Below are 72,089 nucleotides of genomic sequence, written 5' to 3'. Positions count from 1 at the left end.
AGTAGAGCTGAATGTGTGTGCTAAGCACACACATTCAGCACTGCTTCATCAAGCCAATACAATGCATTAGCCAGTGCTGATTGGCCAGAGTACGGAATTCGGCCAATCAGCGCTGGCCAATGCATTCTATTAGCCCGATGAAGTAGAGCTGAATGTGTGTGCTAAGCACACACATTCAGCACTGCTTCATCACGCCAATACAATGCATTAGCCAGTGCTGATTGGCCAGAGTACGGAATTCGGCCAATCAGCGCTGGCTCTGCTGGAGGAGGCGGAGTCTAAGATCGCTCCACACCAGTCTCCATTCAGGTCCGACCTTAGACTCCGCCTCCTCCAGCAGAGCCAGCGCTGATTGGCCGAATTCCGTACTCTGGCCAATCAGCACTGGCTAATGCATTGTATTGGCTTGATGAAGCAGTGCTGAATGTGTGTGCTTAGCACACACATTCAGCTCTACTTCATCGGGCTAATAGAATGCATTGGCCAGCGCTGATTGGCCGAATTCCGTACTCTGGCCAATCAGCACTGGCTAATGCATTGTATTGGCTTGATGAAGCAGTGCTGAATGTGTGTGCTTAGCACACACATTCAGCTCTACTTCATCGGGCTAATAGAATGCATTGGCCAATCAGCGCTGGCCAATGCATTCTATTAGCGTGAACTGAGTTTGCACAGGGGTTCTAGTGCACCCTCGGCTCTGCTACATCAGATTGCTACATCTGATGTAGCAGTGCCGAGTGTGCATCAGATGTGTAGTTGAGCAAAACTGACTCAGCACTGCTAAGTCTGCATTCGCATAGGAATGCATTGGCCAGCCTTCGGCCAATCAGCGCTGGCTCTGCCGGAGGAGGCGGAGTCTAAGGTCGGACCTGAATGGAGACTGGTGTGGAGCGACCTTAGACTCCGCCTCCTCCAGCAGAGCCAGCGCTGATTGGCCGAATTCCGTACTCTGGCCAATCAGCACTGGCTAATGCATTGTATTGGCTTGATGAAGCAGTGCTGAATGTGTGTGCTTAGCACACACATTCAGCTCTACTTCATCGGGCTAATAGAATGCATTGGCCAGCGCTGATTGGCCGAATTCCGTACTCTGGCCAATCAGCACTGGCTAATGCATTGTATTGGCTTGATGAAGCAGTGCTGAATGTGTGTGCTTAGCACACACATTCAGCTCTACTTCATCGGGCTAATAGAATGCATTGGCCAATCAGCGCTGGCCAATGCATTCTATTAGCGTGAACTGAGTTTGCACAGGGGTTCTAGTGCACCCTCGGCTCTGCTACATCAGATTGCTACATCTGATGTAGCAGTGCCGAGTGTGCATCAGATGTGTAGTTGAGCAAAACTGACTCAGCACTGCTAAGTCTGCATTCGCATAGGAATGCATTGGCCAGCCTTCGGCCAATCAGCGCTGGCTCTGCCGGAGGAGGCGGAGTCTAAGGTCGGACCTGAATGGAGACTGGTGTGGAGCTATCTTAGACTCCGCCTCCTCCAGCAGAGCCAGCGCTGATTGGTCGAGTTCCGTACTCTGGCCAATCAGCACTGGCCAATGCATTTCTATGGGGAAAAGTTAGCTTGCGAAAATCGCAAACTGACAGGGATTTCCATGAAATAAAGTGACTTTTATGCCCCCAGACATGCTTCCCCTGCTGTCCCAGTGTCATTCCAGGGTGTTGGTATCATTTCCTGGGGTGTCATAGTGGACTTGGTGACCCTCCAGACACGAATTTGGGTTTCCCCCTTAACGAGTTTATGTTCCCCATAGACTATAATGGGGTTCGAAACCCATTCGAACACTCGAACAGTGAGCGGCTGTTCGAATCGAATTTCGAACCTCGAACATTTTAGTGTTCGCTCATCTCTAGTAGATAAGTCTTATTTGCTATTTCTGTTTTCTGCAGTGTGTGGATGGGATTTGTTAAAATCTCATACAACACATTTGCACTGTAGTTGGCAGTGAGTTAACCTCCATCAATTCTATTATGGCTAACATTCTGCAAATTCGCCACATGTTGCCTTAGCCATAGTCTTATCAACAGGTGCACTTGCTATCAGTTCTCCCATGCTCCAAAAAAGCATCCAAAAAGTAACCCACAAACATAAACCTAAGGGCAGGTTCACATCTGCGCCCAGGTCTTTGCTTTCAGGTTTCCATCTTCTGCTTAAGAAACTGGACAGGAGACGGAAACCGGCAGTCACTTTTCAAACACATTCATTTGAATGGGTTTGCAAAGTGTCCACCCATGAGCACCTGTGAGCGTTTTCTGGTCTCCACAGTGAAACCGTTTTTTTTTTAACCGGACACAAAGTCCGACATGCAGGACTTTGTTTAAGGTTAAAAAAAAATTGTTTGGCCTCGGAGACTGAAAAACTCTGTCGGCAAAAGATGGAAACCTGAAAGCGGAGACCGGGGCGCTGATGTGAACCCGCCCTTACTTATATAGCAGTAGATAAATGTCAAGATGAACTGTTAGACTAATTTCACACCACAATTTTTGTTCTTCCAAAAAGTGATGCAAATGAACCAACAGATAATTTTTTTACTGAATCCAGCACCAAAAACCAAAAATAGTAGTGTGAAAGCCACCTGAAAGAGACAATCGGACCTCCTTGGTAAAATTGTTGCCAGAAAGTCAGTACTGTGGAAGGCAAATAAGAGGAAGATGTATGCATAGAGAAAGAAACACCAGCAGTGCACTTCAGATAAGATTAAATCTTTCCATTGGTCTGGTAATTGCATTTTTTTTTTGTTGGGTATTTTTGTTTGCTTTCTATCTTTGCCAGAGGTGAATAGATGATGTCTAGATCAGTGTTTCCCATAGTGAAGCATGACAGTGTGTGAAGATGTGTGAGTGCTCTGCTGGTGACAAAATTGATCCACATTTACGTAATATAGATATTACATAACTTTCTATTTGCACCTAGTTTATCCATCATATGTTTTTCTACAGGGCAATGACCCAGAAGCCACCTCCTGTGTTGGAGATACTTAACAGAAGAGTTGGACTACAGTGTGAGATAACCTGGCTTCATAACTAGAGATGACCGAACACTAAAATGTTCGAGGTTCGAAATTCGATTCGAACAGCCGCTCAATGTTCGTGTGTTCGAACGGGTTTCGAACCCCATTATAGTCTATGGGGAACAGATACTCGTTAAGGGGGAAACCCAAATCCGTGTCTGGAGGGTCACCAAGTCCACTATGACACCCCAGGAAATGATGCCAACACCTCTGGAATGACACTGGGACAGCAGGGGAAGCATGTCTGGGGGCATCTAACACACCAAAGACCCTCTATTACCCCAACATCACTGCCTAACAACTACACACTTTACACATTCAAAAAAACCTCTATCAAAGTGGGAAAATACCTGGAAACCTTCTTTACTCCCCAAATGGATGGACACAAACCCCAATTTAAGCTCAACAAACAGTAACAACCACCCCTTTAAATCACGTTCCCCATGACAACCACAAATGGAATAGGCAATGGGAATTCCAAAAGCCCTCACCCTTAACTGTCATTTTGAGTGTGTGTGTGTGTGTGTGTGTGTGATGTGGTAAGACCTTCCAAAATTCACTTTTCTAGCCCTTAACATGAGCCCTTCCAAACAAAGTTACATGACCTTAAGCTGAGCTACCAGCAGAGATTGAGGCCCTTGGCATGAGTAGAGCCTTGCACCAGCAGTGTTTTTGGCACTTAGGGTGAGTTGAGCCTTGTACCAGCGTGTGTCCCTTAACATCAGGCGGGCCCTAAGTTCTGCGCTTTGCACAAAAGTTCCACATTAACTAGGCTGAATGGTACAAAGATTAGTAGGCCCGAGAACCAGGAACAGATCTTGCAATGGCTGTCAGATAACGCTTAAAGCACATTGTCCACCAGCCAGTCAGCCTCTACCTCCTCTTACCCAACAGTCTTGTCCTCCTTCCACCCAAAATTCCCAATCTTCCCAGAACAATAACCCCAACTGTCCCTGCTCCCCAGAGCTGTTCTCCCTTCCTTTGACTGTACCGCAACCTGCCCCTCCATTTCGCGATTCCACGGACCTAACAGACGAGTATCTGTGTCCAGATGCTCAAACACTAGAGTCTCCTCCATTCCATCTCCGGTCGATTTGGTGGCGGATGACCAGCAACCCACCCTCATCGACGACGATGAGACGCAGTTGCTGTCAGGGCAGCCAGTTGACATGCGCATTGTGCAGGAGGAGGAGGCGAGACAGGAGTTGGAAGAGGAGGTGGTGGACGACGAGGACACCGACCCCACCTGGACAAGGCAGATGTCAAGCTGGGAAAGTAGTGTGGATGTTGAGGCAGGTGCAGCACCAAAAAGGGTAGCTAGAGGCAGAGACATGTCCAGAGGCAGAGGTCAGCTGCTTTGCCGAAGCCAGGCCAGACCCGGAATGTCCGAAGATGTTCCCTTTTGTACCCAGCCCAGAAAAACTCCCCCATCGAGGGCACGTTTCTTGAAGGTGTAGAGTTTTTTCAAGGAATGCGCCGAGGACAGATATTTGGAATCCAAGCAATGGAATCAGTGGCAGGCAGCAACGGCAGGACAAACGTCGCCCGCCGTTCATGCCACTGCCTCTGCTCACAGTGCTGGCGATGCACTCCAGAGGACGAGCCAGGACATCACTTCATCTGCCTCCGCCACTTTGTTGACTTCTCCCTCATCCTCCCCTGTTTCTGTCTTATCTCCTTCTCCTGCACCATCAAAGGCACCATCAGGCGCTTCTTTACAACAACCCACCATCTCTCAGACATTGGAGCGCCGGCAGAAATACACCGCTAACCACCCACCCACGCAAGCCTAGAACGCCAACATCGCTAAACTGCTGGCCCAGGAGAGGTTGGCGTTCCGGCTTGTTGAAACTCCCGCCTTCCCGGACCTGATGGCAACTGTGGCACCTCACTATGCCGTCCCTAGCCGTCTCAACTTCTCCCGGTGTGGCGTCCCCGCCTTGCACCAGCACGTGTCACTCAACATCAGGTGGGCCCTTAGTTCCGCGCTTTGCTGCAAGGTCCACTTGACCACCGACACTTGGACAAGCGCCTGTGGTCAGGGATGCTGCAGTGCTTATCTTTAATGACAGGCAGGGTGAATGTGGTGGAGTCTGTTCCCCGGGTGCAAACTGTGGTGGCCTATCTCCTCTCCCAGGCCAAAATTCATGGCAGGAGTAGACTGAAACCCTACGACGCTGCAACCTCCACCACAGCTACTAGCGGCAAACGCTAAAACACTGGTGTGGGGAGACGTCAGCAGGCGGTGCTGAAGCTCATCAGCTTGGGGGACAGACAGCACAGTGCCTCCGAGGTCAGGGATGCCATCCTGGCTGAGATGGCATTTTTTTTTCCCTGCTACACCTGGGGCCTGGCATTTTTACGCCTGTGATAATGGCTGGAACCTGGTAGCGGCTCTGGAGCTTGCCAGCCTCCAACACGTTCCATGTTTGGCCCACGTCTAACCTAGTGGTGCAAAGTTTTTTAAAAACATACCCAAATGTACCGAAGCTACTGTTGAAAATGCGGCGCTTGTGCGCCCACTTTTGCAAGTGCACAGGAGTCGCTGCTAGCCTAAAAACACTCTAGCAAGGCCTACATCTGTCCAAACACAGGCTGTTGTCCGTCATTCACACACGCTGAAACCCTACAATACCATATCTTGAGCAGGGTGTGTGAGCTGCACAGACCTTTGATGGAGTTCCATCTACAAAACCCAAGGGTTCCTCAAAGTCAGCAACCAAAGTTTCTGCACCATGAGTTTCCAGGGGTGGCAGAGTTATGGCTAGGGGAAGAGGCATGGATAGGGATGATGTCTAGGGGCAAAAGCAGTGTGGATGTGGAGGCAAGCTAAGCAGGAAAAACTGGGGGTACAAGCTAAGGCATGGACTGGGGTGATGTCTAGGGGCAAAAGCAGTGTGGATGTGGAGGCAAGCTAAGCAGGAAAAACTGGGGGTACAAGCTAAGGCATGGACTGGGGTGATGTCTAGGGGCAAAAGCAGTGTGGATGTGGAGGCAAGCAAAGCAGGGAAAATGGTGGCTAGAGGCAAAGGGATGTCCATAGGCAGCAAGGGCAAAGATGCAAAACTCTCCCGTTTCAAGAATTTTCCTGACTTGTTTCCCCACAAAACATTCCTGGGAGGAGGGCTGAAACACCACCCTCCTCCTCCTCCGCTGTTAGATTGACCCCAGCTACGAGCTGAAAACGCTGCAACACTGGTGTGGGGAGACGTCAGCAGGCTGGGCTGAAGCTCATCAGCTTGGGAGACGGACAGCACATTGCCTCTGAGGTCAGGGATGCCATCCTGGATGAGATGGCAATTTGTTTATCCCCGCTGCCCCTGGGCTCAGTGGGTGAGAGCAAGCGCAGGATAATCGTCGTTTGGCCTGGCGGCCACTGCCTCTTCCACTGTTGACAGGGCTGGCGCTGCAGTCCAGACCAGGAGCCAGGACACCTCCACATCTGCCTCTGACACTTTGGGGAGTTCACCCTTATCCTCACCTTTTCCTGCCATTTCTCCTTTTGCCCGCGCCATCATGCGCCTCTTCCCAGCAACTCCCCATCTCCCAAGCCTTTCATTTCATGCTAAAGTACAGCGCAACCCACCCACATGCCCAAGGCTTCAACGGCCTCATCTCAAGAAATCTGGCCCAGGAGATGTTGGAATCCCGGCTGGGGGACACTCTGCCCTTTTTGGGCAGAGTGTCTACTGCGCCACCGCACTGTGCCGTCCACACCAGCACTTTCCCCCAAACATGAGGCGGTCCCTAAATTCAGCGCTTAGCCCTAAAGTTCCATGTGACCAGTTACGAATGGACAAGTGCATGCGGACAGGGACGCTAACTTTCAATTTGGGCACAGTGGTTGAATGTAGTTGAGGCGTGGACCGGGTCGCAAAATGTGGTGGCCTGACTTGTCTCCCCACACAACATTCCTGGGAGGAGGGCTGAAACACCACCCTCCTCCGCTGTTAAATTGACCCCAGCTACGAGCTGGAAACGCTGCAACACTGGTGTGGGGAGACGTCAGCGGGCCGTGCTGAAGCTCATCAGCTTGGGGGCCAGACAGCACACTGCCTACAAAGTGAGTCATGCCATCCTCGATGAGACGGCAATGTGGTTTTTGCCACTGCACCTGGGCCCAGGCATGTTGTCATGTGTGATAATGGCCGTAACCTGGGATTGGCTCTGTAGCTTGGCAGCCTGCAACATATTCCATGCCTGGGCCACGTTTTTAACTCATTGCTGCTAATCTTTTGAAAAAGGTACCCCAATGTTCCTGAGCTACTGGTGAAAGTGTGGTGCTTGTGCGGATAGTTTTTAAAGTGTATAGTTGCCGCTGCTAGCCTCTATGCACTCCTACAACGCCTGTACCTGCTGGAACAACGGCTGTTGTGCGACGTCTCCACACTGCTGGCACTAAACATATCATGTGTTGAGCAGAGTGTGTGAGCAGCACAGACCTTTGATGTAGTTCCAACTCCAAAACCCTCGGGTTCATCAAAGTCAACTCCCTCAGTTGCTCAACCATGAGTGGCCATGGGTGGCAGACTTATGTGAAATCCCATCCCATCCATTGCACTGGACACGAAACATTAGCATGCGCTCAGCACAACTTCGGATATGGCAGATGCGTTAAGCAGGGTGCAGGGTACAACACAGACCAGGCCCGAGCACCAGGAACAGGTGTTAGAAATACTGCAGCATCTGCCATTTCCTTCCAATTTTGGGGTTTTGGACCCGCCACCGACTTGTCTGGACCTAAGTGGGGATCATGAGACACAGTTGCCATCAAGGCAAGCTGTGGTCATGTGCGGTTTGCAGTAAGGGGGCAGTGCGCAATTGGAAGAGGAGTTGGTGGATGACGAGGCCACCGACCCCACATGGACAGGGGTGATGTCTAGGGGCTAAAGCAGTGTAGATGTAGAGGGAAGCTAAATCAACAAAAAACCTGGGTAGAAGCAAAGGCATAAACTGGGGTGATGTTTAGGGGTGAAAGCAGAGTAGATGTGGAGGGAAGCTAAGCAGCAAAAACAGTGGGTAGAAGCAAAGGCATGCAAAACTCTACCCTGTTGGAAGACTTATTCCTAGGTCTGGAACACGTTAATGGCCCCCCTGGACAAATTACTGCCACTCAGGGGCCTAGTGTCACCAGGAGGGACAAGTATAGGCGCATGTTGTGGGAATACCTGGCCGACACCAGCTCTGTCCTCTCCGATCCCTCTGTGCTCTACAGCCTAAACTTATTTTCTCATCTTTTTTTCTGAACTGCACATCTCTTGCCTGCTTCCTTTGGGATCTTAGAAATGGTGGTCCACTTCCACAGATGGTAACTTCAATAGGGAGTAGCTGAGGGATCGCTGTCTTAACCACTTTTTGGCACAAAATTAACTTCCAAAGCCAAATATGGTGCAAGTATATGATGCAAGGACACCTACACACCTATCTCTGACACATTGGGGAGTTCACCCTCATGCGCCCTTTTGGCCTGCACCATCATGCGCCTCTTCCCAGCCACTCCACATTTCCCAAGCTTTTCATTGCAGGCAGAAGTACAATACAACCCACCCCCATGCCCAAGCCTGTAACAGCCTCATCGATAAACTGCTGGCCCTGGAGATGTTGGTGTTTGTTTATGCTTCTGGAGACCCAGGCCTTCCGTCAGCAGATGGCAGCTGGGGCACCTCCCTATGCTGGGCCTAGCCGTTACTACTTCTCTTGGTGTGCTGTCTCTGCCTTGCGCCTGCATGTGTCCCATAACATCAGTCGGGCCCAGAGCTCTGCGCTTTGCTGCAAGGTCCACTTGACCACCGACACATGGACAAGCGCCTGTGGTCAGGGATGTTGCAGTGCTTATCTTTAATGACAGGCAGGGTGAATGTGGTGGAGTCTGTTCCCCGGGTGCAAACTGGGGTGGCCTATCTCCTCTCCCAGGCCAAAATTCATGGCAGGAGTAGACTGAAACCCTACGAAGCTGCAACCTCCACCCCAGCTACTAGCGGAAAACACTGTAACACTGGCATGGGGAGATGTCAGCAGGCCGTGCTGAAACTGATCAGCTTGGGGGACAGACAGCACAGTGCCTCCGAGGTCAGGGATGCCATCCTGGCTGAGATGGCATTTTTTTTTCCCTGCTACACCTGGGGCCTGGCATTTTTGCGCCTGTGATAATGGCTGGAACCTGGTAGCAGATCTGGAGCTTGCCAGACTCAAACACGGTCCACGCATGGCCCACGTTTTCCAACTTGTTGGTGCCATGTTTCTTTGAAACCTACACCATTGTGCCTGATATACAGGTCAAAGTGGGGCCATTTTCGTAAGTGAGAACTAGCCTCTGCTAGGCAGAAAACATTCAGAGCACACTCCTCTCATCTTCGCACCGTTGGCTGGCGGAGGAAGACGAGGGGGTTGGAGTGGCATCTGATGTCCCTATCCCACACGAGGCTAGAGGGTGCACTTCAGTGCATCCCATTGCTTCACCACAAATGGTGTGAAGGGGAGTGGAAAATGGAGGAAATGGAGAGTGACCCTTACAGTTGGGGCCAGCAAAGGCATGCCAAGTAACACACTGGCACACATGGCTGACTTCATCTTGGGTTGCTTTTCAACACATATTTCACATCATGAAGAACAAATAATACTGGATTTTTTCAAGCCTCGAACCCCGGTCTAGGTCTAATGTCTGTTCCTTTCTTATATTAGGGGAGAGGGAAAAAAAATTACTTCAGTGATACGTTTAGCGTACATAGACTGACTATTAATGTGTATCCCACTTAGTGTTGTTAGGGTTACACACCGTCACAACCTGGCTAAAGCTTCTATAGCTGTTAATAAAGTCAACATAACTTTACGGTATCCAAAAAGACAGCTGGTACCGACAGAGAGCAAGACAAATGTCACCCAAAGCTGTGAGCTCTGAACACCCACAGTGACTTTGGCGTCATCATCATTATAAGGGAGCGGGTGGTAATAAATAACTTGGCAGTGCCTAAAACCCAAAAAGCTTATACAACTATATTTACATTAAGATACACAAATGAAACTTTTCAGTAGCATGTCATGAGACAAGCTGATAAGCTCTTCCTTTGTGCAGTGCTATTTGAAAGTTAAACGCTGCCTTTATTTTAATTCTGGAGAAGGTGCAGACATTAGATTTAGAACATGTTGTTTTCATTGTCCAAATCCTCTATATAGGTAACGTGTTTTTCGGGCCGAGCTGTCTGGGAACGAGCTGGTGCAGCACTGACAACCTGGGTGAATATGGCAAGAGCCTGAGATGTAGGGTGAATGAATCCCCAAATTATTTATGGAATTCCCAGTGAGACAATGGCACTGTATACCAGTAGCAAAAATTGTGGGTGCACGTAACCCCCATATATTCTTTGAATTCCCAGTCAGACAATGGCACTGTATACCAGTAGTAAAAATTGTGGGTGCACATAACCCCCATATATTCTTTGAATTCCCAGTCAGACAATGGCACTGTATACCAGTATTAAAAATTGTGGGTGCACATAACCCCCATATATTCTTTGAATTCCCAGTCAGACAATGGCACTGTATACCAGTATTAAAAATTGTGGGTGCACATAACCCCCATATATTCTTTGAATTCCCAGTGAGACAATGGAACTGTATAGCAGTAGCAAAAATTGTGGGTGCACGTAACCCCCATATATTCTTTGAATTCCCAGTCAGACAATGGCACTGTATACCAGTAGTAAAAATTGTGGGTGCACATAACCCCCATATATTCTTTGAATTCCCAGTCAGACAATGGCACTGTATACCAGTAGTAAAAATTGTGGGTGCACATAACCCCCATATATTCTTTGAATTCCCAGTCAGACAATGGCACTATATACCAGTAGTAAAAATTGTGGGTGCACATAACCCCCATATATTCTTTGAATTCCCAGTCAGACAATGGCACTATATACCAGTAGTAAAAATTGTGGGTGCACATAACCCCCATATATTCTTTGAATTCCCAGTCAGACAATGGCACTGTATACCAGTATTAAAAATTGTGGGTGCACATAACCCCCATATATTCTTTGAATTCCCAGTCAGACAATGGAACTGTATAGCAGTAGCAAAAATTGTGGGTGCACGTAACCCCCATATATTCTTTGAATTCCCAGTCAGACAATGGCACTGTATACCAGTAGTAAAAATTGTGGGTGCACATAACCCCAATATATTCTTTGAATTCCCAGTCAGACAATGGCACTGTATACCAGTATTAAAAATTGTGGGTGCACATAACCCCCATATATTCTTTGAATTCCCAGTCAGACAATGGCACTATATACCAGTATTAAAAATTGTGGGTGCACATAACCCCCATATATTCTTTGAATTCCCAGTCAGACAATGGCACTGTATACCAGTAGTAAAAATTGTGGGTGCACATAACCCCCATATATTCTTTGAATTCCCAGTCAGACAATGGCACTATATACCAGTAGCAAAAATTGTGGGTGTATATAGCCCCAATTCTATTGCTAGGGGACTTGCAGGGTATTTCTGAGGTGAAGGTGGGGGGGCACACCGTTGGAACGGGGATGTGGGGTGTATATATGGGGTATACGGGAATACACTGTCAGTGTGTTCCATTCAGGATCCTGGGAAAGCTGGGTTGCGGCGATTGAGCCCGTCAGTGCCACGTTACACTGACAAGCTTCTCCCTGGAATTGAAGTTATATGTAAGCCCAATATATTCTTTGAATTCCCAGTGAGACAATGGCACTGTATACCAGTAGTAAAAATTGTGGGTGCACATAACCCCCATATATTCTTTGAATTCCCAGTCAGACAATGGCACTATATACCAGTAGTAAAAATTGTGGGTGCACATAACCTCAATATATTCTTTGAATTCCCAGTCAGACAATGGCACTGTATACCAGTAGTAAAAATTGTGGGTGCACATAACCCCCATATATTCTTTGAATTCCCAGTCAGACAATGGCACTGTATACCAGTATTAAAAATTGTGGGTGCACATAACCCCCATATATTCTTTGAATTCCCAGTCAGACAATGGAACTGTATAGCAGTAGCAAAAATTGTGGGTGCACGTAACCCCCATATATTCTTTGAATTCCCAGTCAGACAATGGCACTGTATACCAGTAGTAAAAATTGTGGGTGCACATAACCCCCATATATTCTTTGAATTCCCAGTCAGACAATGGCACTATATACCAGTAGTAAAAATTGTGGGTGCACATAACCCCCATATATTCTTTGAATTCCCAGTCAGACAATGGCACTGTATACCAGTATTAAAAATTGTGGGTGCACATAACCCCCATATATTCTTTGAATTCCCAGTCAGACAATGGAACTGTATAGCAGTAGCAAAAATTGTGGGTGCACGTAACCCCCATATATTCTTTGAATTCCCAGTCAGACAATGGCACTGTATACCAGTATTAAAAATTGTGGGTGCACATAACCCCCATATATTCTTTGAATTCCCAGTCAGACAATGGCACTATATACCAGTATTAAAAATTGTGGGTGCACATAACCCCCATATATTCTTTGAATTCCCAGTCAGACAATGGCACTATATACCAGTAGCAAAAATTGTGGGTGTATATAGCCCCAATTCTATTGCTAGGGGACTTGCAGGGTATTTCTGAGGTGAAGGTGGGGGGGCACACCGTTGGAACGGGGATTTGGGGTGTATATATGGGGTATACGGGAATACACTGTCAGTGTGTTCCATTCAGGATCCTGGGAAAGCTGGGTTGCGGCGATTGAGCCCGTCAGTGCCACGTTACACTGACAAGCTTCTCCCTGGAATTGAAGTTATATGTAAGCCCAATATATTCTTTGAATTCCCAGTCAGACAATGGCACTGTATACCAGTATTAAAAATTGTGGGTGCACATAACCCCCATATATTCTTTGAATTCCCAGTCAGACAATGGCACTGTATACCAGTAGTAAAAATTGTGGGTGCACATAACCCCCATATATTCTTTGAATTCCCAGTCAGACAATGGCACTATATACCAGTATTAAAAATTGTGGGTGCACATAACCCCCATATATTCTTTGAATTCCCAGTCAGACAATGGCACTGTATACCAGTAGTAAAAATTGTGGGTGCACATAACCCCCATATATTCTTTGAATTCCCAGTCAGACAATGGCACTATATACCAGTAGTAAAAATTGTGGGTGCACATAACCCCCATATATTCTTTGAATTCCCAGTCAGACAATGGCACTGTATACCAGTATTAAAAATTGTGGGTGCACATAACCCCCATATATTCTTTGAATTCCCAGTCAGACAATGGAACTGTATAGCAGTAGCAAAAATTGTGGGTGCACATAACCCCCATATATTCTTTGAATTCCCAGTCAGACAATGGCACTATATACCAGTAGTAAAAATTGTGGGTGCACATAACCCCCATATATTCTTTGAATTCCCAGTCAGACAATGGCACTGTATACCAGTATTAAAAATTGTGGGTGCACATAACCCCCATATATTCTTTGAATTCCCAGTCAGACAATGGAACTGTATAGCAGTAGCAAAAATTGTGGGTGCACGTAACCCCCATATATTCTTTGAATTCCCAGTCAGACAATGGCACTGTATACCAGTAGTAAAAATTGTGGGTGCACATAACCCCAATATATTCTTTGAATTCCCAGTCAGACAATGGCACTGTATACCAGTATTAAAAATTGTGGGTGCACATAACCCCCATATATTCTTTGAATTCCCAGTCAGACAATGGCACTATATACCAGTATTAAAAATTGTGGGTGCACATAACCCCCATATATTCTTTGAATTCCCAGTCAGACAATGGCACTATATACCAGTAGCAAAAATTGTGGGTGTATATAGCCCCAATTCTATTGCTAGGGGACTTGCAGGGTATTTCTGAGGTGAAGGTGGGGGGGCACACCGTTGGAACGGGGATTTGGGGTGTATATATGGGGTATACGGGAATACACTGTCAGTGTGTTCCATTCAGGATCCTGGGAAAGCTGGGTTGCGGCGATTGAGCCCGTCAGTGCCACGTTACACTGACAAGCTTCTCCCTGGAATTGAAGTTATATGTAAGCCCAATATATTCTTTGAATTCCCAGTCAGACAATGGCACTGTATACCAGTATTAAAAATTGTGGGTGCACATAACCCCCATATATTCTTTGAATTCCCAGTCAGACAATGGCACTGTATACCAGTATTAAAAATTGTGGGTGCACATAACCCCCATATATTCTTTGAATTCCCAGTCAGACAATGGCACTGTATACCAGTAGTAAAAATTGTGGGTGCACATAACCCCCATATATTCTTTGAATTCCCAGTCAGACAATGGCACTATATACCAGTAGTAAAAATTGTGGGTGCACATAACCCCCATATATTCTTTGAATTCCCAGTCAGACAATGGCACTGTATACCAGTATTAAAAATTGTGGGTGCACATAACCCCCATATATTCTTTGAATTCCCAGTCAGACAATGGAACTGTATAGCAGTAGCAAAAATTGTGGGTGCACGTAACCCCCATATATTCTTTGAATTCCCAGTCAGACAATGGCACTGTATACCAGTAGTAAAAATTGTGGGTGCACATAACCCCAATATATTCTTTGAATTCCCAGTCAGACAATGGCACTGTATACCAGTATTAAAAATTGTGGGTGCACATAACCCCCATATATTCTTTGAATTCCCAGTCAGACAATGGCACTATATACCAGTATTAAAAATTGTGGGTGCACATAACCCCCATATATTCTTTGAATTCCCAGTCAGACAATGGCACTGTATACCAGTAGTAAAAATTGTGGGTGCACATAACCCCCATATATTCTTTGAATTCCCAGTCAGACAATGGCACTATATACCAGTAGCAAAAATTGTGGGTGTATATAGCCCCAATTCTATTGCTAGGGGACTTGCAGGGTATTTCTGAGGTGAAGGTGGGGGGGCACACCGTTGGAACGGGGATTTGGGGTGTATATATGGGGTATACGGGAATACACTGTCAGTGTGTTCCATTCAGGATCCTGGGAAAGCTGGGTTGCGGCGATTGAGCCCGTCAGTGCCACGTTACACTGACAAGCTTCTCCCTGGAATTGAAGTTATATGTAAGCCCAATATATTCTTTGAATTCCCAGTGAGACAATGGCACTATATGGCAGTAGCAAAAATAGTGGGTGTATATAGCCCCAATCCTATTGCTAGGGGACTTGCAGGGTATTTCTGGGGTGAAGGTGGGGGGGCACACCGTTGGAACGGGTATCGGGGGTATATATCGGGTATACGGGAATACACTGTCAGTGTATTTCATTCAGGATCCTGGGAAAGCTGGGTTGCGGCGATTGAGCCCGTCAGTGCCACGTTACACTGACAAGCTTCTCCCTGGAATTTAGCTCTTACAAGAGCTGTTGGTTGTCTTCTCCTTCCTATCCTAGCCTGTCCCTGCCTACCCAGAATCTAACCCCTAGCTAACTGGACGGAAACCTCCGTCCTCGGTGAATTGCAAGCTCAGAATGACGCGAAGCTGGGCGTCGCTGTTCTTTTAAATTAGAGGTCACATGTTTTCGGCAGCCAATGGGTTTTGCCTACTTTTTTCAACGTCACCGGTGTCGTAGTTCCTGTCCCACCTACCCTGCGCTGTTATTGGAGCAAAAAAGGCGCCAGGGAAGGTGGGAGGGGAATCGAGTAATGGCGCACTTTACCACGCGGTGTTCGATTCGATTCGAACATGCCGAACAGCCTAATATCCGATCGAACATGAGTTCGATAGAACACTGTTCGCTCATCTCTATTCATAACGCTATGGCACAAGACTGTTAACTTGGCTCGGAGTCTTTCCTATCATTCTAATATGTATAACCACCCAGTGAGGTTATGCACCCACATTTATGACCAGTACTGTGTCTAACATATTCCTATGTACAGTATAAAGTGCCTTGTGCAACATTGTTAACTTAAAACAAAATAAATAAAATGTACCCCTTTTCTTACATAACCTCTGCCTGTTTTGCAGGGATTGCCTGCACAGTGATAGCTGCTTAGGAAGCATATTTACTCACAGGGATAGAAGAGCACATTGACAACACTGTCTAATTGATCATGTACAATGGAATGGAAATGTCATATCTTTTCTCTCCTATTATTGTTTATGACATGATCTTCCTATTGCACAACTGCTCGCTATGACAGATTTGGGAATGCTCTTAAAACCAATTAACTGTGAATTATTTATATTAACAGCTGCTGTGTGGCTCATCCCAGCTGTTATTTTACACTTAAAAGTATCTCTTGAATTTCGCCCTAGGACTACATAAGTGCTTGTATTTGTCATCAAATTTAAAAAGATTATTAATAAGTGTGAACATAGCGGAGAGCCAGCAAATCAGAGGAGCGTGGCTGTTTCATCCTGGCTGTCAGCTGAGAATTGAGTTGGGGTGGATTAGATTTTCTGCAAGAAAGAGCCAATTATGAATTGGCTGTTCTATTTGGACCAAAAAAAGGTGACATAATATCGGAAAATTTGGCTGCAAATATGAATAGGTAGAGAGAAAAAAAACAGCTTTGACAAAGTATTTTTCTGTCAGTATAGAAAACCAATTTGTGGTAAGATGACCCTGTATTTTATTTGATAGGAAAAGTGATAAGAGGTGATGCAGAACTGTATTAGTCTGGTAGAATCCTTCCATTTATGTTTTAGTAATTTTTTTAATGGTTTTAGAAGTTAGACTGAAACGCATAGTGACTTGACCAGATAGGACACTAGGGGCATTTCTTTTGCACAAAGTCCTGGGTGTCATTTCATCCCAATTTTACAATTTGATGAGTGTATACCTATTTATGACAGGCCAAATTAAAGGTGATAAGAAAATAGGACATGTCTGGGTATACAAATATCCACAAGGAAGAACAACCTATGCAATTCTCTAACAATGTCATATATATCATACTGAAATACCTTCATATTAAATCCTGAAAATAATACTTGCATACTGTATTTATACATAGCAGAACTTGACAAAACTGCCAACGTGTCAGAATATCCTATCAAATTTTCTCAGCTACTCCTATAGACTTTGTGCTGAGTGACTTCTGCTCCATTCAAACATCTTCTCCCTGCGGTCGTATAGTGAGAAGAAATAGGTGGCTCAGCACCCTTGTTCTTAAAATATTAAATGATTTCAACTAATTATGCCTGGTGCAGGGCCTGAGGGGCATAAAATAGATATAAAGACCGCAAAAGAGAAAATGTCTGAATCATTCGCCATCCCTCAGGCAATTCACTAGGCATTACACAGTATATCAGTTTTATTCAATTAGGTAACTTTGCAAGTGATGTAGAGATCACAATCTATAGGTTCTATTATAATCCAATGTTGCTACATAATCCTGGCAACATTAGAGTCACTAGCATGGCGACCTTCTAAATATCTGAACAGTGATTGTGAATCGCATTCTGGGAATAGTCCTAATACCAAGCACTATATATAAACCCAAGAGTCTTATTACATTCTACAAGTTTAGCTAAGCATTTGATATACTATGGAGAAATTCATCCCAATAGAGGGATGATATTATGGCGCACATTTGAAGTAAGGCCTTTTATTGGACCAAACTTGCACCCCAACCCTCATCCCAAACCCTGCTCTTTGCATTGTGAAAATGTAGGCTGTTTTGCCTCTCAAAAATCGGAATAAAAAGTGATCAAAGCATGAGCCCCACAAGAAAAGACAGCCTATGCATTCCCATTCATGGAAATATAAAGACTTTTAGAGATTTCAATTTTTATTTTTTTTGCAAAGCTTTAGATTTTTTTAAGAGGTTAAAATGTATATAAAACTATATAAATTTGGTATCTTCAGAATCTACCGAAGTGTAGAATACAGGTGACATGTCATATTCACTGCAAAGTGGATGCCATAAAAATGAAGTCTGTCAGAAAGTTGAACAAATGCTCTTTTTCTCCAATTACATCCCATTCTGATTTTTTTTTCCAGCTTCCCAGTACATTGTACAGAATAATGTGTATATGCAATACTACTGTGTAGAATTGCATATATTTCAGCACCCCTAGGAGTCTTGAACCCCAGTGAATCTGATCATTAATGCAATGCATTACAATGATAATTCATTGCAATGCATTGCAAAATATTGACATTTGTATGATAGGCTACATAAAGCAGTCTACCATACAAATGAATGGCAGACAAGCCTGGTAGCCTTCAATAGGCTCCTGGATGTCATGGTAATGGGACACCGCAGCTTTGATTGAGGCATTGGGGGCCTTAATGCCTGCAATCACACTAGCACTGATCGTGGGCATTAGCGCCAGGTCTTTGCTGAATAATACAGAGTCTATGGGAGCCAACCAGCTCTATATTTAAATACCTGACATCCTCCATACTATTATGATGGATGTCGAAGAGGGGTTAAAGACATAAAGGGGCATATATATTAAGACTGGCGTATCATGCTCCAGTCTTAATAAAGGCCCCAAACCTGCCAGCATTCACTTACCACACCCCACTTCTGGTTGCGGCCTCCTCTTTTCTTTCCCATTTTCAATGGGCCCTGGGCACCACACTTCAGGTCATGATGACATATTGTGTGGCACACGGGGGGGCCAGGAGCGGATATAGGTAAGTTAATAGGACCACTCCTAGACCTCCTCTGCTTAAAGGGGCTCTATCACTGGGAAAAGTCATTTTTAACTAATCACATCATTGCATAGGCTTTAGAATTGCTATTCCACAACTACCTTTAGTTTTTATACATATGGTAATGAGTTTCCAGCCAGCACAGGAAGTTCCCAGCAGCACTCGTCTCTCCTATTATCTCCTATGTGTGTGTGCAAACAGGAAGCTGAGTCATCATCAGAAGCAGCAGCAGTCTCCCTTAGGAAACAATAGGCGAGGAGAGTATGATGTATTGTGCACCAGTCTAATTAGCATATGAATAAAAATGGACTTATTCAGAAACCACTGAGGCAATCTACATACTAAAGGTACGTGTGGAATAGCCTTTCTAAGGGTGCATGCACACTACGTAACGCCGGGCGTGTATGAGAGCCGTACACGCCGGCGTTACAGCAGGGCTGCCGAACACTTCCCATTCACTTCAGTGGGAGCGCTCGTAAACGCCGCTGTTACGAGCGCTCCCATTGAAGTGAATGGGAAGTGTTCGGCAGTCTGCTGTAATGCCGGCATGTACGGCTGTGATACACGCCCGGCGTTACTCAGTGTGCATGCACCCTAAAGCCTATGCAAGAATGTGATTAGTTAAAAATGTCTTTTCCCATGATAGAGCCCCTGTAATACAAAAGCAGTGGGAGTCCAGTAGGGCCCCCTGAAGGTATGGGGCCCACAAGAGCCTTTTTTATGAAATTTGAACACAAGCCACAATTGGCCCCAGGCCAGACTTTGAACAAGCCTGCCATACATGGTAAAAGAGCAGCACACTCTGGTGAAAGTATGATGAGATAACTGTCTGCAGTTTTCTTTCATTTTTCTGTTCAATAAATCTTAGTTATTGTTATACATTTTAACCCATAATAACCAAGATAAAAAAAAATATCAATAGTACATAGCCTTTTTAGCAAGGTAACATTACCAACACTGTATCACTATTTTGGCCAAGATAGCCCTACTGGCACTGTATTGCACTGTTTTCAAGTGTTCCTTTATGAATCAGTATACTGCAAAATAAATTTTTTACTGTATTAGTCACGTACTGTACCTTGGGATGAATTATCTTATTGTTAGAAAAATGACAACTTCAGGACAAGATTGGTCCATTAACACCCTGAATCAAAAGGTGAAACCATCTTCTGAACACTTTCGCTTAACTTCCATTTTCACATATGCATCTTTAATAGCATATATTTTTGGTGACTTAAATCCTGATAAACATTTTAATAAGTTCTGACCAGTTTCCGCTTGACTAACTTAACGAAGTAAATGCATTTGTACAGCTAGTACAACAGTATATAGTTAGAATCTTAAAAAAAAAAAAAAAACCAGAATATGATGTATAAATGTTATTGTAATTCTACAGCTTTATGTATCAGGACATTAGAAAACAATATGGTTATCACAAGGTCTTAAGGCTGGATAAATACAACCTCAGATGATGAACAACAACATATGACAAATTATGTTGTATCAGAAACAGTCTATTAAAAAATAAGTACACCCTTTGGGTCCATTCACATACATGAGTTTTAGGCCTGGTTCTCATCTGCTTTCGGTATTCTGTTCGGGGAGTCCGCTTGGGAACCCCCCGAATGGAAACCTATATGCATGAAAAAGCGGATAGCTAAGAAAGCACATGGACCCCATAGACTATAAAGGGGTCTGTGTTAGAGATGAGCGAATACTGTTCGGATCAGCCGATCCGAACAGCACGCTCGCATAGAAATGAATGGACGTAGCCAGCATGCGGGGGGGTTAAGCGGCCGGTCGCCGTCAAAGCGGAAGTACCAGGTGCATCCATTCATTTCTATGGAGCATGCTGTTCGGATCGGCTGATCCAAACAGTACTTGCTCATCTCTAGTCTGTGTTTTATCCATGCAGTGTCTGCATGAATCATGTGGAGAGAAAAGTACTGCAAGCACCACTTCTCTCTCCGCGTGAATCGTGCGAACACTGTGCGGAAAACACACGGAACCCATTATAGTCTATGGGATCCGTGTGGTCTCTTAGCTAGCTGCTTTTTTATGTGTTCGGTATTCCGTTCGGAGGGGTCCCCAAGTGGACTCCCTGAACAGACTACTGAATGCAGATGTGAACCGGCCCTAAGCCGTTTTGGCTGTAATCAGTATGGGACAGTATGTCGCTAGGAGGCAGAGGATCCAATCAGCATACATAACTATACTGCTAGGAGTTCCTTTCCCAGCATAAGGTGCAGGCCGGTAAATCCAGACAACACATGGACAGATTTTCACAGCTGCAACTAGGTCGTGTGAATGTGCCCTTATTGCTTCCATAGGAAATGAGATAATGATTAAGTTGAGTCATTCACTTCCATTTTCTACATATAGGTTTTGCAAATTAGTAAGCATACATTAATTCTAGTCTAGGATTAGGAGCTAATAAAACTATTATGCCAAGGAACTTCAAATGAGGAACATATTTTTGACCGGAGTCCATCTTTGAGAACTATGCATGCCAGTTGACATTTCCTATTTAGGATATCCAGGGTAACATTGAGAATACAATAACTACCTTAATTATAATAACAGACAATGGATTATTCCATCATAAAGAATTTCTATAGGGAGAAACATAAAGGATATAACTATAATGCCGCAGCTAATGAGTTCTTATCTTTCCATAGAAAAGGCCTTTGTTTGCATTGAAGTAACATGGACTAATTGTTTGCTATGGCACTTGAGCTGCCTACTCTTCTCTGTATGAACTATTGAGGTGCACAATAAACAATACCCTAATCACATATCTGCTATACAGGCTTTCATAACATTTCAGCTTTTCTTTATTTGTTTTTTCTCTTGGTGAATAGTTTAAGCATATTTCTCATAAAAGCAGAAAAATAACATAATTTATACCTAAATATTTGTGTTTACCGCAGTGGAAAAATAATGTCAAATCACAGTATGCTACTTCTTTCTTTTTAACGGAATATCTAAAGCACAAGCTAGCAGGGGGAATATGTACATTTTTATTATTTACTATTTTATATACATTTTAGTGTATTATGCCATCCTACAATGTGCACCAGATTATATTTAATGCGTGACTCAATTTCTTCCAAAATTTCAGAGTTTAAAGGTAACCTGTTTAGTAGTTTTGACCTCCTTGCCACAACCCCCAAACCACTGTCACTAGTATAATAGGACTACGGTGACATCTTTGAACATATTCATGTGCATCAGAGAAGACTGGACGGAGGGTGTTACTAACAAGACCAGAGAATGTTTGCGGCTACAGAAATGACTCGCGGGCATCTGGAAAGTAATTTGGAATATGGAAGTTTTACAAAGAGGTGTAAAAGCACCACGGCATGTTAAAGGAACATCAATAGCTTAACCCCTTAAGGACACAGCCCAAATGTATGTTAAGGACCAGGCCTATTTTTTCAAAATTGGCATGTGTCACTTTAAACGGCAATAATTTTGAGACGCTTTAATTTACACAAGTGATTTTGGGATTATTTTCTCGTAACACATTATACTTCATGTTAGTGGTAAACACTAATCAATATTTTTGTAAAAATAGGAAATTTGATGGAAATTTGGAAAAAATTGCAATTTTCAAAATGTGAAATTCTCTGTTTTTCAGGCAGATAGTTATACCGCCCAAATACAGTAATAAATATTATCTCCCATATCTCTGCTTTATATCGGCATCATCTTTTGATTGTATTTTAATTTTATTTTGGACGTTATAAGGCTTACAAGTGTAACAGCGATTTTCCAGATTTACAAGAAATGTAACTATGTTTTTTTTTTTTTTGTTTTACACACTTTATTTTTTTTTTTTTTTTAACTTTTTTACATTGTTTTATTTGTGCTGCAAGCACACTAGAACCAGTGATCAGAGAGAATCGCTGGTTCTATACTAACTACAGACTGCAATACACGTGTATTGCAGTCTATAGAGGAAGCTAGCTATGCAGATGCATAGACTAGCTTCCACTCGTCCTGGCATCCAAGGGGTTAACCCTCCCCCCATCGGAACTCGCTCCGATGGGGGGAGGGATTAAGGAGCAGCGTGTAGCTGTAAATTACAGCTCACACAGACTCCTGCTGCCGGCAACATGATTTATAGCCCGGCCAAACCCCTAGGGTGCCATGATCACTATGGATCATGGCACCTTAAGGGTTAAACAGGGGGGGTCAGTGCAATCACCGTCCCTGCTGCTACAGGGAAAGCCTGGCTGTCAGATACAGCCGGCCTCCCTTGGAGATCGCACGGGCTCTGCTTCTGAACCCGTGCGATCTCCATCACGTACATGCACATGGGAATGCGGGAACTAACCACATTCCCTGACGTACAGGTACGTGATTTAGCGTTAAGGGGTTAAAGAGGTTTTTCCATTTGAGACATTTATAGTACATCTCTTGGCACAGGGGTGGACCCCATATCTATTAAATATCTATAGCACATCCCTTGGATATTCCATAAATGTCTAAGGTCAAAGATCTCCTTTAAGCCTCTTGCACATGACTGATCTGCAATCTTTAAAAAGGATTCACATGCAATCTGCAATCTTGGATTCACAACAAGACATGTATGATCCCATATACTTGTCTGTGCAGGCAAACATAGGACATGCTTTATCATTTTCATTCCTTGTATTCAGCATGGGCATATGGCTGCAGAAATTACAGCCATGTATATGGGTCTATTAATGAATGGATCCATATTTTTATTTGCAAACTACAGTCATGTGTATGAGGCCTTACAGAATTATGCAAACACAGTAGCATGGAGCCCGGCAGTTTATGAAGACATTCTACTCTAGAATTCAGGTCAACCATAACGCAGTTGTATATACAGCCCAGAGCTATATTACGGCACAAGCAAGAGCACTAAGGCATGATAAAGGTCCAGAAATCATTTTATGTTAATAAATATACAAATTTAGGATTCAACAAGTAAAAGGGTTATGTTATACATAGCAGCACTGATTTAGGTGTTATTGTTCCAAATTTTGTCCACTAAATTTGATCTTTTTTTAGTTTTAATCCACTGGACAAATAACTTAATACAGTAGGGGCAACATGGAAGCTCAGTGGTTAGCATTGCAGCACTGGAGTCCTGGGTTCGAATCCCACCAGGAACAACATATGCAAGGAGATTGTATGTTCTCCCCGTGTTTGTGTGGATTTCCTCCCATTCTACAAAGACATACTGATAGGGAAAAAAGTGTGCATTGTGATCCCAATATGGGGCTCACAATCTACATAAGAAAGAAAAAAAACTACATACAGTAGAGCATGATGGCTCCATTTTTTCTATTATACCTCCCAATATAGTATGATATGCCACTAATAAACATTAAAATTAGAGATGAGCGAACACTAAAGTGTCTGAGTTGACTGTTCGAACGGATTTCAAACCCAATTATAGTCTATGGGGGGAAATGCTTGTTTCAGGGGTAGGCAACATTCGATAAAAATCATACTTACCAAGTCCACGAGTGATGGTCGGGCTGGATTCTGCTTGAAGTCTTCTCCCGGCGCAGGGTCCCCGCATCCTCTTCCGGGTGGAATTCACTCTGCCTAGGCATCCGACCTAGGCAGAGCCAACTGCGCATGCGCGCGCGGCTCTGCCCAGGCCCGATGCCTGAGCAGAGCCGACTGCGCATGCGCGTGTACGCGCGTGCATGCCCGCGCATTCGCAGTCGGCTCTGCCTAGGCCGGATGCCTAGGTAGAGTGAATTCCACCCGGAAAAAGACGCGGGTACGCAGCGTGGAGAAGACTTCGGAAAGGTAAGAGAAGAACCAGCGTTGATTGGCAGAATGTATAGCATTCTGCCAATCAACACTGGTTCTGCATCGAACATTAAACTTCGAACAGCTAGTAGTGTTCGATCGAGTACGAGTATTTCGAATACCGTAGTATTCGATCAACCACCTACTCGATCGAACACTACTCGCTCATCTCTAATTAAAACGTGTTACTCGATTCACATTAGATACGGCAAAGGACTTTGTCTGGACAGCTCCTTATGTTGCGGCAATCATTTTATTTTTTAATATCATGTTTCCTGCCACAGTAACAAGGGAAAGATTATGAAGCTGAGATCTTTATTACACAGATATACAAAGATAAATATGTCTATTAATATAACATTTGGGTTTATCTCAGTATGAGCAATACACAGATCTTCCTAATTATTGTTTACAATAACCATCTAAAAAGTAAACCACTATTTATGGCTTGCGAATTGCTTGTTATTATGAAGCTGCCTTCTTTTATTGTTTCTTTGTCTTTTCCTTTATTTATATTATGTGCTTTCTAAAGTTTAGTGTTCTTGTTGTCAGCCGCAGAATTGTACTGGAAACAATGACAAACATTTCCAATAAACCTCCTTTAAACTGGGTTATATGGTGAATGTGGCTATGTCCCAACAACTTTCATAATTCAGTCTGTTCTCAAACTACATATTTTGTAGAAGATTTTCTTTTTTGGTCTTTTCCTCTGAATTCTTTTTCTCCTAAGCGTTGGTAATACTGGAGCAAGACCATGGGCTATTAAGCATGTGTTAAGATAGATCACTCTATTCTTCAATGAATTTTAGCAGATGTTTGAAATGCCAAATTAGAAAAACTAATGTTCTGAGACCATAGAATTTTCCATGTTTAATAAAAGCACAATGTGCTGCATTTTATTCCATCCAAGCTCATCTGTTCATATAATATATTAGGTGAGAACTGTAAATGCCACAACATTGAAATGCCCAAACAAGTAATTCAATGCTAACATGTGCAGGGACTTAATGAAGTGTTTTTCCAGAAAAGACATGAATTATAAGGATGCTAACAAGAACAACTTATTTCAAAGCTTTCATCTATTTTGGAGAGCTAGTAAACACCATCCATATAAACTATATTATGATGCTCTATTTTCTTATTACATATATAACATTCTATTATAGTTAAAGGGATCCTATCATTAAAGAGGACCTTTCATGGGTTTGGACAAATGCGGTGTTATATACTGCTGGAAAGTCGACAGTGCACTGAATTCAGCGCACTATCTGTGCCCCGGGTGAAGAGCTATCGGTCTTGGTACCGTAGCTCTTCACAGTCAGAAGGGCGTTTCTGACACTCTGTCAGGAACGTCCTTCTCCACAGGAGCGCCTATAGCTCTGTGCTGTGTGAGCGGGGAGGAACTGTACAGTACTATAGGCGCTCACACTGTACAGCGCTATAGGCGCTGCTGAGGAGAACATTCCTGACAGAGTGTCAGAAACGCCCTTCTGACTGTGAAGAGTTATGGTACCGGGACCGATAGCCCTTCACCCGGGGCACAGATCGGGAAAGCCGACAGTGCGCTGAATTCAGCCCACTGTCGGCTTTCCACTGGTATATAGAACTGCCTGTGCCCCATGAAAGGTCCTCTTTAAAATGCTATTATGTTCTGACCAACACATAGGAATAACTTTAAGAAAGGCTATTCTTCTCTTACTATTAGATGTCTTCTCCGCGCTGTCGTTCAGTAGAAATCCTGATTTTCTTCGGTATGGAAATGAGTTATCTCGCAACACTGGGGGTGGTCCCCAGCGCTCAAACAGCACTGGGGGTGTCCCCAATGCTGCGAGAGAAATCTACAGTGCCACCTCCATCTTCATCTGGAATGGCCTCTCCCCACGTCTTCTTCCGGCGCTGGGGTCAAACTTCCGACTGCACATGCCCATAGCCATCTTTTTGTGGCCGCTTCACTCAAGTTTCACTTACTAGAAATATATTATGTAACATTATAAGTGAATCTCCATAGATTAAAATGCAAGAAATTCGAAATGTAGATATAGACATCTCCGAGTTATGTTGAATTTGGTTTGGTGTGCAATAGTTTTGGAAATTTTTGGAGGTCCAACTCACAGACACAACAGTCTTGATCTTCAAAAATTTCCCTCCTAGACTAGTGCCACATAGCATGTACTGCACTGCAAGCTACCACAACGAAAATCTCCCGACATTGGGACTCAGGAATCTCTTGCTATCATTTCACATTTGCTTTTTGTATTACTTGCATTTGCAGCAATAATTCAGCTAGAGACATAAATCACTTTAGATTGAAATTTGTGGAATCCCATTCACCTCTACTAAGCGTAGGTTTAGTCTCAGGTGACTTCACGGCGGCATACCTGCCATGGCCCTAGACTAATACAGTAAAATAAAAAGGGAAAATGTTTTTAAAACAAATATTTCCGCCCATAACCTGTTTTGTAGGGCTTCGCACAAGTCATAGATTTATAACTATGAACAAACATATGGGATAAATACTGTTTACTATGTTTTTTCAAGCATTGTTGAAGTTTTCAAAGGTTCGACCTACTGTTTTAAACTTTGCTTTCGGTTTTCCTATTGATTGTTGGAACAGTTCAGCTCAGGCACTCACCGGGGCTCAGATAAGGGATTTTTTTTATTTTTTTTTTAATTCTGTGTAACTGTGTACCAACACACAGAGGAATCTATGTCTTTTTTTATTTCTTTTTTATTATTATTTGCAGAGTGGAAAAATATTTGAGATAAAACAAGGATTGTTCATGCAGGGAACAAGATATTTCTAAAGGGACCATTTCTATAGCCTGAAAGAGGAGCTCGATATCTCTATTCAGTCCACAATGACCTTTCTTTTAAGAATCCAAACAAGCAGGGCTGCCAATTGTTTGACTGTTTTTCTCACAGTGCAGCGCATCTACAGGGAATGTTACTGCACCTCCCAACTTATCTCAGTGGAAAGTTGAAATGCTGTGTAGTTTGTGGATATCGCTTGGCTGTCATACTGTGCACTGCAGGCAAGGCGAATTAGAAAAATACAGTTTAGCCCTAAAGAATTATACTAAAGAAATACAATTAATGGTCAGGTTGCCTTTTTTTTTTATAACAGGTCCTATGTAACATATGTCTTGTGCCTGTCTTGGTATAATTATAAAGGATGAAGAGTTCTGCAGCCATGTCACTGTTTGGGGAATCCAGATAATAACTGAAGCTATTGCACTTTAAAATCCACATCAAAGTATTGAATATAATATACAGGTATCCAAAGACATTTCAGAAAGGTAATAGCAGAATACACAAATAGTAGATCTGATTTTTGTAACAAGCAAATATAACCATGTTGGTGCTATATACATAATGAGTAAAAATCAAATCAACATTAAAGTTTTTTCTGTTCAATTTAAGATCAATAAAAAGTATTTATTGTCATATTTTGCATTCAATATTTCAGGGATATTTTTACTTGTAACACTTTGCATGTAAAGTATTACCAGCTAAAATATTCAGCAACTGCAACAGAGATGAGATTTAGGGTGAGTTCACACTGAGTATACGCCAGCTTATTCTGAACGTAAAACACGTTCAGAATAAGCAGCGTATAAAGCAGTTCCCATTCATTTCTATGAGAGCCGGCATACGAGCACTCCCCATAGAAATGAATAGGCTGCTTTTTTCACTACGAGCACTCCCATTGAAGTGAATGGAAAGTGCCCGCGTGTACGGCTAGCTCTGCTCATGCCGAGCTGTACACGCGAGTACTTCCCATTCACTCAATGGTAGCGCTCGTAGTGAAAAAAGCAGCCCATTCATTTCTATTGAGAGCGCTCGTATGCCGGCTCCCATAGAAATGAATGGGAAGTGCTTTATAAACCGCTGATTCTGAACATGTTTTACGTTCAGAATAAGCTGGCGTATACTCAGTGTGAACTCACCCTTAGGAAGTAGGAAGAGTAGATTTGGCTGCCTAACTACTTTAATATACCCACAGCAAGCAAAGGGTCAGTTCACATGGAAAAATTTGCCGCCCATAACATTTGGGCCTAATCAGGAGCGGGATGCTGCGACGGAATGTTGATACACTGCATCTCATCGCGGCTAGACCACATCAATAATACCAGCAGCAGGAAATGAAGAGAATTCCTCTTCATTTTCCGCCGTGTGAATATACCCTAAATGGGAAAAGGCAAAAAGGACACCATTTTGTTGGCTATTGAAAGTCTTTAGATGAATTACATCTACATATTTTGAGATTTCTTGTTTTATGTGCTTGAAATGGAAACCCACCAGCCACGACCCACATAGGTATGTGAGTATGGCTACCTCCTTATACCAGTCTACTCAAGATTAGGGCACCCAGATTCCTGATCTTTCTAGTGCACACAAAGTTGGTGAAAGAAAACACCCACTCACTTGTAGGTGTGCTTGTCACAAGTACTTCACTGAGGCAGTGGTCTGACACAGTGGAAGGTAACAATAGGCGTTAATGACAGTTGCTTGGGTACAGTAAAGGTTTAGCGGTTTCTTATGGCCTAGAGCAGGGGTCAGCCACCTTTGGCACTGCAGCTGCTATGAATCTAAGACTTCCAACAAGCTCCATTCACTTCCATGGGAGCTCCAAGAACAGCACAGCAAAGTATGCATGCTGGGTGTTGTAGTTTGACAACAGCTGTAGTGTCGAAGGTTATCTACCCCTGGTCTAGTGGTTTGTTCAACAACCTTCTATAGCCTGGGAGAAGAAGCCCTGTGTTACAACCTCCCTGCTTACACAGGTGTCATGCTTAACTCACACAGGTTTCTTTTCTCTATCTACATGCCAAGATTTAGAATTCTAGCACTGATAGACACTCATAGCAGTTCCAATGGTTGGAAATTTAACTCTGGACAAAAACTTGAAAGAGGTGGGAAAACCTCATTGTTTAAGAGGTTTTCCTGCCAGGCATGACAACAAGGCAACAGGCGATAGCATCCATCGGAATTACCCCAAGGATAGTGAAAATTACATCACTTGCTTTACAGCTAATGGGGGCAACTATGTTTTGTTCTTTTGTAAGAATCATCAAGACACCCACTTTCCAGAAATGGCTAGATTAAAAAAGGCATGATGACTCAGCAATAAAATACTTAAAGGGACATTGGAACAAGATATTCAGTGCAGTAGAGTCACCTCAAATAAAGTAAAGTATGAAAATATACAGTACACACAGTACAATATCCCATAGATGCAATGTACCAACAGAACATATGCCACTAAATAACATAAATGGGTAGATAATCATAGTCAACCATCTTAGGCCATACTTGTAGAAGATGGGGGGTTCCAAACATAGTGTGAGTATAGACGTAATTGTATGAAGAAATAAGTTTATGTGTCAGGAGCTGACAGTCACAAATTGCTGACAGTCACAAAATGTTTAAAGTTCACAAACTATTTATGTCTTTTGACAGCAGATGATGCATAATAAGCCTTATAAATAATATTTAGTACCAAGAAAAATAGTGAAAAAATTGTTTTATGCATATAAAACATCTCAAATGGCAGAGTGAAAAATGAAGGCAGAGATGTGTATTGACGTTGGATAACGGCTATGATCACAGGTTGTGTGTATTATGGGGACCCTCAAGAGGACTAATAATAATAATAATAATAATAATAATAATAATAATAATAATACATTTTATTTATCTAGCAAAAAGTGTTAAATTGCTCTGTTGTGCTATATTAAGGGAAATTACTATCAATATAATTGAGGATTGTCCATGCATACATGGACTGGCTGGAGAGTTATATGGCAAGATTGGGACTGATTTTGTTTGCTGCCGCAAGTAGCAGATAACCATTCTAATTGTGAGTAATTGAGCAACTGGTATTATGCCAAAATAGTACAAATATTACAAATAGCAAGCTGCAAACTATTTTTTTGTTTGCGGATCCATTTACAATGAATATGTTGTGGTCATGTCATGGACACACCAGGGCAGAGCAGATAACTGTTCACACTTTTCAATCTTCAATCTGGCTATGGATTCCAATTTTGTCCAGTTTGAAACCAAATTACCCGAATATCGCAATAAGCTGGAAAGTCCATCACTTATCCTTCCCCTCTTGATGGTCACACAATAGGACAGTTAACATATCATATCATATACACGTTTCACAGAACCATCCTGTATATAACTTGTGATACATATACCTGAACATGTCCAGTCAAACGACAGGTAATGGAGGATACATATATAAAATAAAGTAGCTAGAAGAATTTCATTTTTGCCATATTTCATAAAGTACAAGTACCTTGTGTTATGTTTGTAATGTTCTATAAATGTCCCACAACTCTACATTGAATGCTTTGATCCATCTAGAATGCCATAGTTTGATTTAATACCTGAACACCACATTGTTCTACTTGTCAACATTGATGATTGTTTTTGTATAAAAATACATTTGTCATAATGTCATCCAGGTAAAAATGTTGATTCGGTAAACTAGGGCATAGTAATTTATTATTAATTACCACTTTAAAATCAACTGTAAGGAAAGCTACGATAGTTGGCATTTCTAGTGAATCTATAAATAACTTTCTGTCAAGGATGATGCCAACCTAAAAGATGTAATTATAAGTAAAGTGGGAGCTACGCTAGCAGAGGTGGACGGACATAGTGTGTCACCAGCCTGGCAAAACCTTGCTGCTTGTTCTTACTTGAATCAATGTGCCAGATTTCCCTGGCACGTTGCTGTTTCTTCAGTTTAATATATACTATTACAGACAAATCTCAATCATTCTTAGCTGCGTATAAGATGCCATGCAGTCAGACATACTGTCTCTAACCTGCTTATATGAGGGAGTTTGATATGACTGTGTTGGTTTGTCAACTGTAAATTGGCTACAAACCTAATCACAGTACCTTGTAGGGGTGATTTTACAGTTTCCAAATATGCCTCTGTTACTCATTTAGATCCCCCTTTTCATGAAAATCATAATTTATTCATATGTGTAATGAGGCTTTGCGATGTGCCTTAGCTTGTATGGGCTTCGGACTTAAAGCTCTAGAAAAAAATTTACTACTGACAGACTCCCTTTAAGGCTAAAGCCCCATGGGACAGCCCACAGCAATAAAGCGCTTCGGGGGAAAAACATGGCAGCAACGCATCGGAGTTCTTCCCACAGCACTGTAGACAGAAAGTTTGCATAGTTTTCCTCCGCTGACTTTCTGTTACAATTATATTTATGGGAAACCCACTTACGTTTCCATAGGTATAATTGACATGCTGTGATTTCCAAAACTGCACAAAGTGGACATGGAAGTTGCTAGAATCCCATCCACTTTGCCATTACTCTAAAACGTCACAATTTTTTAGAGCAAATTGCGATATTTCCGTCCCGTGGGGCCCAACGTGCATTTTGCTTCCCTTGTTTTGGAGTCAGTTAGCTTTTGGTAATGAGTAGTAGCCTCTCTTCATTGTCATCCTTGTCTTCAATGTATTGCCTTACATTGGACTTAGCTGTAGACAGGTATAGGTACTATTGTAACCTTTATAACCTTTTCTCTTAGTTAGACATATTCTAAAATGTGTGGAGTTAGAAGACCAGCTTAAAAAATAAAAGATGATTTTCTGAGACGTAAATGCTGCATTTGTCTATGTGTAGTCACCGAGTGGTTGTGTTGGGTTTTACTGTCTGTCAAGCATTTGCTAGAATGTTATGATTATATTGAATCTGTACAATTAGAAAATCCTTAACCCCTTAAAGAATCAACCTAGTTTGGCATTAAATGATTGTTGTTTTTTTCATTATGAGTTGTGATTGTAAATCCCACCATGCTGGTATATAGAAGGCACTCTATAACTTTTATTTCCTTTTTAGAACAACAGGGTGAAAAAACATAGAAATGTGGACAATTTTTTTTTTGTTTTGTTTTTTCTAGTATTTACCATGAACAAAGTTATATAGATTATTATACTCTTACTGTAAGGATTGGAGTCAGGGTCAGGCAGTGCAAAGTGACACAGCTGGGAAAGCAACACTGTGCAACTGATGACAAAAGGGGTCGCAGGCCCTGCAGCTATAACTATGCTGTAATATCTGAGATGAGGCAGACCAATGCACTTCCTAATTGAAGTGCGCCTACCACGACTCCTTACGCTTCTATCCTGGCGGCTAGGATAAGGGGAGAGGAGGCCCTGAAAGTCCTAGGGACTGGAGTCACGGGGTCACACCTAAACAGAAAGCACAGTGTAAATGCAATGCCAAACAAAAGACTAAACAGCATGGAACCAGGGAGGACCACAAGTCCCAGCAAGACACAGAAGAGAAGGCGAGGTCAGACGAGCAAGAGGTCAAGCCAGGAGATATAATAAAAGGTACCAAATCAAAAGACAAGGGATAGTCAAAAATACAAGCCGGGTATAAAAACCAAGAAACATATGGAATACAAACAGACAGGGAATCAGACTGAGCAGGGGGACCAGGAAACACAAGTGAATGGCTGGCAAGGATCCATGCCTGGGTGGGGTTTAAATAGCAGCAGAGAAACACACCTGATGGCTAATGACATGGAGACTGAGAGCAAGGAAAAGATTAACCCTTAATGACCTAAGCACACCCAATAGAACTCCTAACACGTCTCCCAGGGAGACGTCGCACAGCAAGGAGACCGCGGCGACTCCGTATCCTGACACTTACTTTTGCACAATAAATACTCTAAAACAACTATAACGTTTTAAAATTTTTACTTTCCAATTAACTTAACTAACTTAATTTATATACTATTATACTATATATTAACTTATATACTCGAGTATAAGTCCCCCTTGGCTCGAGTCAGGCTGCACAGGGCTGCAAGGACCTGCATAAATTAAGTGAAGGGGAAGTGTCTTTCAGTGGTTGCTATAGTAATGATATAGGACACTCCCCCTTCACTTAATTTATGCAGGTCGTTGCAGTCCTGCTCCTGGGTCTGCATCGAGGAGAGCTGAACGTGAAAGTAAAACACACAGGTACATACTAGGTTACAATTCCTATGAATGTCAGGCATTTGGGGTTATTAAAGGGGTTGTCCCATCACAAGGATCCTATCTTTACTGCTTGTTAATGTGAATGTAAGACTTTTCCTAAATACATTGCTTCAGCAAAACTGCTTTGTTTGTCCACTATCTTACTTCAAATCAAATCAAATCAAAAAAGCTTTATTGGCACGTCCGAATAGGTATTTGGCATTGCCAAAGCTAGTAAAGTGGGCGGTGGGGGGGGGGGTTGGATTCGGGTGGGTGAGTGGTGGGTATAGGGGGTGGGGGGGTGGTTTGGGTTATAACAGTCCATGGAGTTTCATCTTCCTCTTCTTTGGTGACCGCTATATGGGGAGGTGGGGGTGGGGTGGATAAATATAACAGTCCATGGAGTCTCATCTTCCTCTTAGTTGGTGACCGCTATATGGGGAGGTGGGGGTGGGGTGGGATAAATATAACAGTCTGTGGAGTCTCATCTTCCTCTTGTTTGGTGACAGCTTGACACGTATTGGGCAGCGATCTCCACAGTGGCCTCTTCTTCTCCCAGTAGGATGTAGAGTTTCCTCTTCTCGTCTGCAGATATGAAGTCTGGGATGTGGGCAGAGAGTCTTTGGTAGTAGACGGCCCTCACAGCTGAGTATTTGGTGCAGTGTAGCAGGAAGTGGGTCTCGTCTTCTAGGGCCCCCTGGTCACAGTGCTGGCACAGTCTGTTCTCCCGTGGCTTGTACGTCTGCCTGTATCGCCCCGTCTCTATCTCTAGGTTGTGGGCGCTCAGTCTGTACCAGCTCAGGGTCTGTCTGTGCTTGGGGTGGCGTATTCTCTCCAGGTAGGTGGCCATGGTGTAGTCCCTTTGTAGGGATTGGTACACGGTGAGTTTCTTGGAGTTATTTATTTCGTTTCTCCATTCTTCAATGTACCGCTCTCTGTTTGCCTCTGTGGTCGCCTTTATTTCAGCCTTGGTTATCATCTGTTGGTGTTTTTGGTTTGGTGGTTGGCTGTTTGGTTGGTGAGTGTCTGGTTTGCTCAGGTGGCTTAGTCATGCTTGGTGGTGGTAGGAGTCATGCTTGCTCCCCTGGATGTGTGCCTGGAAAGCTAGCGCCCTCTTCTGTATGGTGAGCCATAGGGGGAGTCTGCCTAGCTCTGCCCTGCAGGCCATGTTACTTTATTAATTTTTTTGTGGCCACAGCCCTGACCTAGCTGCTCCTGAGTCAAGTGATGTGTCTGCTGCTCTCAGGGGGAGGGAGGAGGGGCTAAGTGCACGGGAGCGAGCCTGGAGGGGGGGGGGGTAGTTTACCCTTTGGGGGAAAAGGGGCCGCCAATGCAGGGTTAGATGACTCGGCCACACCTGTGTGCAGGATAGCTTTAATGGAAGGCTTACTGCCAGTGATACATGTTAGTGAAGTGCTGCATTATTATATTTCTGGTAATGCATGTCCTTCTCTGTGCACATACAAAGAGCCTGGCACAATGACACAGTATGGCTGGGCTACTGATGCCTTGTAATATACCGGTATAGTATAGGCTACAGTGGTATATTGTATACAGACACATCATGCTGCTGTGTAGTGTAAAACACTGAAAGGGAGAAAGCTGCAATCTCAATCTTTACCCCCAAATCTGCTGTTGATGAATGAGAAAGTGATCCCGGTCCTGTCCTCCATTCTCCTCAGAAAAAAACGGGGGGTGCACCGAGCTGATCCGTTGAGTTGGTAGAATTGATTTTGAGAGTCCTATTTAGGATGAATGTTTTTGGAGCAGCAGTTTAAACTACTTCCCCGTAGGGAATAGCACACTATAAGGGGGGACAACCTATATGATCAACCAATGGATGGAAGATCAACAAAAACTGCGCTGACCTGAAATCACATTAAAAATCTTTATTCAATAACACACTATATATACACACGACGCTAGATTTGTAGCGTTTCGGGGTGACTCCCCTTTCTCAAGTGACAAAACCAGAGCAAAGTTGAACCTTAAAATAAAACATACATACAGAAGAATAATCACTAAAAGTAATAGTTGTGAACATTTTCTTAAAAAGAATTTCTTTAAAAACTATTTCAAAAAATACACTTCATAATATTTGAATCAACAGGCTAAGTCCGACCCACTAATAAAAATTGATAAAACATAAGGCAGAACTGTTGACATTAAAAAGATTTTTACATATGGAATTCATAAAAACACTCATAAAAATTCATGATAGAAGCTATATGCGATATATATGTTTAAGTGCAGGTAAAGAATGTACCTGTAGTCCAAGGTGAACGCGTCTGCGATGCTCCGAAGTGTGTCTGAATACACTGACGCCCGCATGGTCTATAAGTAGGTCCTAAAAGACCGCGAAACTACTTGCGCATGCGTGCTCGGCCCTGATAACGTGTCCACGTATCAACCATATCCTACAATGAGGCCTGGAGATCGTTGGAACGCAGGACCGACCGCGCATGCGCTTTACCTTTTTTCAACCCGAGGTCTGGTTTTGATTGAACCGCATTACGGAGTACGTTCTAATCAGAAAACCCCATCATATTAACCCCCTTATGTGAGGCACACAGGGGGTTAATATGATGGGGTTAACTGCTATTACTATGAGGCAAATGGAGTTACTAAGCTGTAATGCACATGACCAGACTTTTTATCTGCAATGGAGGTTTTGCCCCCCAGCCTTGTATTCAAGTCAATAAGTTTTCCCAGTTTTTTGTGGTAAAATTAGGGGCCTTGGCTTATATTTGGGTTGGCTTATACTCAAGTATATACGGTAGCTTTATTAGTCTTGTTTTTTTGCTTATTTTCAGTTCTGATTGGTACCATTTTTGGGTACACACAACTTTTTTTACAGACTATTTTTAGAGGCAGGCTGAACAAAAAATGTAGTCTTTTTGTAGTAATAATTGTGTGGGTACATTTTGTAGTGATAATTGTGTGGGTTAAATACGGTGATCATTTTATTATGTGGGTAGCTTCAGATGTAGTGCTAACAATTATGTATATTTAATTGTTTTTTACCTTTTTGTCCCCAGAAGGAGCTTATGAGGAAACTTTTTATTTTTTGTGTTTTAACTTTTTTTTAATTTTTTAAGTCTTTTTAAACTTCTTTTTATGTCCTACTTGAAAGTAGACAATTTAAACTTTAGATCATTCCCAAGAACACCTGTCCGCGGGACAGTCACGATTTGGGTGACATGCCCCGGTTGGAGGTTGGTCCTGGTTGGAGGGAGGTATGTCCCGATTTCAACTCAGATCTGCGTCCAGAGGACATCACAGGCCCTTCAGTCATCCCATAGGATCACTGGGGGGCGCTAGAAAATAATTAATTCTCGAAGTGGGCAGTAGACAAAATAAGTTTGAGAACCTCTGGTGTATAACATAGTCAGGGCTCCTAGAAACCTATCTATTTCATTTCTAGCTATCTTAGGCAAAAAACGGCCAAAGTTATATGAAAATGAAAGTGACATTGTTATGCTATGGAGTCTATAATTATAAGTATAATATGTGAAGGCCAAGGGAGGTATAAGAAAACCCCCCCAAAACATTCATACTGACCTTCCCTTACCTCAATTGGGACTCCTCGGGGCATCTGGCGATCTCCTGTTAACATCTGGCACTCTTCTGAGACGTCATGGGGGTTACCGTAGAAGTCTCTTATTGAGTCACCAATGGTCACTTGTGCATACTGAACATCATGATGTCACAGGCCTCAATGGTGACCCAATGGTAACATCACAGAAGAGCTCCAGTTATCAACAGGAGAGAGTGCATGATGCCACAAGAAGGCCCAAATGAGGTAAAAAAAGGTGAGTGTGAATATTTTTTTTTCATCTCCACTCAGCCTCCACCTCAAGCGACCCCAGAGTATAATGTGACTGACATATTAGTTCGCCCAAGACTAAATTCTATTTGTCCATTATACATTCACTGATCACTTCCATAGTACACTGTACTACTTCTGAGTCACAATATATTATGTTAGTGTAAAATTGACAGTCAGCTTATTAGGCTCTGCTTTCTTCCTATATTTTTGATAGGCATAAATATTTGATTTTCCATCACCCATGTTATACACATTATTTAGAATGCAAATGTTGAAACAAATTCTATATGATTCTTGACAGTACTAATTATTTATGGGTGGTTACTAGAGATGAGCGAGTACTATTCAAAACAGCTGTTTCGAATAACACGCTCCTATAAGAATGAATGGGAGTGGCTGGTGCGCAGGGGGTTAAGCGGCAGGACGCCGGCCCCGGCTGTGTGTCGGCTGCGTCCATTCATTCCTATGGGAGTTTGCTATTCGAAGCTGCCGTTTCGAATAGTACTCGCTCATCTCTAGTGGTTACACTTTACTAATAATACAGAATAATTCTTCTTCTTTAAGCTTCGGAAAATGATAAATACTGTATATGAAGAGCTTTTACTAGAATGTTCCTACTTCTCTTACACTCATACAATCTCTATACAGGTATAGTGCTTTAGCTTATCACGAAGAATACTAAACATTTTACATTGCTCATTCTTAATGCCTTTCATTAAATAATCCATTCTCAAAGTAATTTCTTATACACTTTCGTATTGGCAGAAATTACTTTTCCTGCACTTATCGTAACACTAATGCTTCATCCTTATATTATTTGTATTTTTAATAGTTTTTGTTGAAGAAGTACATTAAAAGTAAATAAGAAAGTCTAGAACTTAACATATTTAATAGAAATGTCTTGTATGATGCTTCTACTCAATAACTCGTCTTATATGTAAAGTATACATTACTACAGAGATTTCACAGTTGACTAGTTTATGTGGGTTAACTCCTCCACATTATAAATAATAGATTAAAACATTATGACTAAATAGAATTTTAGACGGGATTGCGAGATAACTCCCATTTTTGGAGGAGAAAATGATTTTTTTTCCCTTTTGTTTCATGTCTGATTTCCTGTGGCACATTATTAATGTTTTAGTTTCATAATATGTATGAAAAGTTAAAATTCTATCTTAATTTTTAGGTTTACACTGAATACTTGGAAAAAGTTTTTCAGTGTGCTAGGTGGACTAACTAACTGGTAAATCCTTGACCAACTGGTAAGCCCAGAAGTGGAAGCACTATATTGTCAGTATGTATGTATGCGTCCTGTAAATCAACTTCTTGTCTGTTTTTAAACAGACATTTGAACTTAAAATTACACTCTGTTTCCTCTGTCTCTGTACTATGTTGTAAATCCCATGATGCCACAGCACAGCTTGACATGGACAGCTAGAGCCAGTACCATCTCTTCCTGCAGGGTACTGTTATTTTCTTTTTCCTTATAGTTTCTTGAATAAGCTAGGAAAACATAAGTATACAGTTAGTGAAGCTAAACTAAAACTTTTATCATCATTATAAGTGTAGCACTGGCAGCCAAAGTTGTTGGCTCACTTACAGGTTCCACCACACTCTCCCTTCTTCTTACCATTTCCATCCACTGCTCCTGTGTTTTTCTAACCACAGTGTATGCAACTAACATTGTGTTCTTATAATGGTTCAGCACTTCACTTTTTTTGGACGTTCTTGTCTTTAATGTGACATATTGCTTCTTCCTTTTAGCCTTTTTCTATGTTCATAGCATGGAACATATTGTGCAATATTCAGAAAATGTATTAAACAATGCTACTTATTTATACTGCTTCCATTCATATTCATGGTATGATTTCCATCATTTCTCATTTCAAAGGATATATTTAATGTCATGCCCTCCACTGTGGTTGAAATAAGCTTACCTACTGTACTGTATGTGGTTTAACTTTCACATACTTCCACCATTAACTTAGCTCATGACATGAGGACTCATGACATGAGATAAATACCCTTGAAAGCTTTATGTTGGTTAAGGACTTATGACATGCGATAAAAAACCTTGAAAGAGTGTAATTCACAATATACTGAGTAGCTAAACATAGAACATAATTGTGCTACACAGTATTGTAAAACAATCTTGCATTGAATAGCTATTCATCTATTGACATACGTATCGGATCAAATAATGGTAAAACCTCATGAGATTCATTATGATGGTTATTTGTGAGGTTCGTTTTGGAATTACATTTTTCAGGCGCAGAAGAGGTGAGGCAAAATAACAAACACTTATACTCACCTCTCCTGGGCATCTTTGCGACATTCAGAAATCGCTCTGCATCCTCTTCAGGCCTTTTCTGACCGCCACCTGATATATCAGGCTAAGACCCAGTGTTGTGACATCAACGCATCACACGAGTGGAAAGGCCTGAAGAGGACACCAAAGGACCAATGGGTGCTGAGGAAAGGTGAGGCAAGGTGAATACAAGTGTTTGTTATTTTTCTTCTCTGGGCCTTCTACCATTATACTCTGGGTAGGAGGAAATCCCAGAGTATAATAGTGTTTCAAGGCTCACAAACCCCAAAAGTTTTGTAACCGAGTGAAGCCATGTCCAGCCATGTGGAAACGTAAGGTAAGATGGCTGTAATTGTTGCATTACACATTTTTTTGTCTTTTTGAGGTGCATATAATTTGCAGTTGATGCTCACTAAACATGTAGATTTGGGGTGCTTGCTCATTACCAGATACAGAATTTCTACATTTTGAAGACTTCTAAAGTGCTCCAATGTGAAATGTTGTCTTAAGAGTCTACTCTATATGTGAACATTTTTTCCTATAATACATTCAGAATTCCTATTATTTGCAAGTTAATGCACGTTTACCCTTCTTGTGACTTTGGATGACTGTAATACCTATTTGTAGATGGATTTAACAAGAGGATTTGTACCCTGCCAGAACAATATGAAAATAAATAATTTGTATGATCTCTGCCAACTCGCCTTAATATTCTACTGCTTGGGTTTAATTATCAAAGCAACGTTTCTGTGCTACATCCAAGTTAACCATTTCAGAACAAAATGGTGTGCGAAACCTTCTAGCTTCTCACTAGATCAGTGGGCTACCTATGAGAGCTTAAACAAATTATCCTGACATCTTATAAAATGATTTACAAAGACAAAATTCCAACTTGCTAATCTATGTACAGATGTCGAGAAATAATAAGACTGTAAATCTGTGTATCAACAGGGAGATTTTTTTTGGAACGTTCGCTTGTCCGTAGACAGAAGCTGTTAATAGCATGCCCATTTATATTACTAAATGAATTACCTTTGAGAGGCGCAACGACAGGAGAAACGGCAAAGTGTCTGTTCTAGCAGATGATGATGTGATTAATTCTGTAGAGAGGATGATTTAAAGTGAAATGAGTTTAACATTGGGAGCAACCTTTGATTGTTCACCATTCACACAGCAGTATTTATTGGCCAAGCAGACCGTCAGAAGGGAAATTATATATTTACCACATGGAATCACTTTTGTTAACTGCTCATCAGCTCTATTGTGTGAGCATAACCTGCTGAAATCCTGTAGAGAGGTACATTTATAAAAAAGACTTGTTCCGGGAGTCAGCAAAGGGGATGAACACAGCTATTGGAACTATTAAAGAACAAGAAACCAGGTTGCGTAGCTCATGGTGTTGTCTTTAATGGAACATGAGAACTGGGAGATAGAATTCACACAATGAATTGCCCTTTTGTGAATGAGCTTCATGTTCTCCACCTAGACTTTATTCAGGCAACTCTTCATTGTGTCTACTTAGGATTAACATTTGTCTAGAAATATAAAAATAGGTCCAATAGTTACAGTAATACAATGCAGTAGTGGTGGATGTGGTGGTACAAGTGGGTAAAAGATTAGAGAAAAAACATGACTACTTTCTTCTGAATACAGTGCCACACCTGTCCATAGATGGTGTCTGGTATTGCAGCTCAGCACCATTAAAGTAAATTTTTCTAAAGTGCAGATCACACTCTTGGCTCTCTCCTAGATCTCTTCATACCTCTCCAACTACACATTCAGCATCTCCCACTCACACACCACCTCATCACCACACTCTTTCTATAGGTGTCCCAAATAATAAAGGTAATATGTTACTTATTCTGTACACTGCACAGAAAAAAAATAAAGAGTAAAAAGCAATGCCGAAATTGATGGGGTTTTTGTTGTTTCTGTTTTTTTTAAATCCACCAAGAAATAGTTGATAAAATTTAGTCAATAAGTTATAGTCATCCAAAAATGGTGTCATTACAAAATGATGTAATACCACAAAACACAAGCCCAATGTACTCCACACAGCTTACATATTCACCTTTCACCATCCGTTGTGATTTCAAATCAGGGAAACAAATGCTTCCCATACCCCATGATAAATTTTTTGAGCGGTGCAGTTTATGCCCACATATAGCATTGTTAAGTACGTTATGCTGGGTACAACAATGTTATACAAGTGGCATAAACTGCAGTTTGGACACACAGCAAGACACAGATGTTGAAAGAAATTTTTCATTTTTATGTCCAAAAGTTAAAAAAATCAATGAAACAGATGTGGCATCAAAATTCACACTATACCCTTTTATATGTTCTGTGAGGGTTGTAGTTTCTAAAATGGAGTCACTTTTTGTGGGTTTTTATTGTAATGATATTTTAGCTCCTCTGAAATTGCAACATGGCTCTGCACTCCAAAAGCTAAATAGTACTCTTTGCATTCAAGCCCCCCATGTACCAGTTTAACAAACTGTGGGGTGATTTTTCTCTTTTAACCCCTTTTGAAATTGAAAACTTTGGGAATAAATTGACATTTTAGTAATTTCTCATTTACACATCCTAATGTTGATAAAATCTGTGAAATGGTAATAGGGTCAAAATACTCACTATAACACTTGATGAATCCAGTGAGGGGTGTAGTTTAAAAAAAGTTGTCATGTTTGGAGAGTTTCTACTGTATTGGTTCTCTAGGGCGTCTGCAAATGAGACATGGCACCTGAAAACTATTGCAGCAAAATCTGCTTTTCAAACACCAAGTGGTGTTCCTTCCCTCCAGCGCACTGACATGTCCCAAACATCAGTTCACACCTATGGGATATTCCTGTGCTCAGGAGAAATTGAATAAGAACTTGAGAGATACATTTTCTCTTTTAACCCCTTGTAAATGTGTCAATGTTAAGGATAAATGTGTATTAGTGTATTACTATTAAAAAAAAAAAAAAAAAGAAATGTCTAAATTTCACCTCCATATTCTTTTAAAGGGGTTGTTCCATCACAAGGATCCTATCTATACTGCTGGTTAATGTGGATGTAAGACTTTTCCTAAATACATTGCTTCAGCAAAACTGCTTTGTTTGTCCACTATCTTACTTTATTCAATTCTTTGTGGCCACAGCCCTGACTTATCTGCTCATGAGTCAAGTGATGTATCTGCTGCTCTCAGGGGGGAGGGAGGAGGGGCTAAGTGCAGGGAGCCAACCTGTGTATCTAGCTATTCCTGTGTCTACACCACGTGACCTAGGTCCTGCACTCAGATAGAGGAGAGGAGCTGCTTTCATTTCTTCTGTTCTCCCAGTTATCAGGCTAGCTAATTCAGCTGTGTTCATTATGGCAGAGACAGGCAGTCTCTGTATATAACACAGAATGGAGTTGCTGCTGCCTGTACTTCATAGTCTAATGTGGGTGGGGCGGAGCTACAAACGAATTTGGGGGTGGAGCTAAACGACAGGTTGCCTGTGAAACCCCGCCCACCAAATGATGCAAGAAACCAGGAAGAAAGAAGATTTTACAAGAGTGAAGACTGCTGAGTATGTGAGGTAGGAATACCCCTTTAATTGCTGTGAAATGCTTGAAAGGTTAACAAATTTCTCAAATGCAGTTTTGAATTATTTGAGGGGTTCAGTTTGGCAAATGGGGTGATTTATGGGGGTTTCTAATAAATACAGGGCTTTATGATCCCCTTCAGGACTGACTTGGTCCCTAAAAATTTAGTTTGCTAAATCTTCTTGTAAATCTAAGAAATTGTAGTTGCACTTATAGGCCTTGTATCATCCAAAATAGATTAAGGGGCGATAAAAAGATGATGCCAATAAAAGCAGAGATATTGTAGATAATGTTTATTAATTTATTTGGGTGGTATGACTGTCTGAGAAGCAGAGCATTTTACATTTTGAAAATTGTCATTTTTTTTCAAATTTCCTATTTTTTTATAAGTAGAAAAATATTGATATATTTTTATCACTAACTCAAAGTACAATGTGTCATAAAAAAACAAAAATCTCAATCACTTGTGTAAGCTTAAGCAACTCAAAGTTATTGCCACATAAAGTGACACATCCACTTTGAAAACTGAGGCTGTATCCTTAAGGTACTGTTCGGGTAAATTCACATGGGTTTTTTTGGTCTGGAACCTGAGGCAAAGGCCACCTCGGGTTCCGGACCAAAAAACGGGTAGCCGCGACTGAATGCCGGTGCACTGCACTGGCATCCAGTCGAGCACTCTGCTCTGGTTTAGGCCCAATGAATGGGCCTAGTCTGGAGGAGGGAGTGTCTTCAGGCCGGATCGTGAAGCGAATCAGCCTGAAGAATGAGCCAGAAGAAATAACTCCCAGAAAAAAGAACTGACCGGCTCCCATTGACGGCCTCAAAATCCTGACCAAAAATCCCTGTGTGAACTTACCCTAACACTATGTCCCTAAGGGGCTAAGAAGGAAATATTCTGTGCCATTTAGCAATTTTTGTAACTAAAAGGTAAAATTTGTATAAAGTTTGTAGCAGTTCCTATCTGGCTCATTTTTGCTTTTTAATTTGTTTTTTGTGCATTTATAAGAGTTGCACAGAACTGACATCTATCTATCTATCTATCTATCTATCTATCTATCTATCTATCTGTCTATCTATTTATTTATTTAGCACTTACTAATAGAATAAAATAATGAGAATAAGTATAATAAAATAAGATTTATGATTCATCTTTGCATGTTTTCTCAGCAAAACCACACTCCCTCCTCATTTTGAGATTTTGCTGGTAAAACAGGGTTTGGTGTATTTTGAGTCACATCTTTGACGCAATTGCAATTTGCTCCATTTTTGAGGCTAAGGCCCTACAGGATGTTAAACAGCCAAAAAGTGCTGTGGGAAAAATCGTGGTAGCAATGCATCACGGTTTTTCCCACAGCACTTTAGACAGAAAGTTTGCAGAGTTTTCCTCCGTGGACTTTCTGTTACAATTATATCTATGGGGAAACTGCCAGTGTTTCGTAGATATAATTGACATGCTGTGATTTCCAATACTGCACCAGTTTGAATCCTATCCACTTTGCCTGTATGTAAAATGCCACAATTTTTCCTACGGCATTTTCGCAGCGGGTAAATCGTGGGGCCTCGGTCTAAAAGACACAAAACAGGTACAAATGAACTGCAATACAAGGACAGCGCAAGAAAACCTGTTATATCAGACTGCATTCAAATCACTATGTCATGAGGTGAATTTTGTACAAGATTTATCAGGCATATGTCAAAGATTTGGGAGTACAAGGTACAAAAAAATTGTGCAATTGATAAATAAACTCCCATATACCAAACACAGTCATAACTGCACTCAATTCTGGGACTCCTGGTACTTTCCCTTAAAGTAAGTGAAACACTGATTAATTCCAGTCTATTTCTAATTACTAACCTTGTTAGCAGCAGTAATGAGAAACAGCCTGGAATGAAACCGTTTTTACTTACTTATTAGTCACAGACCCTGTGACCCCAGAACTGACTACAGTTATAAGTCTTCAGTACATAGAAGGTCATTACCCTTAGGCTGGGTTCACATTGTTGAGTTTTGTCTAAATATTCGCACGTTTTTGAAAAATATATGTAGTTTTAAATGCATTCCATTTTTCAAAAATGCAGGTGGCCTTTCCATACACTTTTTTCAAAAATGCACCATATAGTGCAATCCTTAGGGTAAGTTCACATGGGTTTTTTTTGTTCAGGGTTTTGAGGCCATATCCGCCTCAAAACCCTGACCAAAAAGATGGCTCCCATTGAAATCATTGAAAGCCGTTTCTTCCGGCTCCCGGAAAAAAGAAGCAAGGTGCTCATTCTTCAAGCCGAGTCGCCTCGCCATTCGGCATGAAGACACTCCCTCCTCCGGACTAGGCCCATTCATTGAGCCTAATCCGGAGCAGAGTGTGTGGCTGGATGCCAGTGCAGTGCACCGGCTTTCAGTCGCGGCTACCCGGTTTTTGGATCGGAATCTGAGGCAGCTTCCACCTCAGGTTCCGATCCAAAAAAAACCAGTGTGAACTCACACTTAGAGTAATGGCAGTAATGTAGCTGGGAGGAGATTGTAACCAGGTTCAGCTGAGCTAAGCTGGTGCAGATGCAAGGATGTGTCTGTCTTGAGTCAATAATGAAACTTAACTTGAATGTGGTCTGAATAGCGCGCAGTATTAATCCAAGGGTCAGTAAGCAAACACATCTAGTAGAGTAAAGCTAGATGATGTCTCAGATAGATGTCTATATACAGATAAACCCTTCCTTACCCATCCTCTTGGCTGGTCATGTCCAGACATGTGTGTCAAAAATTGGCAAAAAACAACAAGAAATTAATTCTCAGAGAGATCTAATAGGATCAGAAGTGGCATATTAAATTGGAGCTGGGTGCCTTAGTGACCTGATGGTGCTAGGGGGAGGAGAGGTAGGAGAGTGGAGAGAGGACTGTTATGGGCCCTGAGATAGGTATGTTACATCACAGCATGCCAGTCATTGGTTTTGGTGTTCACAGAGCCTTTCAACATATGCATTACAGAGAGCAAAAGCTGCAATGGCAATTACTAGGTCGCTACCAAAACCATATACTTTTTGATATTAAGAGAAGCACACTGCTGTTTCTCCATGATGAGATTTCAGCATCGTATCTGACAGAGTATATTACGAGGAGCCTATAAGAAAAAAGAAAAAGCTCTTCATGCCTCATGCATCGCGTCTATGCAGCTCAGTATCGGATTGTTAATTTGGCTTCTACTATAGTAGGTTATAGAGAAATATTGAAATTCAATGTCTTAATAAGACAAATGCTACACCAATGCTGCAGCTAAGAGGTATTACAATATTATAGAGAATAGAAGGATTGAGCTGGAGTGTTTTAGAGATTTAGCCGTGCGCAACTGAACAACATCATCATTTCTAATCAAGACTTTTGTTGCTCTGTAATTGAACTGACAGTGCTGTGTAAAACACATTGTGAATCTGATAAATAACATCTGCACGCCAGTTTAGTCTTCTTTGTATAGGGATTTGCTGAAATCGTAATGAGGTACGTTCACTGGTAATCTATATGGGCTATAGAGTATAGTTTGTGAGAAGAGCAGACAGCTCTTTAATTCTTCAAACAAGCTTTTCCAATGTGGTTAGGTAAATAACTTTACTTAGTGTAGCACAGCCTCCAAAAGTTACAAAAGATGCGGCTGAGTTTTAATAAGTTACATGACATTCATACATGACATACATAACATCTAAAAGAAGTACTCCGCACTCCAGAAATTCTGAAAGCTATTATATTAGAGGCTTATTCGTAATGCCTGAAGAAAGTCCCTTGGGACCAAAACATCACTATTAGAGATGAGCGAACACTAAAATGTTCGAGGTTCGAAATTCGATTCGAACAGCCGCTCAATGTTCGTGTGTTCGAACGGGTTTTGAACCCCATTATAGTCTATGGGGAACAGATACTCGTTAAGGGGGAAACCCAAATCCGTGTCTGGAGGGTCACCAAGTCCACTATGACACCCCAGGAAATGATGCCAACACCTCTGGAATGACACTGGGACAGCAGGGGAAGCATGTCTGGGGGCATCTAACACACCAAAGACCCTCTATTACCCCAACATCACAGCCTAACAACTACACACTTTACACACTCAATACCACCTCTCTGACAGTAGGAAAACACCTTGAAACATGTGTATTTGGCACTTGCAGTGAGGAGAGCTTGTCACCAGCAGTGAATTTGGCCCTTGTAGTAAGTTGAGGTTGGCACCAACATTTGTTTTGAAAATCAGGGTGGATTGAGCCTCTAACCAGCAGAGTTTCGGCAAATTCATGGTGGAGGGAGCCTCTAAACACCCCAGTTTGGGCAAATTCATGGTGGAGGGAGCCTCTAAAAACCCCAGTTTGGACCAATTTATGGTGGAGGGAGCCTCTAACCAGCCCAGTGTGGGCAAATTCATGGTGGAGGGAGCCTCTAAAAACCCCAGTTTGGACCAATTCATGGTGGAGGGAGCCTCTAACCAGCCCAGTTTGGGCAAATTCATGGTGGAGGGAGCCTCTAAAAAACCCAGTTTGGACCAATTCATGGTGGAGGGAGCCTCTAAAAAACCCAGTTTGGACCAATTCATGGTGGAGGGAGCCTCTAAACAGCCCAGTTTGGGCAAATTCATGGTGGAGGGAGCCTCTAACCAGCCCAGTTTGGGCAAATTCATGGTGGAGGGAGCCTCTAAACAGCCCAGTTTGGACCAATTCATGGTGGAGGGAGCCTCTAAAAAACCCAGTTTGGACCAATTCATGGTGGAGGGAGCCTCTAAACAGCCCAGTTTGGGCAAATTCATGGTGAAGGGAGCCTCTAACCAGCCCAGTTTGGACCAATTAATGGTGGAGGGAGCCTCTAAACAGCCAAGTTTTGGGAAATTCATGGTGGAGGGAGCCTCTAACCAGCCCAGTTTGGACCAATTCATGGTGGAGGGAGCCTCTAAACAGCCCAGTTTGGGCAAATTCATGGTGGAGGGAGCCTCTAACCAGCCCAGTTTGGGCAAATTCATGGTGGAGGGAGCCTCTAACCAGCCCAGTTTGGACCAATTAATGGTGGAGGGAGCCTCTAAACAGCCAAGTTTGGACCAATTCATGGTGGAGGGAGCCTCTAAAAACCCCAGTTTGGACCAATTCATGGTAGAGGGAGCCTCTAACCAGCCCAGTTTGGGCAAATTCATGGTGGAGGGAGCCTCTAAACAGCCCAGTTTGGGCACATTCATGGTGGAGGGAGCCTCTAACCAGCCCAGTTTGGACCAATTAATGGTGGAGGGAGCCGCTAAACAGCCCAGTTTGGACCAATTCATGGTGGAGGGAGCCTCTAAAAACCCCAGTTTGGACCAATTCATGGTGGAGGGAGCCTCTAACCAGCCCAGTTTGGGCAAATTCATGGTGGAGGGAGCCTCTAAACAGCCCAGTTTGGGCACATTCATGGTGGAGGGAGCCTCTAACCAGCCCAGTTTGGACCAATTAATGGTGGAGGGAGCCGCTAAACAGCCCAGTTTGGACCAATTCATGGTGGAGGGAGCCTCTAAAAACCCCAGTTTGGACCAATTCATGGTGGAGGGAGCCTCTAACCAGCCCAGTTTGGGCAAATTCATGGTGGAGGGAGCCTCTAAACAGCCCAGTTTGGGCACATTCATGGTGGAGGGAGCCTCTAACCAGCCCAGTTTGGACCAATTAATGGTGGAGGGAGCCTCAAACCAGCCCAGTTTGGACCAATTAATGGTGGAGGGAGCCTCTAAACAGCCAAGTTTGGACCAATTAATGGTGGAGGGAGCCGCTAAACAGCCCAGTTTGGACCAATTCATGGTGGAGGGAGCCTCTAAAAACCCCAGTTTGGACCAATTCATGGTGGAGGGAGCCTCTAACCAGCCCAGTTTGGGCAAATTCATGGTGGAGGGAGCCTCTAAACAGCCCAGTTTGGGCACATTCATGGTGGAGGGAGCCTCTAACCAGCCCAGTTTGGACCAATTAATGGTGGAGGGAGCCTCTAACCAGCCCAGTTTGGACCAATTAATGGTGGAGGGAGCCTCTAAACAGCCAAGTTTGGACCAATTAATGGTGGAGGGAGCCTCTAACCAGCCCAGTTTGGACCAATTAATGGTGGAGGGAGCCTCTAAACAGCCAAGTTTGGACCAATTAATGGTGGAGGGAGCCGCTAAACAGCCCAATTTGGACCAATTCATGGTGGAGGGAGCCTCTAAACAGCCAAGTTTGGACCAATTAATGGTGGAGGGAGCCTCTAACCAGCCCAGTTTGGACCAATTCATGGTGGAGGGAGCCTCTAAAAACCCCAGTTTGGACCAATTCATGGTGGAGGGAGCCTCTAACCAGCCCAGTTTGGACCAATTAATGGTGGAGGGAGCCTCTAAACAGCCAAGTTTGGACCAATTAATGGTGGAGGGAGCCGCTAAACAGCCCAGTTTGGACCAATTAATGGTGGAGGGAGCCTCTAAACAGCCAAGTTTGGACCAATTAATGGTGGAGGGAGCCTCTAACCAGCCCAGTTTGGACCAATTAATGGTGGAGGGAGCCTCTAAACAGCCAAGTTTGGACCAATTAATGGTGGAGGGAGCCGCTAAACAGCCCAGTTTGGACCAATTCATGGTGGAGGGAGCCTCTAAAAACCCCAGTTTGGACCAATTCATGGTGGAGGGAGCCTCTAAACAGCCCAGTTTGGGCAAATTCATGGTGGAGGGAGCCTCTAACCAGCAGAGTTGGTGGAAATCAGGGTGGAGGGAGCCTCTAACCAGCAGAGTTGGGGGAAATCAGGGTGGAGGGAGCCTAGTATTAGCAGAATTGTGCAACGCTTATGGTGGATGAGTATGAGGATGCGGAGGAATTGGAGAGGTTGAGTACAGACATGGAGTTTCATGTTGGGGTGCTTTACACAGGTGGGCACAAAAATGACGGCTCTACCCAGTGGTGGTTCATTTTTATCAAAGTGAGCCGGTCGGCACTCTCAGCTGACAGACGGGTGTGCTTGTCAGTGATGATGCCACCGGCTGCACTGAACACCCTCTCAGATAGGACGCTGGCGGCAGGACAGGACAGCACCTCCAAGGCATATAGGGCAAGTTCAAGCCACAGGTCCAACTTCGACACCCAATACGTGTAGGGCGCAGAGGGGTCGGAGAGGACAGGGCTGTGGTCGGAAAGGTATTCCCGCAACATGCGCCTATACTTCTCACGCCTGGTGACACTAGGACCCTCCGTGGCGGCACTTTGGCGAGGGGGTGCCATCAAGGTGTCCCAGACCTTAGACAGTGTGCCCCTCGTTTGTGTGGACCGGTGAGAACTTGGTTGCCTACTGGAGGAACTGCCCTCCCTGCCGCCAACGTCACATGCTGGAAACATCTCCATCATATTCTGCACCAATTGCCTGTGGCAAGCATTGATGCGATTGGCCCTCCCCTCTACCGGAATAAAAGACGAGATGTTGTTTTTATACCGGGGGTCAAGGATAGCAAAGATCCAGTACTGGTTGTCCTCCATGATTTTGACAATACGCTTGTCGGTTGTAAAGCACCCCAACATGAACTCAGCCATGTCTGCCACAGTGTTAGTTGGCATGACTCCTCTGGCCCCACCGGAAAGTTCAATCTCCATTTCCTCCTCATCCTCCATGTCTACCCATCCGCGCTGCAACAATGGGACGATTCGAAGTTGCCCGGAAGCCTCCTGTATCACCATCACATCATCGGACAACTCTTCTTCCTCCTCCTCCTCCTCCTCCTCCATTAAACGCAGTGAAGCGGACAGATGTGTGGACCTACTCTCCAGCTGTGACGGATCGGATGCTATCCCTAACTCCTCTGTGTGATCTGAGTTATCCCTGATGTCAATCAGGGATTCTCTCAGAACACACAAGAGCGGGATTGTAAGGCTCACCATCGCATCCTCAGAGCTCACCCTCCTTGTGGACTCCTCAAAGACCCGTAGGATGTCACAAAGGTCTCTCATCCATGGCCACTCATGGATGTGAAACTGAGGCAGCTGACTTTGTGGCACCCTAGGGTTTTGTAGCTGGTATTCCATCAAAGGTCTCTGCTGCTCAACCACTCTATTCAACATCTGAAACGTTGAGTTCCAGCGTGTGGGGACGTCGCACAGAAGCCGGTGTTGTGGCACATGCAGGCGTTGCTGGAGAGATTTTAAGCTAGCAGCGGCTACTGTCGACTTGCGAAAGTGGGCGCACATGCGCCGCACTTTCACCAGTAGCTCTGGAACATTGGGGTAGCTCTTTAGGAAACGTTGCACCACTAGGTTGAAGACGTGGGCCAGGCATGGAACATGTTGGAGTCCGGCAAGCTCCAGAGCTGCTACCAGGTTCCGGCCGTTATCACAAACGACCATGCCTGGGCCCAGGTGCAGCGGCTCAAACCATATTGCCGTCTCATCGAGGAGGGCATCTCTCACCTCGGAGGCAGTGTGCTGTCTGTCCCCCAAGCTGATCAGCTTCAGCACAGCCTGCTGACGTCTACCAACGCCAGTGCTGCAACGTTTCCAACTCGTAGCTGGGGTCAATCTAACAGCGGAGGAGGAGGCGGAGGAGGAGGCGGTGGCGGAGGAGGAGGCGGTAGAGGAGGAGGAGGAGGGGGGTGTTCTTCTCGTGTCCCTGCCAGGAATGTTAGGCGGGGAGACGAGGTACACCGGGCCAGTTTGGGAAGCAGTCCCAGCCTCAACTACATTCACCCAGTGTGCCGTCAGTGAAATGTAGCGTCCCTGTCCGCATGCACTTGTCCACGCGTCGGTGGTCAAGTGGACCTTTGTGCAAAGCGCGGAACTAAGGGCCCGCCTGATGTTGAGTGACACGTGCTGGTGCAAGGCGGGGACGGCACACCGGGAGAAGTAGTGACGGCTAGGGACGGCATAGCGAGGTGCCGCAGTTGCCATCAGGTCCAGGAAGGCGGGAGTTTCAACAAGCCGGAACGCCAACATCTCCTGGGCCAGCAGTTTAGCGATGTTGGCGTTCAAGGCTTGCGCGTGTGGGTGGTTAGCAGTGTATTTCTGCCGCCGCTCCAATGTCTGAGAGATGGTGGGTTGTTGTAAAGAAACGCCTGATGGTGCCTTTGATGGTGCAGGAGAAGGAGATAAGACAGGACCAGGGGAGGATGAGGTAGAAGTCAACAAAGTGGCGGAGGCAGATGAAGTGGTGTCCTGGCTCGTCCTCTGGAGTGCATCGCCAGCACAGTCAGCAGTGGCAGTGGCAGAGGCAGAGGCAGTGGCAGAGGCAGTGGCAGTGGCGTGAACGGCAGGCGGCCTTTGTCCTGCCGTTGCTGCCTGCCACTGATTCCAGTGCTTGGATTCCAAATGACGGCGCATTGAAGTGGTGGACAGGTTGCTCTTCTCAGAGCCCCTAATCAATTTCGAGAGGCAAATTGTGCAGACAACACTATATCTGTCCTCGGCGCATTCCTTGAAAAAACTCCACACCTTCGAGAAACGTGCCCTCGAGGTGGGAGTTTTTCGGGGCTGGGTACGAACTGGAACATCTTGGGAGATTCCGGGTGTGGCCTGGCTTCGCCTAAGCTGCTGACCTCTGCCTCTGCCTCTAGCTACCCTTTTTGGTGCTGCACCTGCCTCAACATCCACACTACTTTCCCCGCTTGACATCCCCCCTGTCCAGGTCGGGTCAGTGTCCTCATCATCCACCACTTCCTCTTCCAACTCCTGTCTCATCTCCTCCTCCCGCACAATGCGCCGGTCAACTGGATGCCCTGACGGCAACTGCGTCACATCATCGTCGATGAGGGTGGGTTGCTGGTCATCCACCACCAAATCGAACGGAGATGGAGGAGACTCTAGTGTTTGAGCATCTGGACACAGATGCTCCTCTGTTAGGTTCATGGAATCGTGACGTGGAGAGGCAGGTTGAGGGACAATGAAAGGAGCGGAGAACAGCTCTGGGGAGCAGGGACAGTTTGGGTTATTGTTCTGTAAAGCTTCGGAATTTTGGGAGGAAGGAAGACAAGACTGTTGGGTAATAGGAGGAGAGGAGGCAGAGTCTGACTGGCTGCTGGACAATGTGCTGTAAGCGTTCTCTGACAGCCATTGCAAGACCTGTTCCTGGTTCTCGGGCCTACTAAGGTTTGTACCCTGCAGTTTAGTTAAAGTGGCAAGCAACCCTGGCACTGTGGAGTGGCGCAATGCTTGCTGCCCCACAGGAGTAGGCACGGGACGCCCTGTGGCTTCACTGCTACCTTGCTCCCCAGAACCATTCCCCCGACCTCGCCCACGGCCTCGTCCACGTCCTTTTCCGGGAGCCTTGCGCATTTTGAATTCCTAGTTAGAAATTGGCACTGTATACAAGTAGTAAAAATTGTGGGTGCACGTAACCCCAATATATTCTTTGAATTACCAGTCAGAAACTGGCACTATATGGCAGTAGCAAGAAATGAGGGTATTTGTATTCCCAATATATTCTTTGAATTCCCAGTCAGACAATGGCACTGTATACCAGTAGTAAAAATTGTGGGTGCACGTAACCACAATATATTCTTTGAATTACCAGTCAGAAACTGGCACTATATGGCAGTAGCAAGAAATGAGGGTATTTGTATTCCCAATATATTCTTTGAATTCCCAGTCAGACAATGGCACTGTATACCAGTAGTAAAAATTGTGGGTGCACGTAACCCCAATATATTCTTTGAATTCCCAGTCAGACACTGGCACTATATGGCAGTAGCAAGAAATGAGGGTATTTGTATTCCCAATATATTCTTTGAATTCCCAGTCAGACAATGGCACTGTATACCAGTAGTAAAAATTGTGGGTGCACGTAACCACAATATATTCTTTGAATTACCAGTCAGAAACTGGCACTATATGGCAGTAGCAAGAAATGAGGGTATTTATAATCCCAATATATTCTTTGAATTCCCAGTCAGACAATGGCACTGTATACCAGTAGTAAAAATTGTGGGTGCACGTAACCCCAATATATTCTTTGAATTCCCAGTCAGACACTGGCACTATATGGCAGTAGCAAGAAATGAGGGTATTTATAACCCCAATATATTCTTTGAATTCCCAGTCAGAAACTGGCACTATATGGCAGTAGCAAGAAATGAGGGTATTTGTATTCCCAATATATTCTTTGAATTCCCAGTCAGACAATGGCACTGTATACCAGTAGTAAAAATTGTGGGTGCACGTAACCACAATATATTCTTTGAATTACCAGTCAGAAACTGGCACTATATGGCAGTAGCAAGAAATGAGGGTATTTGTATTCCCAATATATTCTTTGAATTCCCAGTCAGACAATGGCACTGTATACCAGTAGTAAAAATTGTGGGTGCACGTAACCACAATATATTCTTTGAATTACCAGTCAGAAACTGGCACTATATGGCAGTAGAAAGAAATGAGGGTATTTATAACCCCAATATATTCTTTGAATTCCCAGTCAGACAATGGCACTGTATACCAGTAGTAAAAATTGTGGGTGCACGTAACCCCAATATATTCTTTGAATTCCCAGTCAGACACTGGCACTATATGGCAGTAGCAAGAAATGAGGGTATTTGTATTCCCAATATATTCTTTGAATTCCCAGTCAGACAATGGCACTGTATACCAGTAGTAAAAATTGTGGGTGCACGTAACCACAATATATTCTTTGAATTACCAGTCAGAAACTGGCACTATATGGCAGTAGCAAGAAATAAGGGTATTTGTATTCCCAATATATTCTTTGAATTCCCAGTCAGACAATGGCACTGTATACCAGTAGTAAAAATTGTGGGTGCACGTAACCCCAATATATTCTTTGAATTCCCAGTCAGACACTGGCACTATATGGCAGTAGCAAGAAATGAGGGTATTTGTATTCCCAATATATTCTTTGAATTCCCAGTCAGACAATGGCACTGTATACCAGTAGTAAAAATTGTGGGTGCACGTAACCACAATATATTCTTTGAATTACCAGTCAGAAACTGGCACTATATGGCAGTAGCAAGAAATGAGGGTATTTGTATTCCCAATATATTCTTTGAATTCCCAGTCAGACAATGGCACTGTATACCAGTAGTAAAAATTGTGGGTGCACGTAACCCCAATATATTCTTTGAATTCCCAGTCAGACACCGGCACTATATGGCAGTAGCAAGAAATGAGGGTATTTGTATTCCCAATATATTCTTTGAATTCCCAGTCAGACAATGGCACTGTATACCAGTAGTAAAAATTGTGGGTGCACGTAACCACAATATATTCTTTGAATTACCAGTCAGAAACTGGCACTATATGGCAGTAGCAAGAAATGAGGGTATTTATAACCCCAATATATTCTTTGAATTCCCAGTCAGACAATGGCACTGTATACCAGTAGTAAAAATTGTGGGTGCACGTAACCCCAATATATTCTTTGAATTCCCAGTCAGACACTGGCACTATATGGCAGTAGCAAGAAATGAGGGTATTTGTATTCCCAATATATTCTTTGAATTCCCAGTCAGACAATGGCACTGTATACCAGTAGTAAAAATTGTGGGTGCACGTAACCACAATATATTCTTTGAATTACCAGTCAGAAACTGGCACTATATGGCAGTAGCAAGAAATGAGGGTATTTGTATTCCCAATATATTCTTTGAATTCCCAGTCAGACAATGGCACTGTATACCAGTAGTAAAAATTGTGGGTGCACGTAACCACAATATATTCTTTGAATTCCCAGTCAGACACTGGCACTATATGGCAGTAGCAAGAAATGAGGGTATTTGTATTCCCAATATATTCTTTGAATTCCCAGTCAGACAATGGCACTGTATACCAGTAGTAAAAATTGTGGGTGCACGTAACCACAATATATTCTTTGAATTACCAGTCAGAAACTGGCACTATATGGCAGTAGCAAGAAATGAGGGTATTTATAACCCCAATATATTCTTTGAATTCCCAGTCAGACAATGGCACTGTATACCAGTAGTAAAAATTGTGGGTGCACGTAACCCCAATATATTCTTTGAATTCCCAGTCAGACACTGGCACTATATGGCAGTAGCAAGAAATGAGGGTATTTGTATTCCCAATATATTCTTTGAATTCCCAGTCAGACAATGGCACTGTATACCAGTAGTAAAAATTGTGGGTGCACGTAACCCCAATATATTCTTTGAATTACCAGTCAGAAACTGGCACTATATGGCAGTAGCAAGAAATGAGGGTATTTGTATTCCCAATATATTCTTTGAATTCCCAGTCAGACAATGGCACTGTATACCAGTAGTAAAAATTGTGGGTGCACGTAACCACAATATATTCTTTGAATTACCAGTCAGAAACTGGCACTATATGGCAGTAGCAAGGAATGAGGGTATTTGTATTCCCAATATATTCTTTGAATTCCCAGTCAGACAATGGCACTGTATACCAGTAGTAAAAATTGTGGGTGCACGTAACCCCAATATATTCTTTGAATTCCCAGTCAGACACTGGCACTATATGGCAGTAGCAAGAAATGAGGGTATTTGTATTCCCAATATATTCTTTGAATTCCCAGTCAGACAATGGCACTGTATACCAGTAGTAAAAATTGTGGGTGCACGTAACCACAATATATTCTTTGAATTACCAGTCAGAAACTGGCACTATATGGCAGTAGCAAGAAATGAGGGTATTTGTATTCCCAATATATTCTTTGAATTCCCAGTCAGACAATGGCACTGTATACCAGTAGTAAAAATTGTGGGTGCACGTAACCACAATATATTCTTTGAATTACCAGTCAGAAACTGGCACTATATGGCAGTAGCAAGAAATGAGGGTATTTATAACCCCAATATATTCTTTGAATTCCCAGTCAGACAATGGCACTGTATACCAGTAGTAAAAATTGTGGGTGCACGTAACCACAATATATTCTTTGAATTACCAGTCAGAAACTGGCACTATATGGCAGTAGCAAGGAATGAGGGTATTTGTATTCCCAATATATTCTTTGAATTCCCAGTCAGACAATGGCACTGTATACCAGTAGTAAAAATTGTGGGTGCACGTAACCCCAATATATTCTTTGAATTCCCAGTCAGACACTGGCACTATATGGCAGTAGCAAGAAATGAGGGTATTTGTATTCCCAATATATTCTTTGAATTCCCAGTCAGACAATGGCACTGTATACCAGTAGTAAAAATTGTGGGTGCACGTAACCACAATATATTCTTTGAATTACCAGTCAGAAACTGGCACTATATGGCAGTAGCAAGAAATGAGGGTATTTGTATTCCCAATATATTCTTTGAATTCCCAGTCAGACAATGGCACTGTATACCAGTAGTAAAAATTGTGGGTGCACGTAACCCCAATATATTCTTTGAATTCCCAGTCAGACACTGGCACTATATGGCAGTAGCAAGAAATGAGGGTATTTGTATTCCCAATATATTCTTTGAATTCCCAGTCAGACAATGGCACTGTATACCAGTAGTAAAAATTGTGGGTGCACGTAACCACAATATATTCTTTGAATTACCAGTCAGACACTGGCACTATATGGCAGTAGCAAAAATAGTGGGTGTATATAGCCCCAATTCTATTGCTAGGGGACTTGCAGGGTATTTCTGGGGTGAAGGTGGGGGGGCACACCGTTGGAACGGGTATCGGGGGTATATATCGGGTATACGGGAATACACTGACAGTGTATTCCATTCAGGATCCTGGGAAAGCTGGGTTGCGGCGATTGAGCCCGTCAGTGCCACGTTACACTGACAAGCTTCTCCCTGGAATTTAGCTCTTATAAGAGCTGTTGGTTGTCTTCTCCTTCCTATCCTAGCCTGTCCCTGCCTACCCAGAATCTAAGCCCTAGCTAGCTGGACGGAAACCTCCGTCCTCGGTGAATTGCAAGCTCAGAATGACGCGAACCTGGGCGGCGCTGTTCTTTTAAATTAGAGGTCACATGTTTTCGGCAGCCAATGGGTTTTGCCTACTTTTCTCAACGTCACCGGTGTCGTAGTTCCTGTCCCACCTACCCTGCGCTGTTATTGGAGCAAAAAAGGCGCCAGGGAAGGTGGGAGGGGAATCGAGTAATGGCGCACTTTACCACGCGGTGTTCGATTCGATTCGAACATGCCGAACAGCCTAATATCCGATCGAACATGAGTTCGATAGAACACTGTTCGCTCATCTCTAATCACTATTGGAATGTAATAAAATAACACCTATAATATCATTCTGAATTTCTGGAGTGTGAAATACTTCTTTTTTCATGGGCAAGCCTGCAAGTTTCTAATAGAATGGATGTGCTTGTCCAGGAGAGGTGTGAAAAAATAAAAAACAACTCATACCCCTTTAGTAACTTCTCTGAAGCTTTGACACAACATTCAGTCTTCTTTCCCAGTGTTAGGACAGTGTGGCACATGCGGCCAGGGTGTCGAGTCGCAGCACAGTACTCTGTTGTGGTGCTGTAACACACTGTCATTCCCTCCTTGTTGCTGGGAGTCCAGCATAGCAGGGGTTAATTCCCTTGCAGCCTTTGGTCTCTATGAGCACCTGGCATGGGCACCTTGGCTTGCTGTTCAGTCCTGCTTTCCCTCCATTTAAGGAGGCAAGTTGTGGCAGCCTTGTGCTCTAGCCTCAAATTCCAAATAGTGCACGTCTGTGCAAGACTTTAATTTTGGCAGGAAACAGCCTCCGTTAGGTAGGTAGTGAGAATCTCCACCCTTTAGATAGAATTGTGGGAATCTTTTCCCTTAGTTAGAATTGTGGGAATCTCCTCCCTTGGGCAGTCTGCTACTTGTATTGCTCCGCAGCAGGTGGCTGTGGTGGGTGTGGCCCAGAAGCTACTGGGAGCACATGGTCATAGTTCTTTTGTGTTTGTCTAGCGGTGAAGTAAGTGCTAAGACTTTAGTATTCACTTGCGGCTGCTTTGTCCTGCAGAGATCTTATCTATTTAGCTTCTGCTTGTACCCAGATGGTGCTGTAGCCCGGCAGTGACATTAACTGTCGGGCCTTGTTCACACCAAGGTAGCTCTGCGGCTCAGTGCCCATTTGGGCTCTGCAGGATATTATTATTTAGTTTTTTTTTTTAAAGTATCCTGCTGATCATAACACCCAGCACCTTCCTAACATTGTTGCCCCCCATTTGACTGTTGAGGCACAATCCAAGGCCTTAGCAGTGACCCAGGGCCACTGACATCACCCACGAGCCACTGACATCACCCACGAGGCTGGGTGATACCCAGGAAAGAAGACCGATCTCCACTGTACAGCGCCAAAGTAGTTTGTTGTTGTAGTAGTAGTAGTTTGTGACCAGCTGATATGCTCATCCCTAATTCCTACAATTGCACACAGTTAAAACAGAGATTCATTTAAACCCTCATGGTATGACATACATGACATGCTCACAGCTAAACCTGAAAGCAAGTCAGTATATGCCCAGTATATTTCTAACTGGCTTACTTGTAGAAACTAGTGTAACAAACAGCACAAAAGCTAATGTTCAAACAGTAGAATGGATGAATTCCATTGTAGAATACAAAGCACTATCCACCCCTTCCACTGCCTTATCCCACGCAAGAGATGGCCATAGGCAGTTGAAGTCTCCTGTCCAAGAACTGCCATGAACCCCTTGTTTTTCAGTGTATCAGCATACAGCACCCACCCCCTTATGTCTCTCTAACAATCCACCAGTATTTTTTAGCCATGATTAGTTTAGGCATTTACCTGCAGTCTAATAGTAGAAAGCTTCTGTTGAGGTGATGGGGACCCTGACCTTCTGGGCCCGGACCTGTACAAGTTGCACCAATAATATGTCCACCCCTGTGACATTCCCTTGCCTGAGAATGTCTCATGTTCACAGGCAGGTATATCTATGGCTATAAGTGAGTCTGGAGGAGGCAGGGCCCAGGAAATTCTGCCTCTAAAGCCAGTAGAACTATGAATATAGCTATGAACTATGATACAGAATATAATTCAGGATCAGTATAAGATCAGTATTGCAAAATATATACAAAGTGACTTGATGTAGATTAATTTAATACATTAAGTGTAAAACATTGTTGAAAGGTTAACCAAACTCTAGGTAACATAATGGGATGATTAATATGCTGTACTTTTATTAGTCAGGGCTGTCAATAATTGTTTGAAAATATGACAAATAAAGTTCACATTTTCTATCAGGATTGTGCGGGGCAATGGCGCTGTTTGTCTGCTGTATGTAGATTGATGAATGACCACCCAGGTAATTTGCTTGGTAATTTTACACATTCTGCTGAAGGCACCTTTTTATAGCCGCTGGTTGAACAACATCTCAATGTCAATACTTAATAGCCACAAAGACAAAAACAAAGAAAAGGTCTAATACCTTTCCGGACACTAAACTGCCATGTAAAGTAAAAGTGGATGAAAATACATAGATATGTCAAGGGGTTAATGACTGTAGTTATTAGCAATATTAAGAGCTTAAATCAAATCATCTTTGTGCAATGTTATATAACTCAGCGGGGTCAGAGAAGTTCAGTCGCTGGATGTTTCCTATATTAAAGTTTTAAATCTATTGATTCAACATTAAACTCCTTTTATCACATTTTCCAGCTTCTTTCTTGATCCATGTGGAAAATGAACTGTGTGACCGTGTCTTGTAATGGCTTATAGAGAATTTATAAAGCAAGGGAATGTTAACTACTTCTTCCCAAGATGCCCGGTAACTCTTGTCCTCTCCAATACACCCCTTAGATACATGGTTTTATTGAAGAGCCCTGAAGACTTTGACAGTTCAACATCATTTAAAAAGAATTTTCCCTTTTTAAGATATTTTAATGAAAAAGGAATTGTAAACCATAGGTTCCTGTTGTAAAAGACATAACAAGTACAGCTCATTTACATTTTCTTCTCAGGAGCAAATTTTTCCAAACCTTTGAAAATAATTTACCATTCTTTACCTCCTTAAGACTGAGGACCCACGTTGCAGAAACACACCTTTTTTGTTTCAGATTTTGTTTGTTTTTTTAGCTAAACCCAGGAGTGGATTGAGCAGAAGGTAGAAATATAAGAGCTTCCTATATATTTTCGATTCCATTTCATTTTATCCTACTAATAAATGTGAAAGTTTTTGTGTTTGGATGTTTGTTACTCAATCATGCAACAATGGCTGAATGGATTTGGATGAAATTTGGCACATAGATAGATTGTAACATGGGTTAACAAATAGGTTACTTTTTATCCCAGAAAATGACATGGTGTTACGGTTCTGTGTATATATATAAATATGTTTTTTTTAAACTACAGAACCTCTTAGCTGTAGAACACTACAGCGAGGTCCACAGGCCCAATGATGGGCAGCTGTATGTATGAACTCAATGTGAACTACTGCAAAGACTCTGCAGCATGAAAATCAATGTGAACTACTGCAGAACACTGCAGCTTAGAATAAATGTGAACTACTGCAAGACACTGCAGCCTGAACTCAATGTGAACAGTGTGTACTGTGCGACACTCCATGTGAACAAGGTGCAACTAAAACCCTGCCAGTTTAGCTCACTGGCAAGGTGCACCAGTACAAGTGAAACACAAATGGCTGCCAGGGGTTAACACTAACCCCAGGCCAGCAAACACACACACTTACCCCTGCGACAGCTAGGGGCCACCACAGAAGTTTTAGAAAACTCTCCTGCACACAGAAGTCCCCAGGGGGGTTGCATTCTCCGGCACACAGCTTGGAGACATCACACACCCACGCTCCGCACACAGCTTGGAGCCCCCAGGGGGGTTTGCATGCTCCGGCACACAGCTTGGAGACATCACACACCCATGCTCCCGCACACAGCTGGGAGCCATACATGAAGTCAAACAGTACACATAGGCTATCTCAGAGACCATACATGCTGCAGATCTACAAGCTGGAATGGCGTCTACCGCTTCTAGCCCTGGTGTAGATCTAGCAGTTCAGGGTTTACAGGTCCTAACTAACAGCACCCAAATTGAAGCACAGAAACCCCACACAGAGGCCTAGTCTGACAACCTGCCTCAATACTGGAGCCTATCCTTGACTACTGTCATTCATTCCGTGGACTTTGAGGAAAGTTTAGACAAAGTGTGAGCCCCCGGCGGGCGTCGGCTCACACTATTTAAAGGGAAGTCCCCGCCCAATAGGGGCGGTGGTGATGACCTCACCACTCATGCTCAGTAGGGGAGAAATGACACTTAGCTTGTGAGCAGCTCCAATACGTCTGGGCATGCTCAGTAAGGTGATGGTTAGACTGACCCGCAGGTGGCGCTGTGCACTATGATAGCAACCTGCGGGACCCAATCCTAACACATAGCTTCACAACTGTTACGAATTTATGTTAATATACTATAAACTGCAGGGCAATTCAGCTAATTGCACTTTGCTGATAAAACCTGGTCTGTTATCTCTCTATGTAAACACACAGATAAAACTGAGTCCATTCTGTAAAGGCATCTGCATATTATCTAATCTGCATAAGTGTTCTGTTTTCTTTTCAGCCAGAGGGAGGAGGGGAAGACAAATACAGGAAGTGAGAAGCAGACACTCTAGGCAGGGTGCTGATACACTGAGATGGGAAAACCACTTTAACCCAAATTGGCAGTTTCCCAATTTTAAACATGCTGGGAAAACAAAAATTTAATGTGTCATAAAATTCTCAAAATATGAGAGCTATAAAGGTAACCAGAAGTCAATAGACTTCTCATCAAACTAGGCGTCAAGCTGCTCTTAAAGCAGCCAAAACGCCGGAGTAGGTGGATCATCGATGCCAACAACACGTTCATTATACACTGTCTACCAATAAGTATTTGGACACCTGTGGTCCGAGCGGCACGAGCAGCAATTACATCCTCAACCCTCCAGAGCATGCTTTCTACAGGTCCTTGTATGATGGCTAGTGGTACTTTATTCCATTCAGCTTGTAGAAGACAGGTAAGTTCTTTCACGATTTTGATCGGCTGCTGCACCCTTTAGTTGACAATCCAACTTGTCCCAGAGGTGCTTGATAGAGTTCAAGTTTGGGCTCTGGCCAGGCCAGTCCAGTCGGTTAACCTGATTGTCACCGTACTAAGTCATGGTAGACCTTGCTACATGACAGCTGGTGTTGTCATCCTGGAAGTAACATTGGTCCAACCCATAGGACCGCCATAATGTAGGAAGCACTTTGTTATCTAAAATAGTGCAATAGGCATTGACTTTACCATGGTACCAAGGGTCCCAGTCCATACCAGGAGAAACACCCCCAGACCATAACTCCATCTCCACAGAACTTTACTGGGTGTCCAAATACTTATTGGTAGACAGTGTATGGTGTCCCAGCAAGCTGCTGAGATGTCAGAACGATCACACACATGGCACCAAGAACAGCTTGAGAGCTGCCAAAACGCTAGAGCAGGCACATTTTTTTTATTACTAACAAATTTTCATTTCTCTCTGGACCCACTTTTGAAGTCCACACAGACGAAGTCGAGGGCAGAAGCTAGTAAAGTATAAGTGTTAGGAGTAGATCTGGGACCTCTGCAGTCACATCTGTGAGATTCCCAGTCTACTTTTTCTTTCTTTCAAATTCTCTTTTTATTGAAATGTACAAAAATATAATAATACAAACAAACATAGAGGCAGCACCAACATAGTGCTAAAATAGTAGGGTAGATAACATAAATTGCAAAATAGAGTGAAAAAGACCAAAAGGTCAGAGATGTTCAAGCATTGTTCTCTAATACACAAATAAGAACTCCATCTTGTGTGTGTGTGTGTGGGGTAAGACATTGGGAAGAGGTCCAGAGGTATTGCACCAAACAAAAAAAAAAGAACCATGGGAGGATTCATAATGAGCAGATTGAAATGTTAAGTAAGATAAGTAGTTATGGAACATATTTTCTCCTGAATGCAAACCAAGATTGCCAAAGGTCTACCAAGGCTTAATGTCTACGAAGTTCCCAACTATGCAACTCCTCGAGTCTAGCTAATTCATCTACTTTATAAGTCCATTCTTCAATTTTCGGAGGGTCCTTTTCTAGCCAGTGCAATGGTATTAACACTTTGGCTGCTTGGACTAATAATGTGATTAAGTTACGATTTGAAGGGGCCCATGCAGGGCCGCACCTCTCATGAGGCGATGTGAGGCGGCTGCTTCAGGGCGGCAGCTTGGGAGGGGCGGTAGTCACGGGACTTTTTTTTTTTTTTTTTACCTAACAGTATTGAAATTAAAGGGCCTTTGATGATGTCAGTGATGATGTCATCAAAGGTCCTGTTGCAGTATGGGAACTATCCAGGGTCCACATTAGGAGGAGAGGCGGGGGCAAACATCCTCAGGGGCTCTATACTTTCTCTTCCATCAGGATTACATCGGCAGCAGCTAACTCACTGCCATTTGCAGGGGCTGCCCATCGCTATATGTAAAAGTTTACCTGCACACATAAGCTTGCTGTGCCGCCCCTCCCCCTCAGCATCGGAGTGTGAAGGGAGAAGTCTATTGCGATGGCCAGGCAGAGCTGCACAGCAATTCAGCCAAAGGTAAGTATATGTTCTTGGGTAAAATGTGTTTACATTATATGTCTTCTATCTATCTATCTATCTATCTATCTATCTATCTATCTATCTATCATCTATCTATCTTTGCTTCTATACATGTCTACCATTATATATAATAGAATTGTATTTTATAATGTGATGCTTAGGCTTGGTTCACATCTGTGTTCAGGTTTCCATTCGGGGAGTCTGCTTGGACACTCCCCAAACAGAAACCTATACGCACCCCCTGCATCATACCTTCAAACCGCCCCGTCTTGTTTGTGCTCCAAAAATTCCTCTTTCTCTCTCCCTGTAACCACCTCCAGCGTCTCTCATCACCATTTCTTGTGCGCTTTCTTCATCTGTCCACAAGAAAATGGCGCTCGGGCATGTGCAGTAGCGCTCAGAAGGGAGTGTTACTGCGCATGCCCGAGATTTCAATGTACAGGAGTGAGATGAGAGACGCTGGAGGTGGTCACAGGGGGAGAGGAGGAGGAATTTTCGGCGCACAAGCTAAAGAGGGGACGGTTTCAAGGTATGACGCAGGGGGGTGCACGGTGGCTTGGAGGAACGCCCAGTTCGCACAGACGGGCTCATTTACATATCGGTTTTACTGGTATGTTGTAAAAAGGGGGGGTCCTTTAAAAAAAAGAGCAGCAGCGTCCCTCTGCAACCACTATTATGCCCCACAGCGGCTATGGAGCATAATAGAGTTGGGTGGACAACTGTGGGGCATAATAGAGGTTTCAGGGGGCCACTGTGGGACATAATATATATAGACGTATACCTGCTGTGGACGATCAAAAGAAAAACCTAATCGCGCCCCGCCCCCCACTTCAGTCCAGAGGGGGGGAGCGTCTTTAGATCGACCGCCTCAGGCAGCAGAGGGGCTAGGTTCACCACTGGGCCCATGAGCCCTCTGGCAACCACAGCAGCACCGAGGCAGGTGTCAATGTTGTATTAGAGGGGCCTATTTTGCGTAACATATTCTCCACCTGTGACCAAAATTGTTTAATCCTACTACAGTACCAAAACATGTGACCCAGTGTACCGCCCGTGGCATTACACCTCCAACAAATATCATTATTACGTAAGCCCATCCTCTGTAAGTCGGCTGGGGCGTGATACCATTTTGTTAGAATCTTAAAGGAATTTTCTTGAACTCTTACAAGCGACTTGCTGTGGATATGTGCAATTTCTGGTTCTGAAAAGGTATGTCCTAAGTCGTTTTCCTACCTATGTATATAGGCAGGTTTGGATGTTCATTGTATCGTTAGCAGATAAGTATATAATAGAGAGATAAGCCCCTTGGATGAGCTATCACGAAGTAGTAGGGCCTCAAACCATGTTGGGGGGTAAGATGCGGGTACTGACGTTTAAGCATTTGATGAGTATTTTCTAAGTCAAATGAATAAAGAAAGGTGGGGGCTTGTTTCAAAATTTGAGAAGGGACATGATCTCATTCAATTACATCTTTTAGTCTATGATAGCTTACCAATCTCCATGCCTTTGACGCCTCCCTTGCCCTCGGACGAAGAACAAAAGGGATTAGATCCCCAGGTAATAGAGAAGGAGGTGATCCTATCAGTGGATTAGAGTTATGAATTTCATGAAACACCCCTACTATGACAGCTGAGATCTTAAAGGGGTTGTCTGTGCTTGATGTCAGACCCCACAGGCCAGCAGGGAGGCGAGAGCCAAGCAAACAATGTTCAAGAGAGACATCTAGTACCCTAGGTCCAGAAGAATGTAAGCGGAGCCATCTTTTAAGCAACACAGCCTTATAGTAAGATGTTATATCCGGCATGCCAAAGCCCTGACATTTTATCGGTAAGGTCAATCGTTCATATGATAAGCTAGCTTTCTTACCACTCCACAGGAAGGAAATAAAAAGTGACCTAATGTTTTTGAAATAAGCTTTCGGTACTGATATTGGTACCATTTGGATTACATATAAGAATTTGGGCATCACATATGTGCGCAAAAGATTTTTCCATCCCATCCACGATAAACGTGGAATGGACATAGATAGTAGATAGGACTTGATGGAATTCAAAAGGGAGATATAGTTAGCTTGAAAAAGGGCATTTGGGTCCTTTGTAATGTACATGCCAAGATATTTTATTTTAGAGGGTTGCCAACATTCCCAGTCTACTCCTAGCACGTGCTGGAGTTGTGTGTGGCCGTGTTCCTTTTAGCGCTGTCTGTGTGTTTCCCCAAAACCTTTAATAGCGCACTTCTGTTTCTCCTCCACTGGCTACTCAATTCTTCTGGAAGCATTCACCTTGTACCTGTAGAAACCCTCTGTGTCTGACTTCTTGGCTCTGTTACTCAATCCCCAGCTCCTGCCTGTAGTTTCTGCTCCTGTTCTTCTCCCCGTTACGATCTCTGCTTCCCTTCTAGACTCATCTCCATTGATCCTGTCTCTGTACTGAGCTGACCTCACGTTGCCGACCCGGATTGTGAACCATTCTTCTGCCTGACCCTCCTGTGCTGCACAGTCCTCATCTTGCCGACCCGGATTGTGGACCATTCTTCTATCTGACCCTCCTGTACTGCACTGTCCTCATGTTGCCGACCCGGATTGTGGACCATTCTTCCGCCTGACATTCCTGCACTGTGCTGACCTCAACTTGCTGACTGGACCGATGACCACGTGACCATCTCTACCACCTTGCCTGCAACCTGTTCTTGCTCCACTGCTTCTGCTGACATCTTCAGGCCTTCTTTCAATTCCAGTTCTGCTTTGGTGAGTTACCTATCTTCTGGGTTTGCTGATACTTGTGGTGCACCGAGCGCACTGTGCTCTCCCACTAGTTGCTAATGCAGGTCAAAGGAATCTACCAAGTCCAAACTCACCACTAGGTGCTCTGGTGAAGATGTCCAGAGGCCAGGCTTGGCCCTGTGGAGGGGCGCTGTGTGCTCAGGGCCGTTTTATTCCTCTCATCCACTGTATCTGTTTTTGGAGCTACCTAATCAGCCCTGAAGTTCAGAACTGTGTTTGCTCTGTGCTTTGGATCCTTTTGCGAGGTTCCTGAGTATGGTCATGTGCATTACTAATTATCAACAATCTAATTAAGAATGATCATTAACCCCTTCCTACAGAGCACATACATTTCATTATCATTATGCATTTTGTGAATCTGACATAGTCTAAAACTTCTACAGGTTGGAATATGTAACCTTTCTGACTTTTCTAAGCAAAATGGAAATCCACTCTGAAGTCCTGTCTGATTTCCTAATACATTTGTATTGTATGTGTTGGGAAAAGGTTGTGCATGGGCTTCATAAATATTGTTCTGACAGGAGGATAAAAATCTAAAAGCTAAACTGTGACATCTAACATATATACAAATACAGTTTTAGATACTATTGATACTAAAGAACTAATTCGTAATATATGAAATCTGAACTATTTTACCGTATACTGTATCACATAACTATTCTTTCAAGCAAGTTACCATTTCCTGAATCATTTAAAATCTATTTTGTTGGATTATTTTTTGTTCTCTACAAAACTTTGTGTGAAAGAGAAGAAAATATAAGAATATATAATTCATATCATCCACCTCTCATCAACACTCCATGAAAAAGCTCCACATCATTGCATTTGTACTCTTCTCTGTCAACACAGCAAAAATTGAAATCCATTTAGAAAATAGCAGTGACTCACAAAAATTGTGTCAGAAAGCCTTGCCTCTTCTATTCACTTCTTTCGTTTTATTTTAATGTGTTTCTTATAGACTCATTTATTTTGACAGAATTCCCTCAAAAACACAGGAATCCATTTAGCATCACTCCCACAATATGACTCCATCACTGTCCGCACAGGTTCATCTTGGGACTTTTGAAGACCACATGCCAAATTATTATATTTTTTATTTTTTTTTGCCCTAAAAAAATGAATGCTTTCAGGAGTGAGAATCACGTTTTGACTGGTCTGAGATCCATTTTAGATAAATACTATGGAAATCTGAATTGTAACAAGACAAAATATATAATTTTGCAGTATACAATATTACACAATATACAATACAATACAATATATACAATAATATATTACACTATATATTACTATGTTATATTATGAGATATGAAAATAAAAGTGATATTCCATTCATAGCAAGTGTCCATATTTGCAGATGATACTAAACTTTGTAGGGTAATTAATAATGAGGAGGATAGTAGAATATTACAAGGGGATCTAAGTAAACTGGAAGCATGGGCGGAGACTTGGCAAATAAAGTTTAATGTTGACAAATGTAAAGTAATGCACTTTGGTCGACGTAATAAAATGTATGACTATGTACTTAATAGTAAATTACTGGGTAAGACTGTCAATGAAAAAGACTTAGGGATTTTGGTGGACAGCAAGTTTACCTTTAATGACCAGTGTCAGGCAACTGCTGCCAAGGCAAATAAAATTATGGGATGCATCAAAAGAGGTCTAGATTCTCATGACAAGGACATAGTTATGCCTCTATACAAATCACTGGTACGGCCACACTTAGAATATTGTGCACAATTTTGGGCCCTGATATACAAGAAAGACATAAAGTGAACTTGAAAAAGTGCAAAGACGGGCAACCAAAATGATTAGATGAATGGGTGGACTGGAATACAACGATAGGTTAACAAACTTGGGGTTATTCAGTTTAGAGAAAAGACACCTACGTGGAGATCTAATTACAATGTACAAATACATGAAGGGACAATAGAACTTTCTAAGGATATTTTTACTCCTAGGCCAGTGACAAGAGGACATCCACTACGTCTGGAGGAGAGAAGGTTTCACCAGAAACATAGAAGGGGATTCTTCACAGTAAGAACAGCGAGGCTCTGGGACTCTCTGCCCCAGGAAGTGGTGATGGTGGATTCATTAAACAAGTTCAAAGTGGGCCTGGATGTCTTTGGAGTCGGGAAGGAATTTTTCCCCTGAAATAGGGCAATTGACAGGAGCCTCATGGGTTTTTTTGCCTTCCCCTGGATCAACACTGTAGGGATTGTAGGGTTATCCAACCTCATCTACTATGTAATATACCCCCTTAAGTGGCAGACAAAAGTATTCCTGCGCTATAAGCCAACCTATCACATGGACAATGCAGCACTTTATAGTAGGAGTTGAGCATATTGATATACATTTTAGTTAGTTGTTGTTTATTCATTTAAACCTCTGCTTATTCTGGTTTAGTAGTACTGTGGGCTATCCTACTCAGTGAATGACAGCTGACAGCTCCATAGTAGATGGAAATGGCTTAGTAGGATTGTCCTCATGACACCCATAGTTATATTTTGTATGTTAATGCAATTTACTGTAACTTGCTTCTACAAAGATTGACCTTTACCCTACAGTTACTGACCTCCCGATATTAAAGGTTCCCCTCCCTAAGGTGCCCAATTACTTTTTCTTGTCCGAGAAAATCCCCCAGGCGTACAGGTACTTTATTGTTGGTTTTACACTCACCCGGGAACCAAGGGCTGCAATACAGTTTTACATTAATATTAATACTAATAGTAATATTATTAGTATCGGTCCAAATAATTTTGGTCCAAATCTGAGTTTAATTTGACTTAAATCATAGAGTATGGCACTGCCCAAGAACCAATCTTACCCATTTCTAGTTCTATAAGGCAAACACATGTCACGTAATGTCTAAGTGACATTAACATATATGTCTATGTGCAAACAGACAATAGGTAGAGGATACAAACTGCTTGTTTGACCTTAAACTGCATTGTCACATGTTTTTACAATTTTTTAAATTGCAAAGAACATTTTGGGGAAGACCCCTGTCTGTGTTTTCATAGAAACAAGTCGGTTGTACTGATAGAAGCAATGGCTTTTACAAGTTCTCCAAAGTACTGCAGGTTTGGTGTTTTTTTGAAAAGACATAGTGGTAGTGTACATGGTTAGAAAGTTTTAGAAAAGGATAAAGGACAAAACATTCAAAAATATTCCATTACAGGAGCAAATGTTCCACTAACATGTCATTGGTATTGGGAGATGCAATATTTGGGGGGTTTTAGGGGGTTCTTTTTTTAATATTATTTCTTTATTATGTCAAAACTGTGACAGCAACCATATGGAATAGAACATGATGGATGAGGCTACAGGAGATGTGTGGCTGAGAGGTGGTGGTGCTGGTAGCTTGGACAACAAAAGTGTTAGTACAACATATAATAGAACTAGGGTTAAGCCAATCTTGAAATTTCAGGATCATTTTTAAAATCCGATCCCGATCCCAATTCCGATCCCAATGCAAGTCAATAGGATTTTTTTAAATTATCGAATATAGGATTTTAAAAATGATGCTATTCACTACACAGCATGGAGTCCAAAAATTGTTTAAAAATGCTGTGTAGTGATTTAAAAAAAAAATCCCCCGTACAGATCCACTGCCGCTGCTGCTTCCCATTCTTCTTGGTCCGGTCCTCTCTCATTAACATGCCTTCAGAGCACCATGCGAGCCCCCACCTCCCTAGGCTAGTGTTAGAGATGATGGGAGTAGGTGAGGCTTGCTGTGGCTTAGGAGAGTGTGGGCAGGGAGACGTGAGTGCATCACTCACATCTCCCCTTCCAGTACCCGCCCACACTCTAAGCCACAAGCCTCGCCTTCTCCCAGTATTTCTAACACTAGTCTAGGGAGGTGGAGGCGCACAGGGTGCTCTGAAGGCATGTGAAGGAGAAAGAATAGGAGTGAGAAAAACGGGAAGTGGCAGCGGCCGCACTTCTGTGCAGGTAAGTTGAGCGATCAGGATTAGAATTCTGTTCCCGATCTTTTTTAGGCGGGATTGGAATCCGATCGCGATCGTGAAATTTACTCAATCGCCGATCGGCAAGCTGAGGCAGTTCTTGTCCTGTCTAATCTACTGGTCCAGAAGTCCATGGAATCAAGTTATCTGCTGGAGTAAGAAAACGCTTAGCAAGGACACAATAGCAAGCAACCATGTGTGGACTGATGACCAGTTGAAGGAAGCCCAGAACACACCCCAGGCTTGACTGGCTGTCAATCACCAGGACACAAAAGTTAATCCCATAGTAACCAGAGTACAAATAGCACTGGCTGAGCTGACACACTGCGACAAATACTCAGCTGTGCAAAAACAACAAGAGCAGAGGATTATACAGTATATGGACACGCCTCCTGCACTGCAGCATGCGGCCGGAGGATGGTGCAAAGGTCCAAACGGGCAAGGATGTTACACAGCACTTCCCCTTACACCTATGAAATGAGAGAAGAGATAGAAAGGCTTGCCCTGTTGAAGTTGGAGGTAGGAAGTGGTCTTTGTGTTGGAAATGGCCCAGCACAAATTGGTAATGTCAGTACTAGCATGTGGTTTTGTTGTGTTTGTGGACTGCCAATGTTGCTACTCAAAATAGTAACCGAGTGGACCATGAAAGCTATATACTGTTCCTACCCATAATTGCAGCTTCACG

Source organism: Leptodactylus fuscus, chromosome 1, assembly GCF_031893055.1.
Source record: "Leptodactylus fuscus isolate aLepFus1 chromosome 1, aLepFus1.hap2, whole genome shotgun sequence".
Classification (NCBI taxonomy): Eukaryota; Metazoa; Chordata; class Amphibia; order Anura; family Leptodactylidae; genus Leptodactylus; species Leptodactylus fuscus.
Note: the sequence above shows the minus strand (reverse complement) of the source record.